A 72,089-nucleotide genomic window follows, 5' to 3' on the forward strand; every position below is an offset into this window, starting at 1 on the left:
TTTTTACATAAGTTTTTTATTGTGAAAATACTGTACAGAGGGATTACAGTTACATGAGCAAGGTAGTGAGTACATTTCTCATCCAGCATTGTTGCCTCCTCCTTTGTTTCTCCCCTTCCCATCCCATCCCTCCCACTTCCTCAACTACACACACACACACACACACACACACACACACACACACACACACACACACACACACACACACACCTAAATTGTAAAGTTTGTTTTTTCAACTTAGCACCTTGTACATCTCATTGTTGCAATGGGTCAATCTGTATCCCTATTTAAACATTGTGTTTTTTCCTTCCCCTCCCCAAATTATACCCACATCAAATACAGTAAAAACAGGGATTATGCCATGGGGGAGGGACATACAAAGCAACAAAAAAAATAAGTTAGAAACAATAGCAAGGAGAAAAAACCAATTGTGTCCCTATCTTGGGGTTCATTTCGCTTAACATCATCTTAGCTGAGCTTTTCTGCATGTCCCAGATATATACTAGTTATTGCAAATATGGGGCCTATGTTTCTTTGGGCGTGGCTTACTTCACTTCATATAATTTTCTCCAAGTCTTTCCATTTCCTAACAAATGGGGCAATGTCATTCTTTCTGATGAATGCGTAGAATTCCATTGTATATACATACCCCATTTTCTTGATCCATTCATCTACTGAGGGGTATCTGGGTTGGTTCCATATCTTAGCTATGGTAAATAATGATGCAATAAACATAGTCGAGCTGGTAGCTTTAGTAAGGTCTTGTTTGTGATCGTTTGAGTAAATGCCCAAAAGTGGGACTGCTGGGTCATAGGGGAGCTCTATGTGGAGTCTTTTGAGGAACCTCCATACTGCTTTCCAAAGTGGTTGAACAAGTTTACACTCCCACCAACAATGCAGTAGGGTTCCCTTCTGTCCACATCCCCTCCAGCATCCTCAGAGGTCTTTGCAGGTGACATTCAATCTATCAAGAATACCTTTTTCCACCTTCTACCCTCAGCTTGTCACCTGACTATCCTTAGAATTTCTGCTCAGACATAATTTTCTGACTCTTTAGACTAAATTAGCTCTGTAGTTATGCTTTCTTGAGAACTCTGCATTTTCCCTTCATAATAGCTATTACATCTTGTAAATAATAGTTCAGACTTTCCTCTTCCTTCTACCTACTCTGGCTCTATTTTTAAGAAGATCGAGTGGGGTGCTGGTGGCTCATGCCTGTAACCCTAGCTACTCAGGAGGCTGAGATCTGAAGATGGCGTTTCAAAGCCAGCCTGGGCAGGAAAGTCTGTGAGACTCTTATCTCCAATTACCTACCAGAAAACTGGAAGTAGTGCTGTGACTCAAGTGGTAGAGCGCTTGCCTTGAGCTGAAGAGCTGAGGGACAGAACCCAGGGCCAGAGTTCAAGGCCCATGACTGACCCCCCAAAAAGAAGATTCATCTGCCCACTATTAGATTCAGCAATAGTAGGTCCTCAGTAGACAGTCATTGAGTAAATAGTACATATTACTAGTTCCTAAGAATGAAACCAGCACTATTTGAGGTGCTAGGAAAAGAGGCCCTGAACCACTAACCACCACCCTGTTCTGGCTAGTGTCAATGATAGCTGTATCTTTGCCAGTTTCAGTTTTTTTGCCTTGCCTTGTTTTTCCCTCTTTGTAAAAAAATTCCACTGGAATTCCAATCATGACCCCTCCCTATAATCTCATAAACAAGCCCAAGTCCTCCAAGATCTTTCCAAAGTTCCTTTTTAGAGATGCTCTCTGGTGTTTCCCGGTGGGAGCCGTCCCTTTGTGCAATGTCAATCAGCCCAACATTGTCAATCAATTTGTTTTTTGGCTCTGGTAGTCACTGACTTAAGGTATGAAAGATACAAAATCCTGAGGGTAACCAGGCAGAAAATGGATAACACATGCTCCATCCTCTTCCCTCTTCTTGGGAAACTTTGCTAACAATAAAGGAATTTGACAAGGAGAAGGGGAAATAGACAAAGGTGAGGAGTTGTCATGGAAAACCACACAGCTGGTTTTGTAGATCTTCTGGTCTCAGACCCATCTGCTCTAGAGGTGTCACCTGGATCCAGCCTCCAGCCTCCAGCCTCCCTGACCAGATGGATACTTTTTGGCATCAGAACTCACCAGGACCTTGCACAAGAGTCAAGAGTAGACCAAGAATTCTCAAGCAAGAATGAAGCTGGGGACCAGGGGATAACATCTCTGCTTTGTTTTTGTTTTTTCCTATTCCAACAGTGTGAAATCTCTAGAGAACCTTGTGAGTTCCTACAGGACCTCACTCTGAAAGAAGAGGTGGCTCTTCTCACAATTTCTCATCCCACTGGCATTGAGAAAGATGGAGTGGGAAAGAGAATAGGATGATGAGGAACCTCTTAAATTCCCCCATGATTTTCCACATATGTCCAGTGGAGGTGGGTGAGTGGGGGTGAGGGAATCCCCATTACTTTCCAACCAAGGAAAGGCAATACAGATATCCTGAGTCCTCTGGTCAGCATCAGCTGGGAGGTAGGGAGTCAGGTAGAAGACACAGGAGCCTGGAACTAGAGGAATGAGGGTAGAGGAATCTGTCCGCATGGACAGGCAGATGACAGAACTACGGGTGTGGGTTGTTACCTGTGGAAACTGTGACCTTCTCCTCCATGCATGCAGGGCAACTGTAAGCTCAGTTTCCATGGGAATCTGAGCAGGAACTCTTAGGGGCTGGCACACCTTGAGCCAGCCAGGTGTGCTCTGACGTCTAAGCCAGGGATTTTTCTGTGGAGTGAAGCTTTGACCTATTTTCTTTGATGATCTAGCTCGAGTCCTCTGTGAGGTTTGTTCGGTGGTTTCCAGTGGCACTGGGTTGTGGGTTAGACTACAGGTGCTCCACCTGGTCCTCCTCTAGGCTGGACTCTCTAGCTTTGAAGTATTGCTTGACTCTGCTGAGAGACAGCAGCCATGGCAGGAACTGGAAAGATTAGTCCCGTGCGCTTCGCTGGAGTTCTCTTGGGCCAGGCAGAGGATTCACAGGCAGGGATTTCACCTGTAGCTCCTGGGTGCTACCATCAGCAGGAAGAGGAGGTACCTCTGCTCTTGACCTAGGGGAGCAGAAGGGGAGCTAAACCCTGTACACGTGCTGGGGGCTGAAGCCATAGCGTCAGAGAGTGAGCTGGGGAAGGCCTGTGTGCAGCTGGCAGTGGTGATCATCTTGATTAAATAAAAAAAAAAAATCATCTCTGGGCTGCATTCCACCTAGGAAGGAGGCTGCTGGGCAGAGTCAGGCACGGAGGACTTCCGGTTGCCTGACTTTACACGGATAGGTGCATAGATGGTCGGTGAGGATCAGGGAGGGTGGGCTGGGTGTCCATGTGTGAATCCCCGCAGATTCCCACCGAGTTTTCTACCACCTCCGAGTTGGTTCTTGGATACCAGGAGTCAGTGGTAAGCAGAGAGCCACCCTGGATGCTTCCCCTGATGATCTTCAGGGTTTCTTCAGGATTTCCACCCAGGACAGATGTCCAAGGGGAACTCCCTTGCAGCCTGGCCCTGGGCCTACCACAGGCCCCATAGCCCAGAAGCCAAGGCTGAAGAATTGGATCCTCCTTCTTCTGTCCAATCAGAGACAAGGAGTCAGTAGGGCTGTGCCACAGCATGGGTGGGTGGGTGGGGTTGTGTTTGTTTACTGTTAAATATTTTTGTTCGGGAAATGTAAGCTTCTATTATTCATGTTACCTATAGGGGTTTCTTAGTCCCCGATCTAGACTTGGAACCGTCCTACCTCCTCCAGCAGCTTCCTGGAACTGAATCCTCTGATGATACCAGGAACTGAGGGGCAGCCGGTACAAAGAAGCTAGGCCTTGTGTCTAGTGGCTGGACCTTTTGGAGTGTGAACACTGGCTATTTCTCTGGGATCTACATGCTTCTCTCTTGTCCTTTGCTTTTTATAGCAGATGGCGCGCGCACACACACACACACACACACACACACACACACACACACACACACACACACACACACACACACAGCGTGGCTGAATACATTTTATTTCTTGACCCATTTGGGGGAGCGGCCCCTCCTTTATCCTGATTTATTAGTTAAAAGACAGAAAAAGAAATATATAGCTAGAATTTTGCAAATGTATATAGTTCAGAGACTGGAAAGTGGATTTTATTTTTTCCTTTCTGGCTTACTTCTTGTAAGTCACCCCGCTTCAGGATTAATGCTGTAAGATAGCCATATTTAATAAGTACCTCTGCCCTTGACTGGGGAGGGAGGTGGTATTTCCCCCAAAACATTCATATGGCCCAAAAGTTTGTATTTTTTAAGTCAGTGCATATTTATATAAGATATGTCTATTTATCTTTCTATATACATATATGACTGGCCTAAATCATGAACAAGAGAAGGGCAAACATAGAGTCATAAATGCAGAAGGCCTCAGCCTTGTGTCTGGGCTGTCAGTGTTTGGGAATTATGGATTGAATATATGTGCATCTCCTCCAGGAAAAGGCTCCCTAGCAGTTGCATCCCTTTTTCTTGTGGCAGAACAGCCTCTTATGGCTGATGGGTTTGTCAGTGTGTTCTGAAAACATTGTCCTGAAAATGCCTTATAGAAGGCCTAGAGGAAGGGATAAGGCTACTGCCTCTTGATTAATTTGGAAATTAATTATTTAAATTGACAATCCAGAAGAGTGGACTTTGCCGTTCACATTTTTAAAAGAACAAATAGAAACATGATTATTATGAAGAGTTTTTAAATGGCATGTGAAAAAATTGTAGGTTTTTTCCTAGCATTTCTATGATTTCAATTTTTATACTTAGATATGTGAAATTTTATATGGTCAACAGTGAAAAGTACAAGATCAAATCTTCTTAAAATGAAACTTAAAATGGCTACCCCATATTCCTTTCCCAGCAATATTCATTAGTATTTTTTAAAGGAAACTACATGATACCCAGGCGCTGATGACTAGCTAGGCTCCAGTACCCCCCCTCCCACCCCCTCCTGTAATCCTACCTACACAGGAGGCTGAGATCTGAGGATTGCAGTTTGATCCAGCCTGGGCAGGAAAACCCATGAGACTCTTAACTCCAATTACCAGAAGTAGCCATGAGCAAAAAGGATCAGGGACAGCACCCAGGTCTTAAGTTCAAGCCCTAGGACTGGCACAAAAAATTAATTGATTATAGCCTATGTGAATCTCCATCTTTTTATGTATGCTTAAAAAATAGTATGATTTTAGTGCCAGACATAGTGATACATGCCTGTAATCTTAATGGTCGAGAGAAGGATGCAGAAAGTTCATAAGTTCAAAGCTAGTCTATGAGAGTCTGTCTCAAAAAGAACAATAAAGTAATATAATTTTAAAGAAAGAAAGCTCCATGGGAGTTCAGGGGAAAAATATTTGAGATCAATCACGTTGTGATACAGAGAAAAATAATATGTTAATAGTGTATTGTTTCTTAGGTGTAAAGAAAAATATAAATATCACGTACATTACAGACATGGGCAACACTTTGGCATATCAGTATGTCAATATTGTCTTCTATCATGACTCATAGTCATTATATAAGTATGTGAAAAATTATTTTCACAAGACGTTTAGATTAAACTGGGTGCCGGTGGCTCACACCTATAATCCTAGCTACTCAAGAGGCTGAGATCTGCAGATCACTGTTCAAAGCCAAACCCAGGCAGCAAAGTCCTGGAGATTTACATGCAATTAATGAATGAAAATGATTGTTTAAATTTATTAATAGTCACCAGAAATACTGGATCTGACTCTGATGGAAATAGTTCCTGAAAGTGTCAATTCTCTTCCCAGCTAAGGAGATGTAGTGATTTGACTCTGGCTGAGTGTGATTTTTGACGTGGTAGGAGGCATCTATTCCAGTAGAGGACCAGATGGTGATAAAGAAGAAGGCAAGAAGACCTCTGAGCAGGGCTAGGACGGCCATGGTTCAGTAGAATCTGTAGAATTCAGTAGAACCAGTGCCACTAAGGGCTGGTTAGTTCATCAGTCAGCTGGGACCCGCTGGGCTTTTAGCAGCAGCAGACGAACTTGGTAAGACTATTATTAAAATTTTCATGTGACTTCCTGTAATTGCCTCAGTCTTCTTTATCTCTTTTTTATGTGTGCGTATTAATTGTTCAGTGTGTGGGGATTTATTGTGATAGTTCCATACATGCACACAATGTACATTGATCACATTCAGCCCACACTGAATGCTGTTATCATTGCTCAATTAGTTCTTAGTTAATGCCAGCCAACATAACTCCAAGGTGGACATAAGTTTCCCAGTTCTTCCCATCTGTCCTTCATTCTACTTTCCCAAACTTGTCATCCTCCATGATTCTTACGTATACCATCCCTTTCTCCGTTTTCTTTCCCCACAATTAATCAATACCCTTTTCTCTCATTCCTTTTGCCCAATGCTGAGTGGTCATTTTGCCTCTGTAAGTTTTTTCAGTCACAAAACATATGGCTTTGCCATGGTTGATTATAACTGACTTGCAATATTTAGGTACCATTTCATCTCCAGGGCTTTTCCACATCTCTTTAAGACCTCTTTTGTGGTCATTGTTTTCTCTTTTGTATGCATCACATTCAAGTAGCCATTCGTTTCCCACTTCAAACATTTTCAGTATCATCTTTTTCTTCTCTGAAGCAGTTTTTATTAGTTCTTCCATTCAGCCTCTTCCTCTCGTCATTGTGTTTCTGCAGTTCCCATTTGTCACTTTCTTATAAGAACAGCCCCCAGGGATCTGGATCTTCCTGTCCTACTTGGTCAGAATCCACCTTTAGGATTTTATAAAAGGGTAAGAAGAGCAGTAATCACTGATAATGTCTTCTTTATATTGATGCCCAGGGGAAATTCAGGGCTCATTTTCAGTTGAGTTTGAACCCTTTATGCTTTTCTCCAAAGCTCATATTTTTAGGAGGGAACAAAGTTAAAAATGGGGCCAAACCCCTACGTCGAATGATTGAGGAGGCCTGAGAATAAATTGCTCATACTGATTTGAGAAGGTTCAGATCCACTCACACAGGAAAGTTTGGTGCCTGTTGTTATCTTCAGAAGAAACAACAAATATCGAACTAGATGTTTCCTCAACCTTTTCATGCCAAAATAATTTTAAATAGTGATATTACTATCTACGACTACAACAGTGTCAAAACTATGCTCTGTCTAGTCAGCCAGCCCTCCCGAAACAAATGATGGGCCTAAATTTTACATTTCATGGAGAATGCAAATAGAAATCTTAGCATATTGTTCCCCTTTGGCTGGCAATCTTGACAAGGGAAGGGGTGGTATCATTCTAGTATTATTATTGTGTTCAATTTCTTGTTTAGAAGACATTCTTTTTTAATTTCAGAATCATTCACATGCTCTACCATTTTTAAAGCCCAGATTTCTGCCTTACTAACTCTGAGAACAAGCTGAATGCATGCATTTCTTTTAGAAAACCAAGCACTCAAATGCTATGATCAAAGCAATGGAATGAGCGGTTTGAAAAGCAGACTAAGCATGTTGCCATACAGGTACAGAGGTAATTGTATAATTTCAAAAGGTAAGAGCATATAGGTAAACTGTCTGGGCATCCCTGTAAAGAATATTCCTTTCTAGAATGAAAGGTTGAGTTCAAATTATAACTTTGTCACTAGGGAGACAGAACCAACCATTCAACAACATTCTTGTGAAAAACAAAGAGATTTTTACTTTGACCTTGAAAGACACCAGCTAAATGCTCTTCTGGGGAAAAAAGGAATATTACAAGCCAAGGCCATAAGGGACATGGTTAGAGTGAAGGAAAAAAATTATTGAGTTAAGTAACCCCGGCTCAGAAAGACAAGTGGCTCATGTTTCTCTCATGTGTGGATGTTAGACATACATGTAAAACATATGAAAAAATATATAAATATACATGAAAAATCTAGAGTCTTATTGCATGTGCACACACACACACACACACACACACACACAAACACACACACACACCCATATGATCGAACTGGCTAAAGTATGGTCTATACAGGAGTAAGATTTCATAGTGCAACTCTTTTGAACAATTAACAGTTTAACAAAATGAATATTAAAAAGCTAAAACATGTCTTGACTACAGGAGGTGGAGACTGTGGGAGAATGGTATGAATGGAAAGAGAAATGGTAGATAAATGCAGTTACAAGACTAGGTGTACATTCATGGAAATGTAGTTAGGAAACATGAACAGATGGGAAGAGGGGAAGGGATAGGTGAGGAGGGAGGAATGGTAAAACAGGTGACTGATCAAGATGCATTGTACATATATGGAAATGGAAATGTCAAATTGAAATTCCCTTGTATAATTAATTGGAGATAATTCATAAAGATAATTCATCTTACAAGTAGCACAAAGACCACATCAGTGAATTTGGTAAGCATCAATTTTTCTTATATAAAAAGTAGCTGGGTGGCGGTTGCTCACACCTGTAATCCTAGCTACTCAGGAGGCTGAGATCTGAGGATCATAGTTCGAAGGCAGCCCAGGCAGGGAAGTCCATGAGATCCTTATCTCCAATAAACTACCAGAAAACCATAATTGGCCCTGTGGCTCAAATGGTAGAGCGCTAGCCTTGAGCTGAAGACCTGAGGGACAGTGCCAGGCCCAGAGTTCAAGCCCCATGACTGACAAAAATAAAAATAAAATAAATAAAATAAAAAGTTTAAAAAAGTCAATGATGACATAAATTGATTATGCAGTTCACTAATGTGCTTAGTAAATATTGATCTTTTCCATAAGGTCATAAAATTGCTACCATGAAAGAAGAAATCCCATCTGAGCTCATAGAAGAGAGAGGGAGAACTAACATCAGGCCATCTGGAAGGAAGAACTTTTCCTAGAAATCTCCGTCTGACTTTTTTTGACCAATTGGCCAGAACTGGCTACAGCAACTGCCAAAGAGACCAAGAAAGGGTATATCCAACTGGATACTAGGACTCCACTTCTGTAGATGAAGCACTTGTCACAAACCTGAAACTCAGACATTGCTCCCAGAAGAGTGGGAAATCCTGAAGTATCTCAGATAAAGCATCTCCAATCACAGATTATGGAATTTGGAGATGCAAATTAAGTTACTTTAAAGAAAAACAAAGTTCATACATCTGCTGTGATTAGATAATATCTTTAAAGGGTTGGTCTTTGGTACATAGAAACTGCTAGTAAATACTAGCTCTTGCGGTCTGGATGATGTAATTTTGGTGGAGATGAAGATATTATTATTTTTATAACTGGCATGAGATAAATTATGATTAACTCATTCATCCAACAAACATTTATTGAGTGTTTTCTCTTTACAAGAATTTTCACAATTCAAATCTGAGAAAGTAAAGAGTTTAGTGGGTGATTCATATTGTCAGCATTGACTTTGGATGTGGTATTAAGAAAAAAGAGTAAGTGCTTTTGGAAGACTTTCCTACTGATTCAAAATGCAACCCAACAGTCCTTAAGAATGAAACTATGAATAGAGAAAACACAGTAACATCAACTTAAAAAAAAACACATATTCACTGGGCATTGGTGGGTCATTCTTTTAATTCTAGTTACTCAGAAGGCTGAGATCTGAGGATTGTGGTTCAATAGCCTAGGAAGAAAAGTCCACAAGACTCCAATAAATTACTCAGAAAAAGCTGGAAGTAGAGCTGTGGCTCAACTGGTAAATTGCTATCCTTGAAGTTAACATTCTAGCTCAGAGCTCAGCACTCTAGCTCAAAGAAACTCAGAGATGGAATTCAGGCCCTTAATTCAAGCCCCAGGACAGGCACACAGACACACACACACACACACACACACACACACACACACACACACACACACACACACACACACGTGCGCGCGCGCACTCACGCATGACACTAAATCACTCAATTGCCCATCTAACCTGTGTTTAAGTATACTGTGCAGTAATAAAAAGATTTTTTTCACTGCATTAACAACTTCAGTAAACCTAACAGTCAATCATTGATTGGAATAAAGAAACAAAGATATAAAACTGAATTGGAACAAGAGGAAAATAGCACATTAAGACCTGCTGGTTTTTATTATTTGATCTGATCTTTAGAGTTTGCAAGAGATCAAAGTTGACACTGAAGTGTTACACCACACATACACCAAAAGGGCACAGAAGCTTCCTAGGTATAAGAGAAGGGAAAAGGAAAGAATATCATGGAGCTGGAAACAGAATGGCAGCATTGGGAAGACAGATTTCATGAGGGAACTTAGAAGGAAAGGGAACACAAATGACTTCCATGGCCAACAAACCAGAATGAAGGTAAATAAAGACAGAAATGGGTTACCTCAGGTCATGAGAAGAGAATGTTTCTGGGGTCTACCGGTCTCATTGCCTGAAATATGGAAACAACAAAAAATTCCAATGTAAGTGATTCAAACTGTGCTAATCAAGAAAAAGCGCATTTTATTTTATATAAATAAACTGTTACGTTCTTATACCTATATGTGTATTTTTGTATTCATCTGGTTGAAAATCTACTGTTAACCTCCAGTCATCTCTCTTTGTCTAAGGTAGTGAGAATAGCGAGTCTGGTTTGCAAGTTTCCTTTGCAGAGCCTTTCGGACTTGTCTCCTCTGTAAGTGTCAAATTGACAGTTTCTTCACAGTCTCTCTTCTTTTATTGATTAAACTATATTTCAAGCATTTTTTCTACTTTTATTTTTTGCAATACTTAGGTTCGAATTCAAGGCTTCCTGCTTGCTAAGCAGGTGCTCTACTGAATGAAACATGCCTCTGGCCCCTTTTGCTTTTTTTTTTTTTGGTCAGTTATGGTGCTTGAACTCTGGGCCTGGGTGCTGTCCCTCAGCTCTTCAGCTCAAGGTGAGCTCACTACTACTTGAGCCACAGTGCCACTTCCGGTTTTCTCGTAGTTTATTGGAGATAAGAGTCTCATGGACTTTCCTGCCCAGGCTAGCTTTGAACCGTAATCCTCAGATCTCATCCTCCTTTGTAGCCAGGATTACAGGCGTGAGCCACTGTGCTCTGGTTATTTTTGAGGTAAAGGCCAACTTTTTGCACAAGTCAGCCTGGACCACAAATCTACTGTCTGCTCCTTGCCATCACTGGATTGGTAGCTATGCATCCCATGTCCAGCTATGCATCAAAATGAAGTCTCATGAACTTTTGCCTGGTCTTAAAGTGTAATCCTCCCAATCTCAGCCTGAAATGTAGTTAGGATTACAGGCATAAGCTACCACACTCAGCTTCTTTCCTACATTTGAATGAATGGGTTACCCAAATCAGTGACATCTCTGTACCATTTATTGATTATCAACATTGAAATTGCAAACATATCTTTGTAGAGGAAAAAAACTCGACAGGTTAAAATTCAGAAACAAACAGTTAAAAGCATTGTTCAGTGTCATTACAAACATTTTTAGGCATGGACTACAAAAAGAAAACAATTTTCTCCCAGTTAATAAATATTAAGGCAACTATAAAGCATATTTCATTAAAGAATAGCAAGTACTTAAAAGTTCACCAAACTGTAACGCAGTTATTGAACCATGTTGAAAAGTCATATCAATGTCTTGATTTTTCTTTCTTTCTTATTTTGATTTAAAAAATAAATACGTGGTTTAATATGGATGAACATGGTTTCTACACTCATGAAGAACAGTATATGAGGGTCAAAATAAAATTAATAAATACAGTAGAATATTCTTTAACTAAATATTCAGATGAAAATAATCTTTAGCAAAGTTTTATAAATTCATCAAAGGTGATGAAGGACTTAACATTTAGCACCAACAGTTGTAATGGATTGATATTATAACCTCAAGAAAAGAGAGGGCAAGGGGTCAAACCAAGATGGCACCAAATACAATTCTAACAAGTTATGGCCCTTCTGCATACCCAGCTGTTTCTTTCTCTTCTCTACCATTACGAATGCCTACCTCCACAGAAAATCCTCATTCCAATTGCAGACACCAGAGCTCACTTTGCTTAATTTTTCAGGATTTACATTGAATTTTTATTCTGCATACTACTAGTAGAGTATAAAAGAGAGAGGAAGGAAGGAAGGAAGGAAGTTAGGAAGGAAGGAAGGAAGGAAGGGAGGGAGGGAGGGAAGGAGGGAGGGAGGGAGGGAGGAAGAGAAAGGAGAGAAAGGAAAAGAAAGAGAGATGATAGGTAGATAGGTAGGTAGGTACATAGAAGATGGGTAGATGGATGATAGATGATAGATAGATAGATAAATAGATAGATAGATAGATAGTAGATCGATGATAGATAGATAGAAGATAGATGACAGATAGATAGATAGATAGATAGATAGATAGATAGATAGATAGATAGATAGATAGATAGATAGATAAGACTGATAGACTCTCACCACCCCTCCAGCTCTGGGAATTGAGTCGCAAACTTGCTAGGCAAGCACTCTGCCACTGAGTCTCACTCTAGCCCTTTTGTTTTTGTTTTGTTTTTGAGACAGGGTCTTGATGCTACCTTCGCCTACACTGACCTCGAACTCATAATCCTTCTGCATCCACCTTCCGAGTAGTTAGGATTACAAGCATGCACTATCACACCATTTATTTAAACACACACACACACACACACACACACACACACACACACACACACACACACACACAGAGCCAATTCCTGAAATAGACACCTTTTATGTACTGGAAGATTTCATGAAACTACTTGGAGCCATGCTCTCAGAATATTTTGGTGGCGATGGTGGTGGAGGAGAAGCTTACAAAGAGTCTTAGCCTCCAGTTTCCAGAGTTGTTCCCCTTCAGACCGTTGTGTCGTCTGTGTGGTTTGGCGGGACATCAGTCCTGACTGGCGTCCCTCTGTCTATGTCACCGATTGGTGGACTGAAATCAGCTGGTCTTTGATTCCGTTGGGTCAGCATGGGCTTGCCTGTCACCACCGGTCATTGTACTGCTTCAATGAGCAGTTGCCACCGTATCTGGGAACAGCTCTCTTCAGGGACGCTAACTCATGTGCAGTCATCTTCCAGTGCTGAAGCTAGCTACTCTTTCCAGAACACAAGAAGAGACATTTATCTTGTGGCTAATGGATAATTAATTTTAAAAATGTATATTATGACACAATTTTTTTAAAAAGAAAAAGACAAACTGGACAATGGGGCTAAATGTCCCTTCTTCAAATTGACTCCTATTTAACTCTTCCAATGTCATCCCAAACACAGATAACTTTTCTTTCATGAATTGTTCTCTTGAATGATTTATACGTGTCGTGTTATCTGAGGCGCTCTCCTGGTCCCTGGTGGATTTAGCCAGCCATCAGCGGCATAATTGTTAATTTTAACACTATAAAAGGTTCTGATATAGAAGAGATAGGGGATGGGTGGAAGAATTAATTGAAATGTATCTCCCAATCACATTTCTCTCCCATTGCCGCTTCCCACACACTAGAATTACACTGTATGTTTAAGGTTAAAATAAATTTCCATCTTTGCTACTCATAAAGCTTTGGATCTAGTGGTAAATGGAAATGTTAATTGTTCCTAACACTCATGAAGGTTTTTCATCCTGAGAACAATTCCAAGAACTGCATAGGTCATGGTCCAATGCACGTTTCAAACGTAGAGAAACTTGTGACAAGAGATAGGGAGAAGGGAGGCTGTGGGAGGCAAAATAAGAAAGACAGGAGAAACCAGAAAGACTGAGCAGAAATAAAACAAACGTATCGTGTATTGCTAAATCTGCAACCCTCCTCTTACTGTTCTCAACACTAATAGAATCTCCCCAGCTCCATGCAGCCAGTGAAAGCAACATAAGCTACCATAAGCAAACATCTAAGAATATAAGTGTACATTAGGTACCGTCTAAAAGGTCTTGGTGACAAGTATATTTCAGTACTTGTGTTTACAGGACCCAAAAGCATGTTAGATATATGTTACGGATCATTGTTATTTTCCGATCTACAATGTAAATGCTTCTGGAAGCATCTGAGTTCTTCAGGACTCTCTTCTTGGTCAATCTGGCAACAAGCTTATGAATATTTATGCTGAGTTTGGCACAGTGAAAGGCTTCATTCATTGAGCTCACAGACTAGAGTAAAAGAATATTTTAGGGGCTGGGAAGGTGGCTCAGTGATAGAGCGCTTGCCTTGCATGCATAAGGCCCTGGGTTCAATTCCTCAGCACCATTTAAGCAAAAAGAAAAAAAGCCAGAAGTGGCGCTGTGGCTCAAGTGGTAGAGCGCTAGCCTTGAGCTGAAGAGCTGAGGGACAGCGCCCAGGCCCAGAGTTCAGGCCCCATGACCAGACCTCCCCCCCCCAAAAAAAGAATATTTTAAGCCAACCTCATTCCATTCATTCATTCATTCATTTTACTCAATGGGATTTCATGAGCACCTATTAAGTACCTGTCTTAGACCAGCCATTGCTAATGAGCTATATAAGTGGGGTCCTTGCTCTTGGAGAGTTCACAAAGTGACAGAGAAGAATAAGGGGAGAAATGATCACAGGACAGTAAAAGTTCCAGAGGAAAGTCATCTGAAATTAACCTTTTAAAGCTGGGTGCTGATGGCTCACACTTGTAATCCTATCTACTCAAGAGGTCGAGATCTGAGGCTCAAGATTTGAAGTTAGCTTAGGCAGGAAAGTCCATGCAACTCTTATCTCCAATTAATTACCAAGAAGCCAGCCAACAACAACAATAATATTACTAGCCAGAAGTAGTGGTATGGTTCAAGTGGCAGAGTGCCAGCCTTGAGTAAAAAAGCCAAGCAATGGGGGGGTACGGCGGTTAGCTGAGGAGGTGGGAGGGAAGGGATGGTAGGGGAAAACAAAGAAGGAGACAATGCCAGATAAGAAATATACTCATTACCTTGCTCAAGTAACTGTAACCCTTTTGGAATAGTATTTTCACAATAAAAAATTTTTTTAAAGTTTGGTTTAGACAACAACAAAAAAAGCCAAGCAAGACAGTGAAGCTCCAAATTCAAGCCCCTGTACTATCACAAGAAAGGAAGGAAGGAAGGAAGGAAGGAAGGAAGGAAGGAAGGAAAGAAGGAAGGAAGGAAGGAAGGAAGGAAGGAAGGAAGGAAGGAAGGAAGGAAGGAAGAAAGGAAGGAGAAGGAAAGAGAGAAATAAAGAAAGAGAAAGATAGAAAGGGAAAAAAGGGCAACCTTTTAAACTCTCACTTTTCATTGTTTGCAAAAGAAACATGCCATAGGACTTTACAAATAGCTGATTTCCAGGCTTTTTATTTTTGCACCCAGGCTTTAAACGGCTGTTCTCAGTTCTCAGTGTATAAACACATTTCCACACACTATGAGCAGAGCCTCAAAAAAAAAAAAAAAAAAAAAAAGCTTTCTGAATCTCCTTACATTTTCTGGATTTAACCAGTTCATCTGGACTGGTTTTCTTAAACATAAAAGCCAGAAACTGCTAAATGGCCCAGGCTATTATCACTTGAATGACATTTTATTGCTTAGTAAAAGACTAAACATTCTGTTATCATAGTGCATATTGAGTCTTCAACAAACAAAAAGAGCATGCTCAATTTTTTTTTCTTTTTGGCCACACAGCACATTCAAGGATTATGTGCCTATAATTTTAGGACACAAAGACTCAGCTTCTTAAAGCCAAGCAAAATACCAACTGATCTGTGAATATTCTTATATACTATGTATTGTATTAAGACATAAGCATATCATCCAAGTCTTTCTATAGAAAAACTCAAAGATAGCTATTCTAGGGTCAGGAGTTGGGAAAGTTTACTCATTACTATGGCTAGAATATAATTCCTTGTTCATAGCAATCTGTGTCTTTAATTGCATTTTCTTTTTAAAGCTTAATGTAGGTAAGTATACCCATAGACAGAATTACAATGCAACAATTGAGTGTCAATGATTTTCTAAGCCAGAGATATTAGCTATTTAATTTTGCTTTTCTTTAAATCCATACTATAGTGGGTTCTTAGAAACACAATAGAGAAAGAGTCATGTCCTAATCAGTTTATAAGATAATATGGAGAAAATGCATAAAAGACCAACCAGATGTGTAAATACAATAGTACAAAGAAATCTAATCTATGGCAAAGCTATAATTCAATCCTTTCTAACACAAGGGTATTGAAAACTGGCTTATGAAATAGCTCAAGAATACATAACTGAGCTTTAGAGTCGTAGATTAGTTTGGAATGTTTGATTGTAACTTATAGTTTATACAAATTTTATATAAAAAGGAAAGTATTGATTATAACTAAAGGAGAGAAGATTTCTAAACAATAATCCAAACATTTAAAAATAGTGCAAGGCCAAGGGGTTAAAGTTGATTTGTATGCACATTAGGGCCTGTGTGTGTGTGTGTGTGTGTGTGTGTGTGTGTGTGTGTGTTTGCCTTGTTAAAGGTAAAGAGTATAATGTGAGATACAAAAAGTCACCTCTAAATATTTTGTTTTATTCTATGATGTGAATGGCAACCGTCAAAGCTAATCAAGGTTACATTTAGAAAATAATATCTATGAAATGAAATGACCTTCTAACCAATGAAGATAGTGTTGGACTTATAAAAATAGAATAATGAGAGGCTGTGCTAATGAGTACAATGAGACTTAATAATGACAAGATAAGAGAGAAAGGAAGCCTGTTAAGCTTTTAGCAAGAAAAAAAATGCCTTTTAATCAAGCTCAGCATTTGAAATTTACAAACTTTTATTAGTGATCTTTTGAGGTGTGCTTTCTGAAATTCAGTTGCACACTAATTATCCTTTGCTCTCCCCTGCGTGTTATATATATTATGTGTTGTATTAAAATGTAGGAGCATCATCCAAGTCTTTCTATAGAAAAGCTCAGCGATGGCTCCTCTAGGGTCAGGACGGGGAACATTTTTCTCATTATTTGCCAGTAGGGTCCCTTGTCCCTCTGTTTGAATTCATTTTCCATCACTATCACAGCATGTCTAACGAATACTCATATTTTATGAAGAAAGAAGCTTAGTTGGGTTCATGGTTCTGGAAACTAGGAAGTCGGGGAGAGTGACCCTCAGGGTGGTCCCCTGCTGATGCTGCTGGATGGGAAGAAGGGTAAGGAGTGTATGTGGGAGAGACAGACGCTGAGGGGCCGCCTTGCTCAGTTACAGCCCAGGCTTTCAGTAACTCACACAGTCCTGCCAGAGAGAGCAAGCATTCCTTCCCTAGAGAGGGGCATTACTGTCACCTGACAGCCTGGTCTCTGCCAAAAAGCCACACCTCCCAATATTGCCATTGGAACAGTCAAATTTCAGCCCCCTACTACCTCCCACTCCCTTTCTACTTTTCCCTTTCCCCACATCACTGAATGCCATTTGATCAGCTTTCTCTTATCTTTTATCATCTTTCAACAGAAGTGCCCTCTCTAAAATGCAAGCTAAATCTTTTTGCCCAAATATACTAGACATGTATAAAGAATAGACAAAAGAAAACCAAAATAAAATACTCTTCATTTTTAATTTTTTTTATTGTCAAGGTGATGTACAGAGGGGTTACAGTTACATAATTAAGGTAATAAGTACATTTCTTGTCAAACTTGTTACCCCTTCCCTCATTTTTCTAAAATATACTTGTTTTTTGTTTTTGGTCGGTCATGGGGCCTGGGCGCTGTTCCTCAGCTCTTCAGCTCAAGGCTAATGTTCTACCACTTGAGCTACGGTGCCACTTCTGGCTTTTTCTGCTTATGTGGTGCTGAGGAATTGAACCCAGAGCCTCATGCATGCAAGGCAAGAGCTCTACCACTGAGCCACCTTCCCAGTCCTAAAATATACTTAAGTGTTGTCTTGTTGTTGTTGTTGTCGTTGTCGTTGTCGTCGTCCTCCTCCTCCTCTTCTTCTCCTTCTCCTTCTCCTTTTCCTCCTCTTCCTCCTCCTCTTCTTCTCCTCCTTCTCTTCCTCTTCTCTCCTTCCTTCCTTCTTTCTCTCTTTCTTTTCTTTTCTTTCTTTCTTTTTACTTTCTTTCTTTCTTTCTTTCTTTCTTTCTTTCTTTCTTTCTTTCTTGCTTGCTTGCTTGCTTGCTTGCTTGCTTGCTTGCTTGCTTGCTTGCTTGCTTGTTTGCTTGCTTGCTTCTTTTTTCTTCTTTTCCTCTGCTCCTTCTGCTCTTTCTCCTCCCTCCTCCTGCTCCTCTTCCTCCTTCTCCATTTTCTATAAATGGAAGCTTAGATATGTTTCACACCTGTGTTACTGTGTTACTCCACTTTCTCTCTCTGGGACCTTGTGGGCCCTCACTATATAAAAACAAAATGCCAAAGGGTTCACATCTAATTCCTGGTTCATATACATTGAGATACCCTCAATAGAGAAAGGGAAACCTCTGCCCTGACTCTGGCTGTGGCTTGCAGTTCACGTGTCTGGCACACTGGCCAATAGGTTTGTCAAAGGAATTAAAGAATGAGGGTTGTGGCTCATTAGCTAATTGTTCATGATTTTGTAGGTGAATGTATGAGGAAGTAATGACACAATATATAAAGAATATGGACCAAAGGCTGGGAATGTGGCTTAGTGGCAGAGTGCTTGCCTAGCATGCTTGAAGCCCTGGGTTCCATTCCTCCGTACCATATAAACAGAAAAAACCGAAAGTGGCACTGTGGCTCAAGTGATAGAGTGCTAGCCTTGAGCAAAAGAAGCTCAGGGACAGTGCCCAGGCCCTGAGTTCAAGCCACAAAAAAAAAAAAAAAGAAAGAAAGAAAGAAAAAAGAAAAGAAAAGAATATAGACCAAATTTATCCTCCCATCTTTTAGAATCTTTACCTAACTTTCAGAGTCTGTGTCTCCTTATGAAATGAAAAGAGTCTTAAAAAGAAAAAGTACACGCTTCCTAGAGTAGTTCTGAGTTTTAAATAAGTTCTCTCAAATACAACATTTAATGCAGATCTCTACATATGGGGCTAAATGGATATAAATGTAACAATATCCATACCCTAAAGCAATAGATTCATGATTTCAATGTGCTCATCATTAGAGGCATTGGCCTTTTTATTCAAAAACCCCTCCTCCTTACCTGATTAAAAATATTAGCACTGTTACCATCAAAAACATTATGTTTTTATCCAGAAGATACTTTCTCAAAAATCACAAAATTCTGCACATAATCATTTGTGGAAGCTTAACAGTGGATTGTTAGCTCAAAGTGAGAAATCAACTTTGGGAAGCTGGCCTGAATATAGTTTTTAAATGTCTTCTCTTGCTGAAGGCCGATGGCTCAGGCCTGTCATCCTAGCTCCTCAGGAGGCTGACATCTGAAGATCACAGTTCAAAGCCAGCCCAGGCAGGAAAGTCTGTGAGACTCTTATCTCCAATTAATTATCAGAAAACCAGAAGTGTTGCTGTGGTTCAAAATAGCAAAGCACCAGCCTTGAGCAGAAAAGATCAAGGACAGTACCCAGGCCCTGTGTTCAAATCCCATGACTGACAAAACACACACACACACACACACATACACGCACGCACGCACGTACACACACACACATCCCAACACTACCACCAACAAGACAACTTCCCTCTTCTTATCCTGTATCTGTCTTCATTTCCACAAAAAGGCAGTTATATTTTTGTTATCATTACTTCAATGAATCTCCATTGAATTCCTCTTGCTGATCAGTGCCCCATAATGTCTTAGCTTGAGATGCTATCATCAAATACCATAAAGTGGATGGTTTAAGCAACAAAATTCTCACATTTCTGGAAGCCAGTAAAGGCCGCTTCCTGTAGATGGCAACTTTCTTGCTATATCTTCAAGAGGCAGGACATAGTTAAGCTCTAGTTGCTTCTTAAAAGGACTCTTATCCCTTCACCGGGGTCCACTCTCATGACTTCATCTAAACCTAATTGTTTTCCAAGGTTCACTTACAATCACACTGGGGATTAGGGCTTCAACATATGATTTGGAGGTGAAGGGACACAAATATTCACTTCATCTCAGGTAATGGTTACTGTTACCTTGTTGTAATCATGACTGTGAATCAAAAATCAGAGCAAAAAAATTGAAAGGCTTTTATTATTTGCCAAGAGAAGAATGGGCTTCATTCTGGATTCTAGAGCTGGGCTACACTGACTGGTGAAGTTACATTTGGCAAAATGACAATTTCAAGAAATGGAGAGACAGAACACTTTAGGGTCTTTCACTTCTTCAAACAAGTAAACAATTTTTATTTTTTGTAGTCAAGACACATCTGAAGTTTTTCCCCCACTAAATGTTGAGGTATTTAGCATTCTGAGAAATGGAATCTTTCCCGTCTAGAAAATACAAGGAAGATAATTGGTTCAGATGTCACAATTATCATAACAAAACGTATTACATATGGCAACAAGGTTTTTTTCATAATACTTTGCAGAGAAGTCAAAAGCTCTCGAGTCATTCTCATCAATAGCCAGATGTGCTGTGACATTCTGTAATCAGCACAAAACCAAGCTCTTCCCACGCCAGGAAGAGTGTGAACGTTCTCCAGCATCCGATACACACACAAATCCTGCAGTATCTGCCTTGCACCAGCCATCCAGTACAAAGCTGCCCTATTAGGCCCATGAACATATAGATATGCTTCTTAAAAATGCTTCCCTTGCTAGGTACTGATGCCAGCTACTAATACCAGCTACTCAGGAGGTTGAGATCCAAAAGGTCATAGTTCACAGTTAGCTTTGACAAATGTCCATGAAACTCCATCTTCAACTAACTAGCAAAAAGCCATACTTAGAGGCCTGGCTCAAGTCATAGAGTGCCAGATGATTAAGTTCAAAACCCTGGGCTCAAAGCAAGCAAACAAACAAAAAAACCCACTTCCCTATAGCCCAACCGTAGTATATAACCACCTATAATGACCACAATATACAACCTAAAAATCAATAGAAATAATGTACTTAAATGGAAATAACTACATCCTCATTGCTTATATGCACCCCCTTTTTGTGAAGGATGTACTAATTATGCACTCTTAGATGACGTGGTGATTGAAAGCATTACAATAAACCCCAAGATTTACTATTTCTCTGTGACTTAATTCAAGCCCTCTGGGGCCTTTGTCGATGTGATTTCCCAGAGTCCTTTTCCATCTGAGATCCTTGTTATGGTCTTTCAATAGGACATGTGTCATAGACACTGTTCCAATGTTACTTTCGGCCTCCTCCTCTATGGCTGCCTCCTCTTCTTTTTATGGACTATGTCAATGTCTTAATCCCTAGTGTGATGATATTAAGAGGGTGAGGTCTTTGAGAAATAGCTTATGCTGTGAGTGTAGAGTCCTTACGCATTTAATGTGAGAAGTGACCCCAAGAAGTTCTCTTACCTCTTTCCACCATGTGAGGATTTGGCTAGAATACAGTAGAAAGGGTGAGGGTAGGCCCGGTGCCAGTGGCTCACACCTGTAATCCTAGCTACTCAGGAGGCTGAGATCTGAGGATCTGAGGATCGTGGTTTAAAGCTAGCCTGGGCAGGAAAGTCTGTGAGACTCTTATCTCCAATAAACCACCAGAAAACCAGAAGTGGTGCTGTGGCTCAAAGCGGTAATATGCTTACTTTGAGCATACGAGCTCAGGGACAGTGGCCAAGCCCTAACTTAAGTTCAAGTCCCACCACCAACAAAAAGAAAAAAAGAGGGGGGCGAGTTGGGAAAGTGGCTCAGTGGTGGAGTTCTTGCCTTGCATGCATGAGGCCCTGGGTTCGATTCCTCACCACCACATAAGCAGAAAAAGCGGGAAATGCCACTGTGGCTCAAGTGGTAGAGTGCTAGCCTTGAGCTGAAGAGCTGAGGGATAGCACCCAGGCCTTGAGTTCAAGCCCCACGGCCAACAAGAAAGAAAGAAAGGAAGAAAGAAAGAAAGGAAGAAAGAAAGAAAGAAAGAAAGAAAGAAAGAAAGAAAGAAAGAAAGAAAGAAAGAAAGAAGGAAGAAAGGAAGAAAGGAAGAAAGGAAGGAAGGAAGGAAGGAAGAAAGAAAGAAAGAAAGAAAGAAAGAAAGAAAGAAAGAAAGAAAGAAAGAAAGAAAGAAAAGAAAGAAAGAAAGAAAGAAAGAAAGAAAGAGAAAGAAAGAAAGGAAGGAAGGAAGAAAGGAAGAAAGAAAGAAAGAAAGAGAAAGAAAGGAAGGAAGGAAGGAAGGAAGGAAGGAAGAAAGAAAGAAAGAAAGAAAGAAGGAAGGAAGGAAGGAAGGAAGGAAGGAAGGAAGGAAGGAAGGAAGGAAGGAAAAGAAAAAAAGGAGGTGGGGGTAAGGGCAAGGCTGACTACTCTGCTCTTAGATAGGATTGGCTTTTAAAAAAGGATGGAGAAAGCAGGCTGACTCCTTCTGTGCTTCTAAACCTTCTATCAGGTAAGTGCAGCTCACCACTCCCCTCTGGAAGCTATGACAACTGGGATCCATCTTATGAACAAGAAGTAATAAGCCCTTTCCAGACAACTGTGAGAAATAAGTTTCTACTATTAAAAAAAAGTTACCCAATGTTTTGAGGTTTTTTATAACAGCAAAAACAAATGCAAGCATCAACTTAGCTTCTTCAGAAAATCCTTTTCTGAAATACCTGCTAGCCCATCAGAACTGATAAAACAGTTTTGACTTCTATCCCCAAGCTCCGCTTTGTTTCTCTTTTTATGAAATCAAATCACTCTTGTTATTTGTTTAAGTGTCTACTGTTTTCACAAAGATTTTGCTATTCTTAACTATCAACAATCAATAACTATTGAATTGATGAAGGAATGATTGCTTCCATGTTATTTAGAATAGTAAGATTTTAGAGCTGTAATTTAAAATCAAATCTAGTTCTTTTATTTTATAAAGAAGTTTGTCAAAAAAAAGTCACACAGCTCTTTGTAGTAACAATGTGATTTAAACAGAATGGAGAAATGAATGAGTGAATGAACAATAGAGGGGTAGATCTAACATCTAGCTCTAATTTTGAAATATTATCCATGAGGATTCCATACACTTACATGGACACTGATGAATTACACCAGCTCCAAGAAAATAATTGCACCAACTAATAATTTGGTTCTGATAGCATTTATAAATTATATGTCAACTTATCACAGACAAATATTCCTTCTTAATTCTCAGTACAAGCAATTACAATATTTTTTATCCTTAAACAGAATTTTGTCTTTGTATTTTTTTTATGCCATGAAAGTTGCACTTGCTTTTATTACTTAGCTAAATGCCTACCCCATTGATAGAAAATGTCTAAGTAATTTTCTCGGCAGTTATGATAGTCTCTTTCTCTCTCTATCACACACATACAACACACTCTCAATATATTATATATAACATATATATAAAAATATTATATATAATATAAAATATATTATATATAAAATATATATATACAAAATATATTATATATAACATAATATAATACATATATTATATAATATATCATATATAACATAATGTATAATATATAATATATAACATATATAATATATATTATATATACACTATGCATAGTGTGTAAATATAGTGTGTGTTATATAGGTGATATATATGTGTATATATATATGTATAGGTGACATAAATTTATATATATAAAGATTCCTTGACAATTATTATTATTATTATTATTATTGTGGTCATGGAGCTTGAACTCTGGGCCTGGGTGCTATCCCTGAACTCTTCAGCTCAAGGCAAGTACCTTTCTTCCTCTTTTAGCCACAAACTCAACACTGGTACACTACTTAAGGAGTTCAAGCTCAGAACCTTGGGGAGGGTCGTATTTTTAAATTATTATTATTTTCTATAGATCAGCAAAACTAATAAGACTGCTGTGGCAAGGTAGCCTTGGGGGCTATTCAGACCCTCTTCCCCCTGGGTGGAGGAAAAAAAAAAAAAACACATTTTGTGAAAACTGTAAGAAGCAAACCAACAATTTCAAGTCTCTAGAAGGTATCTGAAGGGAAAGTAACCAATGAACAAACATTTAAGAAAATCTACTAACTGTTGATAAGATTGTTGAGCCAGAGAATCTACTCCTCATTTTCACCTACTTGTCTCCCTAACCAATGGCCAGGACTGCAGGATTCTCCCTATCCCAGGCTTCACTCAGCCAAGGACTAAGGTGTCTTCCTAGAAGGGACTGTGAGCAGCCCTCCTCACCTCCCCACCCAGCGTTTGAGTGAAAGCAGTCAGGAGGCAGATTGCAGATAGGATGGAAGCTCCACCCAGATCAGACAGACTGAGAATCCTGGGGTCAAGTCTACCTTTGGCCCCTCCCCAGGTAACCACACTGAGGACATTAGAGCCACCTGGGGGTGGAGAACACAGCAGGAGGGGTCACAGAGCTCCCAGCCTCTTTGGCCACCTGCAACCCCAAAGCAAAAGCAGAAGAATTCTGCTTTGAGGCAGAAACAGGCCATAACAATAGAGATCTCTACAGCTTCCCCCAAGGGGACAGATTTTATTTAGAACAGAAGTTGAGAAAGTTTAAGCCTGAGGGTGTCTCTAAACACAATGGAGATTTTCCTAGTAAGCAATTAGGAGTAAAAAAGAAGCTCCAGGAAGGAAAAGTCTAAATTGGAGATCAGCCAAAAGCATACTAAAGATAATCAGAAAAAAGGAGAACTAAGAAGATCTCTGCTGAAATAAACCTCAAAAGACTAGTTTCAAAGACTATCTTTACAAAGAGTCCTATATTTATTGGAATCATTCTGTACAGCAATTTATTCCCTAGTACATTTTTGTAAACAATTGAACTATCAGTGTGCAAATAGTGGCGCCTAGTAACCCCGTGTCAGACAAACAGGCTAAAGACTCAACAGAGAGAGCCAGGGAAGCAACCAGAGGGCTTTGCAGAAACCAGTGTAATCCCAGAGTGTGTACATGCAGAAGGGGGTGATATTAGAGACTCCACACTACAGAGGAAAGAAATTCGCTAACACAGGCCTTCAAAATCATCAAACCTATACACTTTAGCAACAATCCCTTAGAGCCAGAGGGGTGAGATGCAAAGAATCAGTGTTAATACTGTGTATTAACTCAAGTGTTCAAATTTCAGAATAAAATTATGAGCCACCCAAAGAAACAGGAAGATATAAATCATATTCAAAGGAAAAAGCAGGCAACAAAAACTGTCCAAGATGGGCTGGGAAGGTGGCTCAGTGGTAGAGCGCTTGCCTTGCATGCCTGAGGCCCTGGGTTCGATTCCTCAGCACCACATAAGCAAAAAGAAAAAAGCCGGAAGTGGCGCAGTGGCTCAAGTGGTAGAGTGTTTGCCTTGAGCTGAAGAGCTGAGGGACAGTGCCCAGGCCCAGAGTTCAAGCTCCATGACCACAATAATAATAATAATAATAATAATAATAATAATAATAATAATAATAATAATAATAAATGTCAAGGAATCTTAAAAAAACTATCCTGCAATTATGAAGATGAAATATTCACTCATAGGTGAAAAAAAACTGAAAGTGTTGCACTAGAAAATATTCACTTAATGCAAAACAGTCAGAGGAATAGAGAAGGAAACTGGCATGACACCATAAAAAGTAAAGAGTAAGCTGGGTGCTGATGGCTCATGCCTGTAATCCTAGCTATTCAGCAGGCTGAGATCTGAGGATCGAAGTTCAAAGCCAGCCTGGGCAGGAAACTCTGTGAGACTCGTATCTCTAATAAACAACTCAGAAAACCGGAAGTGGTGCTGTGGCTCAAGTAGTAGAGCAATCACCTTGAGCTGAAAAGCTGAAGGAGAGTGCCCAGGCCCAGAGTTCAAGCCCCAGGACCAACAACAACAAAAAAAGTAAAGAGTAATTTGGCCACATTTATTGAAGTATGTTAATAATACTAATGTGAATGGCTTAAATAATAGAGTCAAAACACAGAGATTTTTCAGCTCAAAAAATTTTTAATGACTCAACTACATACTACATACAGAGAACTCATTTGAAAACCACAGATACAAACAGGTAAAAAAGCAGGAGAAAGCTGGGTGTCCATGGCTCAGGCCCGTGATCCTAGCTACTCAAGAAGATCTAAAGATTGAGGTTTGGAGCCAGCCCAGGCAGAAAAGTCTGTGAAACTCTTATTTTTAATAAAGTACCCAGAAAAAGCCAAAAGTGGTGCTGTGGCTCAAGTGGTGGAGTGTTAGCCTTAAGCACAAAGAGACTCAGGGACAGCACCCAATTACTGAGTTCAAGCCCTATGACCAACAAGAAAAGCAGGAGGAATGAAAACAATACATCAAACAAATAGCAACTATAAGAAAGCTGGGTTGGCTTTGTCAATATCATACAAAACAGACTTTAAAGAAAAAAAATTCTTTCACTAGAGATAAAAACAGATGTGGGGCTGGGAAGATGGCTCAGTGGTAAAGTGCTTGCCTAGCTGTATGAGGCCCTGGGTTTGATTCCTCAGCACCACAGAAGCAGAAAAAGCCGGAGTGGTGCTGTGGCTCAAGTGGTAGAGCACTAGCCTTGAACTGAAGAGCTAAGAGCTGAGGGATAGTACCCAGGCCCAGAGTTCAGGTCCCATGACAGAGAAAAAAAAAACAACAAAAAACCAGATGTGTTATCAACATAACAAGGTGGATACTTGAGGAAGATGTGAAAATATCAGGTATATCTAACCACAGAACCCAAGATACATAGGCAAAAAACTGGCACAATTGAAGGGAGGGAATATTCAACAGGAAATTAAAACACATAATAACAAATGTTAGTATTAGAATGGATTTTTTGTATAAATTAGACTTGCTTAAGGGCTGTCCAGATAGCTGGTAAAATACTATTTCTGGGTGTGTTTGAAAGAGATTAGCATTTGAGTCCTTAGATAAGTGAAGAAGATTGACCTCGGGTATCACTCAATCTGTAGAGAACCCAAATAGGACAAAAGAGCAGTGAACAAAGGGATGGATTAAGTCTTTGCTTGAGAAAGAACATTTTGTGCTTTCCTTTCAACCTGGGTGCTCCTAGTTCTCAGATCTTTGGACACGTCTGAGACTTTTGAGTTACCTCCTTTCTTAGGTCTTCAGACTCTGAATTAATCTGCTGGGTTTCTTGGGCTTCCAGTTTGTTAATGACAAATCATGGGGCTTCTCAGCCTCCATAAACAGATTCCTATTGGGTGTAGTTCTCTGGAAAGGACAGGAGTACTTAGAGAACGTCATTTTGGAAACAGTAAAACAAGTATTATTATTATTACATTGTCTTGATGAGGAGTTCATCAAAAGGTAGAGAGTACTTACATTTACAAATAGAATTTCAGCCAGGCTGAAATTACAGGCTCAAGCCTATAATCCTAGCTACTCAGAAGGCTGAGATCTGAGGATCATGGTTCAAAAGCCAGACCAGGCAAGGAAGTCTATGGGACTCTTCTATCCAATGAACTACACAGAAAAGGCTGCAAGTGGTATTGTGGCTCAAGTGGTAGAGTGCTAGCCTTGAACACAAAGAGGTTTAAGGACAGTGCCCAGGCCCTGAGTTCAAGCCCCAGGACCAGCAAAAGAAGAAAAAGAAAAAGAAGAAGAAGTAGAATTTCAACAGCAAGATACCTACTTAGAAAAAATTAACTGTCTACCCAAAGACTCCTTTGTGAATATTCGCAATGATATTATTTATCCTAGACAAATTGTGGAAGCAACTCAAATGCCCATCAATGCATAAATGGACGTGCTAGGTCCACAGGATGTGGTATTATTTAACAATAAAACTGAATAAACTCCTGACTCATGCTGAGACTCGATGAACCTTCTTGTCAACCTTTAGTTTTAACAAAATATTTTGCTAACCAAAATAAGCCTCTCACAAAATACCACAAATCATCTGATTAAGTTTACATGAAATATCTAGAACGGGTTAATCGGTAGAGACAGAAAGTAGATTTGTGGTTGTCCAGGCCTGGGGGTGGTGAGTGGCCGCCAACAGCTGGAGTTCACAGGGAATAACTGCTAAGGGTTTCTTTTTGTGGTGATTAAAATGTTCCAACATTGATTATGGTGATGGTTACACAATTTTGTCATGGGACTATAATAGGTAACATGGACTTTGCACAATTATTGTATGTGACATTAAAAAAAGAAATATTGAATGATATACACTAAATTGGGGGAAAGCATGGCATACAAATTACATCTTAATAAAGATATTATAAACCTCTTCATGAAACAACTGATGTCGATACTTAGCGATTGTGAACTAAGTGGAAGAAAAGGGTGCTGGGAATCAAAATGAGTGTGTGTTTGCAGGAGGTAAGGAAGACAAACCTTAACATGCCTTAAAAAAAAAAAAAGCAATGTCCTATGTGATCACTCTCATTCATATTTCTAGCCAAGAATTTTTCCCTTCCTACTCCAATATCCTGCCAGTTTAGCCTATTGCCCTGATGAACCAAATAATTTCTCAGTCTCCACTTAGGTTTGGATGTGTTTATCCACAAAACAATATTTGACCATCTTTTACGTGCATTGGTTCATCTCATTCTATTCTTTTACAACATTCTTTGCTAGCTAAGAAAGGTATTGTTATTACCAAGGCCCCAATGGTAAGCTGGCAACAGGAATAAAACAAACATGGGACCCAAACCCAGCCATCTGATTCCAAGAAGAGTGTTCCTTCCATTCCACTGCTCCAACCTGCCTTTTCAAAACACACATTGCTTGTTCTCCGAGGCTGCATCTTTTTCAGAATGTTTACAATTAAAAACATTAATTGCAGTATGCATTTTAATTGATGGGCTCTGTTGATTTCAGAAACCACAAAACCACTGATTCATCGAGTTGAGTAGCAGTCCAGTCAGCAATGGAATTCATTAATCCACCTCTGCAGACATTACTAATATTTTCCTTAAGCAATGTATTTCCCCAAAGAGATGAAAGCGAAAAGACCTATAGCTCAAGTGAAGAAGATGGAACCCCACCAAACAGACACCACCGAAATGCATTGTTACATGTTAATGTTTGGGTAATGCTTTGTGTCCTCTAGCAAAGTTCTATTTCTAGTTTCTATTCCTTCCCCCTTCTCCCGCCCCCCACGGTATCATTAAGAGATACGTAATTGGCTGTCAAATAAGCAACGGATTATTTTCTCAGTTTAATGAGGAGAATGTATTCACATGTATTTCAAAACAATAAAGTTAAAAATAAGGAGTTTAAAAAGAAAACGAGATGCAACTCTGAATATAACCTCTAAAACTAAGACTAAGTTGAACGATTACAGAATCCTTCCAACCATAGACTAATATCACTAGGCAATATAGAACATTCGATTTCTGTGTGTCTTTATAAATGAGGGATTCCACTATTCTAGATTTGAACTGTCTATAGATTTTTAAAGACTAGGTTTTAAACTGTAATCACTCAAGTAGAAATGGCCCATCCAATCACCGGAAGTTTCTGTCTTCTCATGGAGACAGGAGTTGGTGTTGTTGACTATTCCCAGAAAATCTAGGAAAGAGAACTTATTACCATCCAGACAGTGACTAAGAAAAGACTAACATTTTCAGGATTGAAGAGGAAGGGCTATTCCTGTGAACTACGCTGCAGGATGACAGTGAGGTCCAGCCATGCAAGATTGCATCCAGCCTTCCCAACACTGCCTGTGATTTCAGGAGTGGAGGAGGGGCTGTCATCTATAGAATTTCTCCACATGTTGAGTCATTTCATTTAGACTGCAAGTCTTCTCCGGCAGACTTTACAACTCATGTGTTTTCCTCCACTTCTTGTTAAACATGGCTCTTCAAGGTTAAAATGAACGAAGTAGTTTTCACCAGAATCCATTTACAGTCTGATTGGCCTGTCTATTTCATTAGAAGAGCTAGCTGTTCAGGGTATCTATTGCCCTGAACTATCTCCAAACATAACAAATTATTACAGTAAGTGATTTATTATCTGCTCTGCTTTTGTAGGCCAGGTATTTGGGCGGGGCTTAGCAGGGCAATGTCTCCCATGGCTACCACAAGGTCATCTGGCTGTATCTGCTGGTGGATGAGCTACTTTGGAAGATGCAGGACAGAATTGCTTTCATGTCTGGTGCCTTGGTTGGAAATGGCTGGAAGGTTTAAGTCAGCTGATGCCATCCATCTATGCAAATCTATAACAAGGCAGACTTAGAGTAGTTACTGTTTTCACAGGGAAACTCCAAGCTCCAGGAGTTCAAGAACTCCAGTAGAAGCTATAATTTGTTCTTATGACCTAGCCTCATAGGTCCCAGAATGACACATTGGTTCTTTCATATTGGCTAAGCCAAATCACTAAGGCCAACGCAGACTCAAGGGGTAGCTTCTTCAATTTTGGTTCTCAACAAAGGAATAATGAAGAATTCACCTCAATCTTCAATCTACTACAGAGTCTTTACTCCTGAAGCACAGGTTGCTGGATGCAGTCAATTGGTAACACAAAATCAAAGGTTTACATGGTTCAGCATCAGCCTGTCATTCCAACTCTATGTAGAATTGATAACAACAGTTCTTTGCAAGTATAGTAATTGTCTAAAAGCACATAAAAAGTTACCTTAGGAAGTTTTCTCAAGTGTATTTCAATCTCTGCCCAGCACTCCAGATCTCTGCTTGTCTATGAAAAATACAAAAAAAAAAATCTCTAGTCTTCACAGTCTATACCACTAAACTCTTCTGAGTTTATGCCACTAGACAGCATTAATGTGAAGTCAATTTCTGCTTTAGAATAAAAAAATCTTTATTTGGAAGAGTAAGAAGAGAAAGTTATTGATGATGGGAATCACATTCATTGATTGGTTTTTGGAGACAAAATTCACATAAAAAACTAAACTTTTGATCCAACACTGTGGTATTAGTGGTATTAGTTAGCTCAGGGTGCTATCACAAAACATCCCAGAGCGTACATGTAAGGTAAAATCTTTAAGTCCCTCTTTACCTGTCTCCTTGTCTAGACACTTATTTGGAACTCAAATAGAGCTTTTGGAAAGAGGCTCATGTTGGCAAATCTGAGAGCTCCCTGAGTGTTTGCTACCTAAGTCCAAACAATTAGTGTTGTATTATTCAGAGTTAAAGCACTGGAAAGAGAATTATGATTTTTAGAACAAACTCAATGAGACTGCAGAATCACAGTTCCTTCAAGTGTTCCATTTACTTTATAAGAATGTAAAAAACCTCCTACTTAATTCAATTGCACATTGGTTTAATTTTTTAAAATTTTATTGTACAGGTGATGTACAGAGGGGGTTATAGTTACTTAAATCAGATAATGAGTATGTTTCCTTTTGAACAGTGTCACCGCCCCCCAGTCTTTCCCAGTTTTTCCCTCCTAACTTCCCTCCCTGCTCCACGTTGTATAATTCATTTCCAAAATAGTGTCTAGTGGGTTTCACAGCTGAATTGGTTCACCCTTTCTCCCATTATTTCTGTGCTTCCCCCCTGTTTTGTACTTTTTTATTGTAAAAATGTTGTACAGAGGGGTTACAGTTACATGAGCAAGGTAATGAGTACATTTCCTATTGAGCATTGTTGCCTCTTCCTTTGTTTTCCCCTACCAATCCTTCCCTCCCACCTCCACAACTACCTCCCCCCCGAAGTTGTAAAGTTCGTTTTCAACACATTTTCATTATATAGTCAAGAAATTTTAAAACACAGAAATTAAACAACTGTCCTCTGTCCCAGCAGTACTGGGGATTAAACTTGGGCCTGGTGGTTGTGTTTCTTTACTTGAGCCACATCTCATAGTTCATATAGTTCATATATATATATATATATATATATATATATATATATATATATATATATGGGGTCTCATGCTTTTGCCTACAATCTTACTGTCTCTATTTGAGATAAAGTTAAACTTTTAATTTTTTTGTTACCAGTACAAGGCAAAACTTGGGTTTTCTAGGTGGATATTCTGCAACCTGAACTATACCTTCAACTCAGCTTTGTGCTGTTTATTTGGGAGATGGAGTCTTGAAACTGGTTGGCCTTCTATCATGATTCTCCACATTGCAGTCTCTTGAGTACCTAAGATTACAGACCTGAGTTATCAACATCTCCAGAGAGACTGAATAACTTTTACAGATGATACTTAACAACTGTGGTTCTTGTAACATATCTATCTTCAATAGCAATTTAAAATTGTGGGCTTATTAATGACCAGATCATTCAGAGGGAGAGGGGTTTCAGTGTAAATTGTATTTAAAATATCTGGGTGATAGAAGGTAAGGACATGGGAATTTTAGTTGGGGTGCATGTTTTTAATATTATCGAAGTCATCTTATTTCCAGAACAAATCTAGACTTCTTTAAGATTAATCAATCAATTAGGATTCGCTTGATAATTCTGTATCTATATCTTGGGGATAAATTCTCAGTATCTCCTCTCTCCCTGACTATGTGCCCTGAGGCTTAGAGCAAGTGGCTGATTTGTTCATTCATCAAGCACTCATTTGAGCACCTATTTGATGTCCAGAGCCTAGCTAGGTGCTGAAGTATAAAGATCATAAAGATAGGGGCCTTGCCTCTATGGGTATTTAAAGCTGATTGAGAAAACACATATGGGTTAGTGGTTGTAACCCAGAGCTCCTGGCATGAGAATAAGAGCTGATCCAGGATATGGAGCAACCTAATGCAGGGAATAGTCAACTCAGCCTTGCTGGAATTGTGTCAGAAAAGGTTTGTAGGAAAAGCAACTCCAAGTTACTATTAATGGATCCATTAGATAATACTTTCTTGTCCTGCTGATTCCAGTCTCTTAACTCATTCCCCTGTACGTTTTATTGAAAAGCAAGCCCAGTGAAGCAATGAGATCCCCTTTTGTCTTACATAAATAAAAACGAATTTTATCAAAAACAAGGCTTTGTTTGACAGTAATAGATGAACTTGCTAGCAGACAATGTGCATGTGTGGACGTCAAATAATGGTTTAAAGGCTCATTGAAAAGCAACGCTGCAGTCATGCCTGTGATCCCAGAGTCCAGCCACGCCTGACACATGATGGCCAGGTGAAATTGGAGGTTGATAATGAACAAAAGGACACGTCAACTAGGAAGTTAGTGTATAGAAACACTTTACTGCGCAAACAAAGGACTAAGATGCAGTATGGCTCTACAAATACCACGGGGTGATAAGTCCACTGAGGTCATGAGTCAACTTTTCAGAAAGCTGGCCTGATTAAGCACAGATTGCGATCAGACTAATCAGTATCTGTTAATACAGCAGGATTCCTCCCATCATACTCAAGTACCAAAAATTAGAAGGAATTGGGGCATTGTTTTCCCATTGGTTATTTTACCCCGACTCTAAGAAAGGACACAAATAATATCTGGGTAGATCAAATGTGGACCATGTGGAGGTGTGATGGAACATTCTATCCTCTACCACTCCACAACACACCAGGCACTGAGGCTAGGCCAAATTGTCACCCTTTCTAGAGTTGTGCAAGAAACAAAGGGAGACTCGCTCAGCTACACAGGCCCTGAACAGTGGTCATGGCTCTTCACTCAAGATGCAGTAGTATGACTGTAATGATGGGGCTATTTGGGTTGATGGAGGAAGAAGGGAGAGAGAAAGAAAATGATGGAGGGTGAGTAATATAAAAATACATTGCATCTATGTATGAAGATGACATAAGACATCTCACTGAAGGATACTGAACAATAACTCTAAAATTATAGATATTAAGATATAAAATTAATGTATAGTGAATGACAGGGAAATAAAATGGGCTCACTTTTGCTTTGAGGGAAGTATCAGTGGGAGAAGGGAGAACAAAGGGAGAGGATGAATGAAGATGAGTGTGACCAAAATGTTTTATGGGCATAGGTGAAAATAGAATGAAGAGATAAAGGAGAGTGATACAGAGATAAGGTTGATAAGATATCTCAGATACACATACTGGAAATGTCACAGTGAAACCCTTCCTTGTACAACTAATGTACCCTAATTTAAAAAGCCTTAATTTTTAAAAGTATAAAAAATGTTTTAACATTTTTTAAAAGAAGTGGTAGAAGAACACAGCCAGCAAACAGCCTGAGATCATAACTAGGTAAGTGCTGAACAACTTCATTTGGCAAAAATCTCTACTGGGCAGATGATGGGATAAAGAGGAAATGGTTTCTGTAGTGTCAAGAGTTCATGGATCCAATAAACTAGATTTCTTATTCTGGAGATAAAGGCTGAATGGTTTGGTTGGCTAATTGTCTAGACTAAGTAAAGCCTAACCAAACAGAATCCCAGAAAAATGTATACATGTGTGGTAAGGTGACCATGGGGCCAGGGTTGAAATAATCGTCACATGTCCCAAGTTCCATAAAGAGTTTGGTGAACCTTCTAGAAAGGCACAGGAGAGTCAGGAAAAAGATAAGAACACTTGCTACCACAGCTTCTGCTCAGTAATGCCCCCAAGAGCCTGCACTGCTTGATAAGACAAGAAAAAGAAAGAAAATAGTAAGTATTAGAAAGGAAGGAAGAAGGCCCTCAACAGTTACAGACAATATGATGTTTGTATGTGGAAAAAATTCTCCAATAAATTTCTTCAATTAAAGATATGGTTTCACAAGGTTATCACTTAAAAATCAATATATATATATATATATGTATATAAATCAGTTGAATTGCAATATACTAATAACCAAGTAAAATTCGTAGAAAAGATGCTCTATTTTTTAAAAGGCAGCATTTTGAAAATGTGCTATTTATAATAGAATTAAATATGTTTTTTAAAAACCTAGAAGTATAAAATTATATATGATTCACAGTATATATATACATATATATATATACATGTATGGTGTCACTGGGAGAAAGAACAAAATTAATGGAGGATTATTAGACACATGGATTAAAAGCTCACAAATTCTGTTCATGGTGAAATATCTCCATATCCCATTGATAACAAACAGGCAAAGTATTAAAAGAAACAAAACACACACACACACACACACACACACACACACACACACACACATTCTGAAGAAGACAAATGTCTGAAGAAAAAAGTCAAAAGTGAACAGAAACACGAAAGGACCCAGATGGACAAAGGGTAGAGCACTGGAAGCATTTTCCATTTGTACAGCTTTCTTCCTATATGCGCAGACAATCATTGACATGAATGAGGATGTTATAGCAACCATTTCCTGGTGATTCAAATCTGGGAACCATCTACTTGATTATAAGCAGGAATGAGCAATAAACTGGGGTGCATTTGTACAACTGAATATTAGGTGGCTGCTAAGATGAACAAAACTACAGAGACAGACAGTTAAATCTATTTATTTATCTAAATAACATCATGAAATAAGGAGTCAATAGAAATTGTATTCAAGGATTTACATAAAAAAAGTTTATAAATGAAACACAAATTAAAATAAAAGCAAACTTTTAAAGGGTACATCCAGTGTTTTAAAACTTTATCAAAATCAAGAGAATACACATGGTTTCATTGACATAGGTCTTGGCTGGTATATGTCTATAATTTCAGCAATTCTGGAGATGGGATACAGAGATAGGAAGATTTCTAGTTCAAGGTCAGCCCCCCAAAGCGGGGCCATAGTTCAAAAGCTAAATAAAAACAAAAGGGCTGGAGGCCTACATAGCCTGATATTGTGAAATAAATATGTAATAAATACATAATATATAATAATATTATATCTAATAATATATAACATTACACATAAGTATAATGTAGCATCATATAAATATGTTATATATATATTACATATAAATATCTATATAATATCTATATTATCCATATACTATATATTCACTGGGCCTGTGGCAGCAACAGATGGATAGTCTACTGGGGAGATAATTTAGTTAGAAATAGGTGTGCCAACAGATTTCATGTGGGGTGGTGATTCACAAGTGCTGGTTAAATGATTAAATATAACTAAATAGAAAATGGACTGTTGATGGGCCAAGGATAACAGCGTATCCTGAATTAGAAACTGTGATTAAACTACAGTTATTCGGTTTCACAAAACAAAGGTAGAAGAAGCAGGAGAAGGGAGGAAAGGTAAGAGGGAAGGGTGGACAACTGGAGTTGGAGAGAAATAAAGACTAAGATTAGATAACATTGTTAGGAGAGTACTTTTAGCAGCCCTTGGCTGTCGAGAAAGGGGAGAGACTGGTTTGCTCAGGGCTGGCAATGGTTCGTGTTTGCCATGGGCGGGTGGCCCCATGGGAGGGAGGGTAGTGGACTGCAGCTGAGACCAAATCTGTGCTGACCACAGAGCCAGGCAGTGCTGGCAATCCAACCACAGAATGGACTCACGGCTGCCCTCGGAGTGAGCTGCTGTTGTGGCTTTGGGCACTCCCTCTCCTCTCAGAAAGGGAGTAGGGCCCTGCATGAGTCACGGGAAGCTTGAGGAAGTGGGTAGACATGGGAACCTGAGCTGGGAAGAGGCCGAGCCTTCTGCCAGGACTCAAAACCAAAGCCTTGCTTTGGATTTTAAAAAGAAGGGTTTTTATTTCTTATATAGGTGGTGCAGGACACTGGCAGGGTGCAAATTCCAAATTCCGCCCCAGCAGGAGTACTGTGTGACTGTGGACAAGTTACTGGCTCATCTGCTCTAAGGCTTCATTTCCCAAACTGCATTGAAGATGGTTACTCTTCCCTTATAGGGTTTTCCTGAAATTTTAATAAGATAATGGCTATCAAAGGTATGGTATCTTAACAATTCAGTAATTAGTGGCTACAAAGTCAGCAAACTGCTCAGCACGTGAGCCATACGGTAGGTCCTCCCGAGGAGAGGTCCTAAATAGGAGTTGGAGGGAAACCCAAAACTCAGCATTATGGCAGCTGGATAGAAGGACCATCAGATAGAGTGACTTTGGTAAAACTGTGAGCATGGCCTATTTGCCACTCTGCTGGGAGTTAAGGAGACCTTTCTCAGGATTTTTTTTTTCCTCTTGAATAAAATGCACTGAGGTTAACATTTACAGGTGACCCCACCCTATCAGAACCAAATCTCCTCATGTGAAAAAGATTGAAATTTGACCTTTTCATTACACCAAAGGCATGTTAGGCTAGCCAATTATACAAGCCTCCTCCTTCTCCATATTTGAGACTAGCTCTGTCCCTCTTACAAACCACTTACCCTAAGAGAACCAAAGCTCTTCATTGCTCCAGGTCTAAAATCAGAATAGTGAGACTTTTTTTTGGTCTTGGATTAGTGGATTGTCTTTTTTCTTTTTTCCATAGAGAGTGATTTAGAGTGTGTGGCTATTTTTGTTTTTTCTTCCCCTGTCCTTTAGTTAACGACTCCTTTCGGAAAACATCAGCCAGCTTGAGCACCATCAAGAATAGGGACATGGTCTCCCTCATGAACTTGGATAATGCTACTTTTCCAAGGATAGTGGGAACAATGAGAATAAAAGGGACAAGAATTTCAGAAAGATAAAAGCAGTAAGTGGTAAAAAGCCACTTTTGGAAGGTTTGGCTCCTATCATGACTGGCAAGTCCAGCTAGCTCTTCCCGTCTCTTGGGATTTATGTAGGCTTGGGAATTTTTCTCCTGATGCCACTAAAAGGAACAGGAGAGCTGTGACAATTCCAAAGGCTGTCTCTGGCCTTCCTTTATTTGCTTACTCTCTTCTTAACAGGATGAACAGGCTGCATGCATGACCTTCCTATGTAGGTCTGAAAGCACCTAGCTTCTTTCATTACACTTGCTTAAGAACAGAACTTCAGTCTTCTAACTATAGTTGTAGGCAATCAGTGTTCTAGGTGTAATTACTTGGTCTCCGCACTTTGAAGGTATTACCTCTACTATCACTTCCATCCTCTCACCTCTCATCTGGCAAGAGTTCCCTGTCTTTGCTGTGGTCTGTCACCTCCATGATTGTAGAACTACGCAACACAGAACCAATCTGAGTGAAAATCTAGTGAGAAAGGGGAAGATGGAAAGATGGGAGAGAAAATTCTGACTTCATTTTGGGACTCGAAAATTCTCCCTCCTTTTATGAAAGAGAAAGAGAAAGGGAACTAGTTAGTCTGGTGCTGCCAATGTTTTCTAAAAATTATTATTCTCCAGCAACCTCATTGCTGCCTCCTAGTGCAAGTTTTTGAATTGAAAAAGAGACCATTTACTGGGGAGGACTAAAAGGGAGAAAAAGAAACTGAATTTACACAGACCCACAAACTTTCTCTGAGTATCTCTGTTTCTGATAAGAGACATTTGTGGCCACGGGTATTAACTACTGTGACCTCAAAGAAAGTAATGTCCCACATGGATTCTACTAACCAATGTAGACTCTTCCCTTACAGACTTTTACAATCAAAAGATGTCAGGACCCACCACATTTAGAATTCTCTTTGATTTATTCCCTTTCATTTCCAATATTCTAGTATTTTCCATTGTTAGGGTAAAAAATCCCCCCCCAAATATAACAGTCTTTCCATTGTGTCATCATAGAGGAAGAAATTAAAAATAAATTTGGCTTGAAATTTTACTTTGCTAAAAAGCTCAACAAGACTCATTCACATGGTTAACAAAAACAATGGCCACCCTGCCCTCCTTGATAGTTTGAGAACTCTTTCCTTGGCTGTGAAGAAGTCAAGTCAAGAATACAGACTCCTTAAAATCCCAAATTGAAGACCAAATTTCTGCTCTTCTGCAATGTATAAAATTCTGCTGAATGAATAAATGAACACACAAATGGTCATTTTTCTTGTCATGATACATTTGTTTTCCAAAGTTCAACACTCTTAGACATGAGAACTTTCAAATTCACTGCCTATCAGTAATCATGTAATATTGCAGTTTATCTTAGAAAAGTCACTCTTGGGTTACCTTATGTATTTATTTTTTAGAACACATATCATATATGAGCATACATTTCAATCACATAATACAAGCAGATCTTTTTAATGATAATTTATTGCAGATTTTAAAACAGAGCTCAACAGCATAATTTAGAATACCAACACACAATGAATTTTGTCAACCCAAGTCATTTTCTACATGTCAAGGTTAAACTTAACTTTATGCAAATGATCAGAGAATAACAGTTTTTATACCTGTGTCCCTATACATATGTTCTTTGTGTGACCGTGTATAATATTTTCATCTCAAACCTATTATATAAGTTAGTAGGTTAAAAGCTCAAGGACAGTAATTTTGTAGTTTATCATCACAAGACAGTATATTTAATATCCTAGTCTATGTAATTACACCTGCCAGTGTTTTACCCTTGCATATCCCAGAGCTTGTGAATGAGGTGTCTTTATAGAGCCTGTTAAAGGAATATGGTTCTAGAGAAATCAGCCCAATTGTTTTCACCAGTACAAGGGCAGAACTGATAATGAATAGACGTTTGTAAATATGCCATCTTAAGAAAAAATAAACAAACACACACACCTGTCACTGCTCATTCAGATTTCTATTACCACAACTAACATTTAACAACACAAGTGTCCTTCTTCTATTAAAGTGATCAACACAAGCCTAACCTTTAAATAAGTAGAAATAAATATGATGACCTAAAAAAACCCTTGTTTAAGTTCAGAATTACAATTGATGCTGGGTTTCTCTGTGCATATGTGAGTTTAACACAAATTGAAGAAAGCCTTAAACATGTATGTCCACCACTGTTAATAAAAGTTTCCGATGGCATATATCACATGGACATGGACATTCTCCCCGACGGGCAGGCTACCTTGAGAATAAGATATGCTACAAAGCAAGAAGTGAAAGAAAAAAATAATGCAAACAAAACTATGCTGTTTGGGGTTTTTATGTTTGTGGGTTTTGGGGAGTTTTTTTTTTTTTTTGCATCATGTCAATTATAAAGAAAATTGCTCTAACTAAACAAAAAAACCGTGCTGAAGAGCATTAAACTATTCCAGGAGAGTGTGTGACTACGTTTTACTTCTTCAGAGAAACAATCTCTACTTCCTACAGATGTTAAACACGTTACCCTAAGTTGTGCCTTTCAGAAAGATAGGATAAAGGTAATTGCAGCTTAAAGAGGTCAGCACAGCTAGCTCTGGTACCAAGTACGAAAATGAACCAGAATGGTTAACGCCAAATAGCATCCTCGGCTAGCTCCTTTCCCCCCAGAGTTGCCTGAGCTGTGTCTCTCATGCCACTACCTTTGGCTGGGTGGTACATCACCAGCGCAAGAACACGCGGGAGGCATCGACCGCCAGCGCCCTCAGGACCTTGCAGGAAAATGAGTAACTTTCTGGCAGGCCACCGTCTTCAACGATTTTCAGAGGAGCAGATCTCCCTTTCCCCGGGCTTCACCCTCTTCTTCCGTAGTTCAGGAAACTCTCCATCTCTTGCGAAACGCCTTCTTCCTGCGGGGCCGAGACTCCCGGAGCCGGGACCTGAGCAGCCCAGCGGGGCCGGCCCGGGCAGCTGGCCGAGGACACCGGGGGTTGCCAGCGCCCAACAGTGCGCAGACTCCGCGGTGCGCCGCCGGCTCTCCGCTCGCCGAAACCTGCTCACCAAGTGAAAAGGGAATAGGAGGGGGGAGGAGAGGAGGGGGGGCGAGACGCGGGAGATGGGGGGGGCGATCCTGTTAATTCGAGGTGCGGAGGGGGGAGCGGGAGGAGGCGCCGCTGGTCCCTCCTCCCTCCTGGAGTCCCCGGCTCCACCTCCTCCGCAGGCCCCAAGATATACACACTGAGCTGCGGCTGGACGTGCACACCCCGCGCCGGGCCGGGGCGCGGACGCGCGCAGGTACAGACACTCACCTGAGCGGGTGCGGTGAACGCCAGCCGTCCTCGACGCCTCAAAGGGAGCCGGGACTGGCGACGGCCGGAGTTGGGGAAGGGAAATCGGAGCAGCTCCAGCGCACACTGAGGTGACGGCGAGTTTTCCTCAGGCTGTCCCCCACCCCCCAGTTCGGCCCCAGTCGGGACGTGGCCTGGAGATCTCCGAGCCCGGGGCCCCCGGGGGCGCGGCGCGATCGCGGGCGCACCTGGGCTGGGCGAGCGCGCCTCGCGAGGGGCGCGGCCGCGCCGGCGCCGCCAAACTTGGGCGACTAAAGTTAGTTTGCAAGTACCCGGGAGGTGGCGAGCAGAGCCGGGAGAGAACACAGTCCCGGCCGGATTAACTCTCCAGATTGCCGCGTCCGCGGGAGCCCGAGTCACCCGACGCGCCTGGGGGGGCGCTCGGAGCCACCATGGCCCAGCGGACCGCCCGACGCGGCGCCTCGGCGGGCGGGGAGAATTTCCTCTGAACCCCGCGGGATCTCAGCCTTGCTCACGCTCCCTCCGACCTCGTTCCTCTTCTCTCCGGCGCGAAGACCCGAGAGGAAGCCTCCAGAGGCAGGTGCAGGGGGGGACATTCCTCCCCCCATCCCAAATAAAACAAATCGCAGCCGATTGAAGGGAGGGTGGAATCCCCACCCGCGCGCCCGGGCCCCCGAATCCAGAAGAGCGGCGGGCGCGGCTTTATTTGCATTTATATCCGCCGCGGTGCGGTACGCTGCGGTCCCGGGGCGCGCCCGGACCCTCCTCCGCGCCCCCTCCTCCCCCTCCTCCTAGGGGCCACCCCCTCCTTCCCACCCCCATCTGCTTCTGTCAAATGAGAAAGTCACCCAGGAGAACCCAAACACTCCAGCCGCCGAGAGTCCCTTTGGCACTTGGCTGCACGCGGCGCCGGGCTCCCGGGCTCAACTTGGTGGAGCCTCCGCCACGCAACTTTCTTTCCGCTGCTGCTGCTGCTGCTGCTGCTGCTTTGCATTTGAGAGCTCGAAGACAGACGGGAGGGGGAGAACGGAGCCGGGCAGCGGCGACCTGAAGAGGACCTCGCCGGCCACCGCGATCGGAGAGAAGGACCAGAAAAAAAAAGGCAGCAGAAGGCAAACGCACCGCAGGGGTGCGGGCACCGCGAGGAGTCCCCGCGTCCCGGAGAGGATTTTTCTTCTTTTTTTTCTTCTTTTTCCCTTCCCGTGCTCTCGGCGGGCGGGAGAAAGCCAAGGCGGCCCCGCAGCGCAGCGCCGCGGCCCTGGGCCGGTCCCCCAGCCGCCTCCTCCCGCGCGGGCTCGACGCCAGGGCGCCCGGCAGCCGGCCGAGCGGGGCCCCGCGGGCCGCCAACATTGATTTCCTCCGGGCCGAGGGCGAGGGCCAGGGCCCGGGCGGCGGCGGGCTGCAGCCCCGGCACGGCGAGAGCATGTCCAAGCCGGTGGACCACGTCAAGCGGCCCATGAACGCCTTCATGGTTTGGTCTCGGGCTCAGCGGCGGAAGATGGCCCAGGAGAACCCCAAGATGCACAACTCGGAGATCAGCAAGCGGCTGGGCGCCGAGTGGAAGTTGCTGACCGAGGCGGAGAAGCGGCCGTTCATCGACGAGGCGAAGCGCCTGCGCGCCATGCACATGAAGGAGCACCCCGACTACAAGTACCGGCCGCGGCGCAAGCCCAAGACGCTGCTCAAGAAGGACAAGTTCGCCTTCCCGGTACCCTACGGCCTGGGCGGCGTGGCCGACGCCGAGCACCCCGCGCTGAAGGCGGGAGCCGGGCTGCACGCGGGCGCGGGCGGCGGCCTGGTCCCGGAGTCGCTGCTCGCCAACCCGGAGAAGGCGGCTGCCGCCGCCGCCGCCGCCGCCGCGCGCGTCTTCTTCCCGCAGTCGGCCGCCGCCGCCGCCGCGGCCGCCGCCGCCGCCGCCGCGGGCAGCCCGTACTCCCTGCTCGACCTGGGCTCCAAGATGGCAGAGATCTCGTCGTCGTCGTCCGGCCTGCCCTACGCCTCGTCGCTGGGCTACCCGAGCGCGGGCGCCGGCGCTTTCCACGGGGCGGCGGCGGCGGCTGCAGCGGCGGCCGCGGCCGCCGGGGGGCACACGCACTCGCACCCCAGCCCGGGCAACCCGGGCTACATGATCCCGTGCAACTGCAGCGCGTGGCCCAGCCCCGGGCTGCAGCCGCCGCTCGCGTACATCCTGCTGCCGGGCATGGGCAAGCCGCAGCTGGACCCCTACCCGGCGGCCTACGCCGCTGCGCTATGACCCCCGCGGGGCCGCCGCCCGAGGACCGGTGGGCACACGTGTACATATGTATAGGTACGAGGTCCGCGGCCTCCCGGGGCGCCCTCCCGCCCCTGGGGGAGGGGGGCCCGGTGTGTATGTACAGAAGCTGTATAGGTGCCAGGCGGAGATGCCAGGGCGGGGCGCGGGCCGCGTGTGCGCGTGAGATTCACACGATCGTGTTGCGACCCGCGTGTCTGCCCCCCTACTTGAAAGAGGGCGGGCTCGCTTCTCCGGCCGCCGCGGTGTAAGGGTTGGCTTTGCACTTCGGAACCTGTTGCGTTTTGATCCCACACGAGGTGGAGGAGTAAACTTTACCCCCCTTTGGACATGTTGGGCTCCTTCAGTTCTGTTTGCTGGAAGTTTTATTATGGTGTTTTTGTTTTTGTTTTGCTTTGGTTTCTCATTGCCTTTCCTCCCCTGGTCTCTCCACCACCACCAACCCCTCCCCGGCCTCTGAGTTACGTGCGCTCTGATCCAGTTAGGTCTGAACATGGCTGGCACAGGGGGTCGAGCCGGTGATCTGTTGTCAGTAGTTTTCTCTGAGCGGGAAGGCTCGGAGCCGCCTTGCAACCTTGCTCCCTACGTGTACTAGTTGAACTTTTGCAGATCTGTTCTCTTTTAAGCGGAACCCTCCCTCTTCTCCTCCCCAGCCCGGATCCATTCTAGACTAGTGACCAGCTCAAATCTGGCCTTTTGTATGTGGGATGATCAGGAATTCTTTTTATCAAGCCATATGCAAATCAGAGCGAGAAATGCAAAGAGGTGCGTGTGAGAGGGAAGTTGTCAATTGGATTTTTCTCCCCTTTAAAAATCTATTGGAAGTCTCTCTGATACCTCTGGCTTGGATTTTTGACACAGTTAACAGAAAGAGGGAAAGAAAGGCTTAGTTAGCTCTTCACCGCCCCCCACCCCAACCCTCTTGGCTGAGTTCATTTTAAGATTATGAACGTGTGTATGTCAGTGAAAACATGCAGTCTTGGAAAGTATTTTTGTTGCCCTTAAATTGGACTCGACTTGAGACCCAAAAACATTTCGAACAAATGTCAAAGTTAATTTTTAGAAATTGCGGGACTACTTCAAGAATCGCAGTTTTGTGTAAGTTTAAGTCAGACTTTTTGTCTGAGTGGTAATTATATATTTATTACTTAGCAAAACTGAAGGAAGCAGAATTGACTTGACAGATGCCTTTGACTTTTCGTTAGCGTTTCTCCACCACCTAGAATCCTTTTAATGTGTTTGGAGTTCCCTCCTGGATAAGCTTTTCCTTTTTTCTTTTCTTTTTTTTTTTTTTAAGATTGCCCGCAATTCATTTTTGAATTATGATAAAGCACATTCTAGAAAGAACCTTCCTCAAAGGTAGCTTTTGTTTGTTTCTTTTTAAATGTATATATTTTGACTAATGTTTGTGAATGAAGTTGGCTAACTTGTATTTAGTTTCATTTTGGCTTTATGTAATATAAAGTTTTAAAAAGTTTAAAATATTGGTTTTAACTCTTATGTGTAAATGGTTTCCTTGTGTGATCTTCTAATTTAATATTAGATGCGTCTAAGCTATATCTGTAAATTAGAATCCAACTATCACTCTGTTCATTTTTTTTGAACAAAGAGTTTAAATAAAGCCTGAGCCAGGGAAAAGAGAAAATCCTCTATTTCTTGTTGAGTTCCTAACAAGATTTTTATCTGAACTGCCCTTACGTGCCTGGTCCAGGTGAAGTGTAAGGTATCCTCCAAAGGCAGTCTTTGTTTCGCTTTTGAATAGATTTACTAGGAAATCTAAATCAAGCCATTGTTATTCAGAGCCAAAAACCTGATTTATCACATTTTTAATCGTGAATAGGAAAGAAGATAAGAAACAAACCCAAGTAGTTGCATTATCTTTAGAAAGAGAGCAGCAAGAGAGAGGGGAGAGAGAGTAAAAAACATTCATGAACCAGTAGAACAGGGCCCATTGAAAACATCCAGACTCTTCAAAGCATTTCATCAGTTTCCAGTAACATTTTCAGAGGAGAAAGTTGCCCGACCACTTTATCTTGTTAGCAGAAGAGCCCTGCCACTTAAATCAGTGTAATTTGTTCACATATCTTCAGGGTATTCCTTATTTGCACCTTAAGGTTTTATTTGGAAGGGTAATCGCTGCCAACAGAAATGGACAACTTTTGGCCTCTTTAGGGCCTTATTCTGGCATGTTGAGAGCACTTAACTAAAAGTACGATGTAGCAATTCTGACGGGAGAAGGTTGCTTTTACAGAACTAGCCAAGCTTACTTTTAGGAAGGAAATGATAGACCACCATGGAAAATAACCAGGAAAAAAAAATAAGAGTTGCAGGGAGATACCTCCCTTCCCTGTTCAAATACAGAAATTCTCAAGATACTATAAACCAGTATTAAACTATGTCCCCATGGACAGAAGCCATCCGAGAGCGGAGTGTCTTTGTAAGCACTCGGTCTTTTAAAGTCATTGTTTTCTCCCAATGGAGTAATATTTAAACAACAACAACCACCATAAAAACTTTTGGAAATGCGAGAAATAGACTCTGCTGGTTTGACCCTGATTCACTAATTAAAACGATCCCCTTCCTGTTATTCTCCGAGCTCTTTGCAATATTATAAGTTAATTCATAAGGTTCTGAGCGATTATGCAAAACTAATTTGGACTGTCCAGGGGTAATTATCCCTGACACGGTTAATTAAATCCTTTCAAAGCTTCGTCTTTCCCTTTTGTAGCAACTCATCACTTCCCTACACGGAACTTCCTGCGGATCGCTGGAAATCACCCCAGCCCTAAATCTTAGTTACCTCCCGGAGCCTTCCAGCTCGGGGGGGGGGGGGCCCCACCGGCCTGAAGATTCTCCGCCCTCTCCCACCCCCTTCTCCTTTTCCCAAAGATGAGCGTTTTCTGGGGGAGAAAAACGCTCCCAAGAACTGATGAATAAGAAGAGGACTGGAAAGACTAGTAAAGGGAGGGGAGAGGCAGGCTGGGAAGAGAGTCAGGGTCAGTTCACCCACAGATGGTGAGTGAGTTTGAGTGCATTCAGAAGCGCCCGGGATCCATTTATCAACCCCTCTGCCTCCAGTGGTCTTGCTCACAAGTTGGTGGGTCTGAGCCCTCCACCCCCCTGCCCTAGAACTACTGGCCAAAAGTCAGGAGTGGGGGGGGGGGTGGCAGGAACGTCCGGAGGAGTGTTCACAAGGTGTCAGTGGTGGGTGGGCCTAGGAATCTGAAATTAACCTAAAAAATTGAGCGCTGAGATTTGGCCAAAGAGATGCTGTTGGCTCCACACCCCCTGCTCCCCCCCCCGTCGGTTTTCTCCCTGCTTCTCTCTCTTCTTCCCTTTTTGACTTGCTTTCCTTCTCTCTTACATCTAAGACACCTTCCTCCCCCTTTTCCTATTTTAAATTTAAGATTAAAAAAATAAAAGACATTCCATGGATAGGCATCATTGCCTGAAAACTTTGAACCAACTTGGGACCGGGCCTGTTGCTTCTGGCTGTGAGCAAACAGGTGGAATTGTTCTCGAGACGCGATCGGGTCTGCGCCGGGGACGCTGCGTCCCGGGGCAGCCCTCCCACCCCCAGCTTACTTTTTTTATTTTTATTTTTTGACAATTTCCTCCTCCTCTTCCTCCTCCCGTCCCCACCCCACCCCTCCTTGCCTGCCCCAGAAACTAGGGCAAACACTTGGGTTCTTCCAATGAACGCCCCAGCCCGGGGCGGCTTTGGCGAGGGGCGCGCGCGCGGAAGATGCTCACAAGATTCTGCTCTTCCCGGTGCAGACCGGGACCCGAGCGCCAGCCAATCAGAGCACGGCTGCGACTCAGTGCGGTGCTCCAGGAGCGGTAGTCCTCGGCCGGGGGGGGGGGCGGGGGGTTCGGTACTCCCGGCCAGTGGAAGGAGGGGGGAGTGCTCGGTGCTCCCAGACTAGGGGAGGCCCCACAACTCGTGCGCCCCGAAGTGATGGAGGCTTCCCTGCGCCCACAGCCCAGAGGAGGCAGAGAGAGAGAGAGAGAGAGAGAGAGAGAGAGAGAGAGAGAGAGAGAGAGAGCCATCCAAACTTTATTAAAATCTCCCCTCTTCTTTCTCCCTCGGCCCAGTGCATCTCAAAGGTCAGCCCTCTTCTTTTAAAAGACTGATATTATTAATTCACTAACAATCCACCCCCTCCTTTTCTTTCTTTCCTTTTTTTTTCTCTTCCAGGGGGAGGGAAAAAAGAGGGAAATGGTGAAAAGAGCTCTTTTTTTATCCTCTCTCTCTCTTTTCTTTCTTTCTTTTTCTTTCTTTTTTTTGTCCTTCAGTGGGAGCGTTTAGACAGTCGAGGAGGTTTTGTCCGGGAACAAAACGCAAGGTTGGGAGGTTTTGTGAGAGTGTTGTTTGTTGAAGTGGAGCTAAGAAAAAGCGGCGGCTTTCTCCTCATTGTGAAGAAACCAATCAGTGGTATTTGGAAAACTGTTAGCATTGTGCAGTTCTTCTGTGTCCATTGTGAGCCGTTTCTTTTCACAAGGTTTTTTTTTCAGCCGATCCAGCTGGCCGGAATGAATAGCGCTGCAATGTGTACACGCTTTGTCCCTCCGGCCTTCAAGTAGCCCCCATTGAATAGACTAAGTTGACACTGCGTGACAGTGAAACAACATAATAAAAAATACATGAGCCCCTGAATAGGAGCAGGCGCATAAATAAATAAAATGGGTGACCAAAACTGGATAAACTGAATGACAAAACGGTGAAAGGGGAACAAAAAGATATTTAACACGCTAGATTAGCATTAGAATGCAATCTACAAGGCAGAACAATTGATGAATAGGTTTACCGGCCAAGAAAGAAATGGACTAAATGCCCTTTGAATAGATATGCTTTTTGCAAGGGCTTTGAATAGATATGCTTTTTTTTTTTTTTTTTTGCAAGAGCTGAATGGGAAAAGGTAAAGATGAAGCTATGCAAATGAGCGGGGGAACTTTTTATATATATTCTTTAAACACACACACACTGCGGGGGAAGAGGGCTGCCTTGGGGTGTTTATAGAAGCAATAATTGCCGTTATTAGCATTGTCTGCAGCAGATAGAAATTGAACAGGTTGGGATAATATGGGGTAGCAGTAATTATTCTTCTAATTAATGGTCCTTTATTACTTGAAGAAAGGAAAGAAAGAAAAGGAGAAGTAAAAGTTATGCAGAAGTTATGTTTCCCTTGGGTCCCTTTGCCCAGTGTTGGAATTCATGAAGCAACACCGAGTGAGATGCAGTGCTGGTGATCTTCAAATTGTCCAGGAAATCAGTCCTGAGATTTTGAGTGAGGTGCTTGACTTCCACTTATGATGCTGTTTGGAGAGTCTGATACCGTATCAGGGTGAATGGTAGGTGTTTGATAAATACTTGTGAGAAGAAGGAATGAATATAAATTTACTAGGGAATACCAATACCAAGCTTCTTTATTGTAGTGGGAAGACACCAAAGCCACCTGCCACACAGCCCTCCTTCCTCCTCCCCCCAACCCCATACATCAATTCCACCTTTTTTCTCTGCATCTCCCTTTCTAGGGGACAGACCCAGAATGGTGGATGCCACATTGCTGGGGATTTTGCCTTCAGCTTATTTGGGCCTCTGGAAACGACTAGGAGATCAAACCAGGAATAATTACTGTCCACCTTTCCTTCAATCCGGCCTCATCCTCACTGACAAATCCACTCCAAAGCCAAGGATGGAGAGGTCAGGAGGAGCTTCCAGCCAGGAATAAATGTAAAGCTTCCTTCTTTCAGGTTTCTCTCCATTGCCCTCCCACACCTTTCCATTCCTAACCACCAGTGAGTGCTTGAACACTAAGGGTCGGCGACCCTCCTGGTTGAATCCCTAGCCAGAAGCTGGAGGCAAAATCCTTGGAATCTGGGACATCTTGGGCAGATACCCTGCTCTGCCCTGGGGGGCAGGGTGGGGGGGGAGGCTCACGTGGACCTTTGATGCCACAGATGGTTTTATTTTCAGTGGTTGATTGCCAGACCTGGCGGCCATGATTCTGACCACTGTCTAACTTTCCTCTCTCCGTCCAGGTTATCCTTAACAGAATACTTCCATGGCCCAAAGGAATTAAACTTCAGAACTGTGACAAAAAGAGGAATTCCAAACTTTCAAGGCAATGTTCTTTTATTCCTGACCCCTTCCTTTTTTTTTTTTTTTAACTTAAGAAGCCTTCAGCTTCACCAAGGGACCCTGCAGTGTGAAAGACGTGCATTTAAAAAAAAAATCTTTATTTTGGTGGTAAAGGTGATTTACAGAGGGGTTGCAGGTAGGTAACTCAAGTCATGAGAACATCTCTTTTCGAACAGTATCACCTCTTCCCTCATTTTCTCAGTTTTTTCCCCCTCCCGACCTATACAAGTTGTATAGTTCATTTTCAATATAGTGTCTAGTGAGTATCATTGCTGAATTCGTTTTTAAATGTAACCTGAGCTTTCTGGTTTTTAACCTGCACTTAAAACAGGCAAATTCCTAGAAATCGACACTCCCGAAAATGTTGCCACCAGATTTACCTGGATTAAGCCAGTGAAGGTGATAAAACTCACAGCGATTTGGGGTGATGGGAGGTGTTTGTAGGGAGTGGAGGACTTGATGGGTTGGGGTTTCCAGGATCCTGGCAGCCCTCGGGGAAGTACCCGACAAAGTTGGAAAAACTGCTATCTGCTTGGTTTAGGCTCAGTGGCCTTCCCCGGTGACACCCCCTCCCCGACCCTCATCACCTTTACTGCGACCCAGCCGTCTTTCACACTTGACTGGAGGAAATAAAATCGGCTTTGGCTTTTTAATTCCTTTTGAAGATGTCTGCACCTGATTGCTACCTCCTTGGAGCTTCTGGCTGGATGGAGGGAGGAGTGATTTAGGGACATTTTTTTTTTTTTGACAAACAGAAAAAGTTTAAGAACTAATTGTAAACACCTCACTGCGCACCCTGCATGTATGTATTAGCATATATACACCTAGGAGTCGGAGACACACAGCCTATTACTCATTTCCAGCCTCTGGGCAAGGAATTCTACCGAGATCGACTAGTAAAACCAGATTTCTTAGGGGAAATTAGTAGGAGTTTGTCTTCAGTCCCTCTTCACAGAACGAGATTCCAGGATTGTCAAATGCACTTTAAGCACGCTCTTCCCTAACTCATTGCTACCCCTGACTGTTCTATTTTAGAGTCAGCCTCAAGATAATTAGCCAAAACTCGGAGATGCCCAAAGCTTAAGAAAACCAGACCTAAACGAGGCTTTCGGAACCGGTGTCTCTGCTAGAGCTGCTCTTTCGGGAGGTCGGCTGGGAAGAAGGCAGCGCTGGATACGAACTACCTGTAGACGATCTGGAAGGAACTGGGGCGAGGCGACGGTCCGGGGGGAGGGGGGACGAGTTTCCACAGGGTCACCATTTCACCTGCATCCATTTGGTGGTTTGGCCACCCCCCCCCCCCGCGGTGGCTTCCCGGTCCCTTGCCCCGGTACTGGCCCCTGAGTTCAGGGGAGTCTCCGGCGCTTTCTCCTTTCCCCTTGTGGATATCTCAGGTCCCAGAGCTCACTTCTGCACGCAGTTCGCACACGTGCGCGCGCGTCCCGGCCAGGTTTGGAGTGCTGGAGGCTTTATTCGCCACCCGAGGTGGTGGTGGGGTGGTGGTGGTGGGGAAACCCAGACTTGGAAGACGTCCCCGAGAGCTTCCAACGGGTGGCAGGTCCACGCGGGGCGCTTGCGAGGAGTGGGGGGGAGCCAAGGACCTTGTGTGGGTTGGAGATCACGCAGACCCCCGGGAATTCTGCGGGGACCAAGCTTCGCAGGTGCGCTCTCCCCTCCTCTCCCTCTCCCCATCTCCCACCTGGCTGATTTTGAGGGTGGGGGTACCGATGCTGATGTACACTGGGCTCAGGTGAACGATCGCCTGGGCGGTGCACTCCGCGCGGTCCCGGCTCGGCGCAGAACAGTCCCCTCGAGCCCGGGAAAGAAAGGCTAGGGAACGGCTGCGGGGAAAGGACACCGGGCGACGTGGAGGGGAAGACAGGGAACTAGACCAGGCGAAAGTGGAGAACTGGAACCACATTGCTTCGCCTTCAGGCTCACTGAGGAAGGCAACGCCGAGGAGCGGCGGGACCATCCAAGCGCCCGAGCCACTGGAGGACGGCGCGCCCCAGAATCCCCGCACCCCCAGACCTCAGTCCAGCCTTCACCCGGCCACCCCCCCCCAGGGCTCCTGAGTTGAGGTCTGGAGGGAGGACGAGGCGGGGGCTGGGGAGAGGCAGGAGGAGAGAGAGGGGCGAAGATCACCGCGGGCTCTGGAGGGAGCGAAGTGAAAAAGAGGGACCTCGAAGCCAGGGCGCATCCTGCAGACACCCCATCCCTTCCTCCCCCCATCAGGTGGTGGAATCTTGTTAGAAAGGGGGAGCAGCCTCTCTCCCACTGATGTGGGAACTGCGGACCCACGAGGGGGAGTGGGAAGTGGGGGGGGGGAGGGCGGGTATCGGGAAAACAGCAACCGAATTTGGATGGGGTTTGGGAAAGGCGATGAGTGTCGAGCGAAGGACTCTTGGCTTGGCACGGACTGATCTGCACCCGCAAGCGATCCTTAGGACAACCCTGGGGCTGGTCCTCACTTCCAGAGCTGTCTTTGACCCGTCTCCCCCCAACCTACTAAGCAGTGACCTCCCCAATTCAGGCCGCGTGGGGAGGGAGTGGTCCGGACAAAGGCACCGGCTGCGTTGCCCGAAACCCCAGACTTCCTAGCCCTGGGATGGATGCTCTTCCTTCCCCAGGAACTACGTTTTGTTCCCGGAAGAGGGGGAGTGGGGGACGGGGGGTTCACTATGGAGTACGTAGTTAGAGCGGTTGATGGACTTGCGTTGGACTCGGGCTGTTTAAGGACGAACAGGAGCTCGTTGGACCTGGGAGGGGGGGCCCTCTGGGGCCTGGCTGTGCCAGACTCTCATTCTTGATTCCTGAGTCCGCTCCCAACCATTCCCGGGTCTTGGGATACCCCCTTCTTTTCTATCTAGAAAGTTCTCTCCACTTGGGCAATCGAGAGGCAGACCGTAGGACCTGCGATGTGTGTGTAAGCGAAGCCCCCCTTTCCTTTCGGGGTGTCTGATCATCCTGTAGACCTTCAGGTCAACTCAGAAGCTTCATCCCAGCTCCGGGGTGGTGGGATGGGGAGGTTTCCCGGGGGCAGGGAGGGGCATCAAACCTTCCTTTCCTGATGTCTGCAAAAACAGTGTCAGGGGAAAGCCGCCCGCCCACTAGCCTCGCAAAGAACGCGGGGATCTCTCACCTGCTGGGCAAAGTCCTTCTTGTGCCCCAGAAAACCAGGGCATCTTGGCCTTTGCACCTTGGGAGAAGTAGCAAAGCTAAGTGTCCCCCCCCCCCACCCCCCCGCGCCTGGCAGCTTCACCTGGGCCTCACCCCATTTCCAGGTCTCCCATCTCCTGCACCGGTCCACAGTTCCCTCCCTGCCCAGCTCAGCTCTCCCCCGGGTCTGAGCAGAACCCTAGGGTTAGGCCCAAGTCTTCCAAGAGAAGCAAGATCCCGGCCTCCAGGGCCCTACTGCCCTCTTCTAGCTTGAGACTCCTGCTGCTGCCCAGGGCCTCCACCCCAGGTGTCTGCCTTCACTCCCGCTTGGATTCTAAGCTGACTGAGGTAGGCCTTCCAGCATCCTCAGGACTGCGGGAAGAAGCAGGTTATAATAGGAAGCCCCCCCTCCCCCCCCCCCCCCCCCCCCGTCACTGACTGGCAGTGTGTCCTCAAAAAAGCACTTCATCTAGGACCCCTTCCCACAGGGGCACGGGGTGGGGAGGAGGAGGGAGGGGGGGGGAATTACACCTGTAACCCCAGATACTCAGAAGACTGAGATCTGAGATGTGCAGTTTGAAGCATGCGTGGGAAAGAAGAAGTCTGTGATACTCTAATGTCTGATTAACTAGGAAAAAGCCAGAACGGGAGCTGTGGCTCCAGTGGTAGGGTGCTAGCCTTGAACAAAAAGGCCAAGCAAAAGCAGTGAGCTCCCAGTTCCCTCTCCCCCAAAGATCCACTCCCTGCTGTTTGGGGGGAGGTGGGGTGAGCTGGGGGGGGTGTCCTTGGAGGCTTCTCCCCTAGCATTTTTCAGAGGTCATAGTTCAATCCATATCATAAGGAGCAAGGGTTATCTTTTCAGTAAATTATCCATCCTGGCAGATGAACAATTTCTATTCCCAGTAAGGGATGGTCTGTCTACCTGTGCACTAGGTCCCATCCCCTTACTGGTTGGCAGCCTCCAAGATGGCTTCCAAGGGTTCCTATAGCCTTTGTGTAAACGTTTACCTTTGTGTAAACCTCTTCCCTTGAATATGGGCTGGACCTAGAGACTCACTTTTATCAGACAGAATGCTATTCCTTCCAAGATTAAGTTAGATAGTGACTCTTCCCTCACACACACACACACACACACACACAACCACACACACAACCACACACACACAACCACACAGACAGACACACACACACACAACCACACACACAGACATACAGACACACACACACAACCACACAGACAGACAGACAGACAGACACACACACACACCCCTCCCACTTCTCTTTCAGTTCTTCCTCAGACAGAAGCCAGCCACCATGTTGTAAGCTGCTCTCTTGGAGAGACCCACAGAGCAAGGAACTTTTTCTGGCCAATGTTAGCAAGGATCTGAAGCCTGGTAACAGTAAAGTCCATAACATGAAATTGGGTCCCTTGGGGTCCAGCCTTGAGATGAATGCAGTCAGGATGCCTTGAGGGGTCCCCTGTGTCTAAAGGAATCATCAAGACTCCCTGGATGCTAACCCACAGAGCCAGGAAGTGATCAGTGGTCATTGTTTTAAGCTATTAAGTTTTGGGGTAAGTTGATACTTAGCAAAAGATAACTGATGTATGTACTGTATATGATATACTCCAGGACCTGGCTCCAGAAAATTCTCTTTCCTTTATCCTGCAATGTCAGAATTGTGCCTCCCAGTTGAACCATTTTTGGGGGGAAGGGGGGAGGTCAGCCGTGGGCTGTGCTCATTTAGGCTGATACAGCATGACAGCTGCTAAAATTCAGATCTTAAGTGTCCCACCCCTGGCCCATCAAGGTTCATGTGGGAAAGGCTTGGACCCCAGTACAGTATTATTGGGAGATAGAACATTTAAGAAGCAGGTTATAATAGGAAGCCCCCCTGTCACTGACTGGCAGTGTGTCCTCAAAAGAGATAATGGAATGCCAGTCCTCTGCTTCCTGACCATGGGGTGAATAGCTTTTCTCCACCATGCATTTCTACCATGATCTGCAGCCACAAGCCCAAAGCCATGGGGTCAGCTGATCACAAACCAATACCTCTGACACTGTGAACTGAAGAAAACTTTTCCTCTTATAAGTTGATTATCTCAGGCATTTTGTTACAGTAGCAGAAAGCTGACTAGCACATGAATGATGTGCTAGCTCTTAGTTCTATGCTGGTTTCTCACCAAGAGTAACACTTGTCACGTTTGCTCACATGTAGACCTTACAGCCACAGGAAATCTCAAAGCAGGCATAGATGTGCAATCCCACCATGTGCCCAGAAGGTGGAGAGCCAAAAGTATTTGTCAAACTGCACTGAAGATTATCTCCAGTAGATTTTGTCATACATTCTGACTCTTAAATGACAGCAATACTAGCATGAATGCAGCTTGTCAATGCCTGACTTGTTAGTCTTTTTACCTTTCATAACTGAAAAGCTTTCCCATGGTTTTGCAGAAGCAGTCAGACTTGAGCAGGATTTTGGCATACCCAACGCTCTGACTTTGCATCTCAGGCTTGGCTTTTCTAGATCTACAGTGGGTCCCTTGCTGCTGAGGATTTCTGGAAGGTCTACAATCCTGTGATGGACCTAAAAACTGTACTTCTTCACCGAGCCATTCATATTCAGGCAACAAATCATTCCTAATTGTCTTTGCTGTGTCAATAAAGGAGAAGGAAGAAGAGGAGATAGCAAACTATCATCTCGCCTTTTCTTTCATATTTCCAATTGTTTTTCTATCCTCCCACATGAAAACACCTATTTTGTGTATCCTAACCCATATCCTACTAAATAATTCTGTCTCAGGGGCTTGTGATATTACCCTTTCACCTTTGTACCTTGAAAGTCAGAGATCTCCAAATTCCTTCTCTCTCTCTCTCTCTCTCTCTTCTATATATCTATATATCTATATATTTTATACCTTAGGCATCACTGACTTTTGATACCATTTAGGATTTTTTCTGTTGGTCTTTTTAAAATGTTTTTATATTATTTTGCCTTTTGCTGTTTTTGTTCTGTTAGGCATTTATTGATTTTGTTGCAGTCATCAATTCTACTACACATATTTGTATCCACAGGATTGTGTAAAAAAATGGAGGCCTCTTTTATGCTTTTATCTGAACAGAACCTTCTTCTTTTCTTCATACCTGGCTCAGACCTTGGCCCTCAATCAATAATTGCAATAATTTGTCTTGCATTTCACAGTCCAAGACAAGACATAGTTTTTCTCTAATCAGTGACTTAGGATCTACACCTCTTCTAATGTATTGCTGGGCTATTGCCTCAGGCTTTCTGGATTCTTTCTGGATGATTTCAGATGTCTGACAAGCGGTGAGAACCCATGGCTCTTGCAGGGTAACTTATTGCCAAGCCTAGAAACAGTGGGCTTTACATTAGCCTAGAATCCCAGTACAGTAACCTAATGTTAAGGTATATATGTTTGTTTATTTTCAAAAGCCTAAGAAAATCTTGGCATGGCAGTACATACATGTAATTCAGCAGTGAGGAAGATCACAAATCCAAAACCAACCTAGGCTACATAGTGAGACCATCTCCTAAAATAGAAAAGAGGAAGAAAGAAAGGAAGAAAGACAGAAAGAAAGAAAAAGAGAAAGAAGAAAGAAAACAAAAACCAAACAACAAAGACCTTACAAGTAATTTTTTCACCTTACAGGGCTCTATTCATTCACCATACAACTGCTCCAGTGCTTTACTGGAGATACACATCTATGTAAAGGTGACATAGGAAACTGTACTGTAATGACAAATATTTCTTATGGAAAAGAAGGGAGGAGGGCAATCAGGGGGGAGGGAAAGTGGGAGAAAACAAGGGGGGTGTTAACAATGTTTGACACAAAATGTGCACATTACCTTACTTCTGCAAGGGTAACCTCTCTGTACATCACTCTTACAGTAAAATAAAATAAACTTTTCAAAAAGAGAGAAAAGAAGGAGGGAGGGAAGAAGGGAAGGAGAAAGGAAAAAAAGGAAGGGAGGGGGAGTGGGGGAGGGAAAGGATGGTGGGAGAAAACAAAGGAGTAGGTAACAATGTTTAACAAGAAATGTACTCATTGCCTTCCTCGTGTAACTGTAACCCCTCTGTACAGCATCTTTACAATAAAATAAAATTTAAAAAAAAAGAAGGAAGGAAAGAAAGAAGACTTAGGTAAGTAGCCTTTCCCATCAGATAATGTTCTTCCTACCTTGACCTAAATTCCAAAAAAAAGTTCTATGAACATGATTTCTAGCCCTGCAAAGCATGAGAATTTTTAATGAACTTTGCAACCATTGCAGAGACTTCAGCATATCTGTTGAATTAGAATTTCCAAAGGACTGTGCCTGGACATCTGTATGTAGAAAACATGCTGCTACAACCAAGATTGACAACAGTTGTTCAGCCTTGAGAGAACAGAATCCAATGAGACCCTCCCCCCCCCCCCCCCCCCCCGCCATTCCCCTGCAAATCAGGGCAGTAAGGCATTTTAAAGCTAGAGTCAACATTTATGGGTTTATCTTGGCAAATAAACACAGGCTGAAAATTCCCATGCTTCTGAACTTGATTCAGCATAAGAAAAACTGAGTTGGAGGTGGCAAAGTGATGTGAATGGAGAGGCCAAAAGTGATGTGAATGGAGAGGCCAAACTCAACAGACGGAGCTCTGCAAATGTCCGTCTGTGCTCTTTTGGAGGGGGTCCATGCTTCCCTGGAGGTGGTGTTGATGTGACCGATCTGCCATCTTTGGCATAGATGTTTTGTTCGCTCTTCCTGGGAATACTTTCTTCCACTGGTTTCTGGTTCCCCATTGACTTTTGGCCTTCTCCTAACACTCTGCCTACTCTTCTTCCAATCTTCTTTTCCATTTTCTCCTTTTCTCACCAGCTTTTAAACATGAGGATTCTCAGGACTCCGCTCTACAGCCTCTCCTCATCTCTGTCTATACTCACTCTCTTGGTGATTTTGTTAATTTTCTATGACTTTCACAAAGCACTCCAAATGTGGTGGCTTGCATGATATCCACTTTTAGCTTTCAGTAGAGCAGATTGGAAGTCTGGTTATAGTGTGTTAGCTGGGCCCTCTGTTTAAAGTCTCAAAAGCTGAAATCTAGGGTTCTCCTGAGCTGGGGGAAGGATGATGCTTTGGAGCTCATGCAGGTTGATGGCAGAATTCAGTTCCATGAGATCATAAGACTGAGCTCTTGATTTTTTTTGCTAGCTCCTGGCTAGGAGCTGTTCTCACTTTTGAGAGTCTACACATATCTGTTGCTATATGGCATCATCTAAAGCCAGATCTAAATGTAAAGCCAGATCTAAATCTAAAGCCAGAAATAGAATTTCCTGTGCTTACAATCCCCTCAAGCTTTGTGTCTCTTGGACCTATCCTGCTGCTGCGCCAAACTCTAGCTTTTATAGGCTCTTGGATTTTGATTGGACCCATTTTAACAATCTCAAACCATCTCCTTATTGAAAAATCCTTGACTGGGTATGCAACACCTTTTGTGTCATGGAATGCCACATAGTCACAAATTCTGGAGGGTACAACATAGAAATGTGAGAGCTCCACAGGCTCCCAAACTGTTATTCCAGCTTGCACAGTGTCCATCTTCTGCCCCTATCCACATTAACTTCCCATCTTACTATGAGTAGACTCAGTTGTTCACAATGCCTGATTTGCCCTACCCAGCCAGTTTCCCCAGTTTCCCCAGGACCTTTCCAATACCTTCACATCTCTGCTGCTCAAATGCCAAGCATGCATCTTATTCCAGGCATTTACTCATGCTCATTTGCTCTTGGCCTCAAGTTCTCTTTCCCTTACAACCACCTGACTCATATCTCCAAAGTAGATTCAGTGACACACCTTCACAGCCAGGCCCTTCCAGGCTGTTTATTGAAATGTAGACCACCCCCTCTCCAAATCCCCAGTTCCTTCTCTCTCTCTCTCTCTCTCTCTCTCTCTCTCTCTCTCTCTCTCTCTCTCTCTCTCTCTCTCTTTTGGTTAGTCATGGAGCCTGAATTCTAGGCCTGGGCACTGTCCCTCAGCTCTTCAGCTCAAGTTTAGCACTCTACCACTTAAGCCACAGCCCCACTTCTGGCTTTTTCTGCTTATGTAGTGCTGAGGAATCAAACCCAGGGCCTCATGCATGCAAGGCAAGCACTCTATCACTAGCCAACTTCCAGGCCCATCCTTCTATTTCGCTTCCAGGCTTTATTATTTTCTATACTACTGTTCACTTTCAAATGCAACAAACATTTTCTCTCTATTTCTTTACTGTAGTCATCAAAGCAAACAACACAAAGTAGGAATATTTGTGTATATTTTTTTCACTGAGTTATCGCCAATGGCTGGAACCATGCCTGGCACACAGAAAGCACCTGCTACATTTTGTTGGATGGTTGAAAATGTGTATAAAATTAGACACATAGCTTTCTCTGCATTGGGGGCCATGTGGGTTTTCGGGTGGGACCAACAGGGATTATATCTTTTGGACAAAACTATAAACTTCTTTTGGACAAAACTATAAACCAGGCAGGGGGCTCTGGGATAGTGGCTGACAGAAAAAGCACTGTAGGTACTTGCTGAGTAATGTGCTCAGTTCTGCACACATATTACCTCATCTGACCCACACACGTATGGGTTATTGTTCATTTCATTCTTCCCTGTAATTCTCCTTCCTCACTAAGTGGCTGGTAGGACAGATACTACAGTCAAATGGCAAATCAACTTTTGAGATTGTCGCTGGTTTGCTAGTCATCTTCACCTTTACCCCAGGCAGCCTCCCTTGTACAATGTGCACATTTTGCAAAGCCCTGAGTTTGGAAAGACAGTGGTGCAGTGCCGGGAGAGGAGTATAGAACCGGCTAAGGTAACAACTGGCTGTCACAGTGGCCACCAGGTGGCCTGTGGTACCTTCAGGGTAGTTACCTCACCTTGTTAAGTCTCCATGTCCTCTCTTTGTAAAAACAGGCTAATCGCTGCACTTTGTAGGGATATCGTCAGGATGGAAGGGGATATACAATGCAAATACCTAGTCAAGTGCCCACTGCTGCGCAGGGACAGTAGGGAGTTTTCTTCCTTCCTTCCTTTCATGAGCCCAAATCCCCTTGTTTGTACCATAGACCCTTTAATGTGAGCTCTGCTCTGGGAGCACTGAAGAATGAAACGACTCTCCTTCCAAACAGCTTTGGAAGGCTGTTATCATGTTCTTCCTCAGTCTTCTAAAGGCGAAAATACTCAGTTCACTCAACCATCCCTTATAAGAACGGGTTTTGATTTCTAAACGTGGAGTAGTTTGACACTACAGCGCTCAACACGTGCTGTCTAGGAAGAGCTTATATTAGGGCTCGTGTTCCATAGAGACAGAGTTTTGTGGGGTTCTGTGTAGTTCCTGATGCACCCGCTCAGCCCCTAGGAAAAGGCCTAGCATATAGTCGGCCTTCAATAAACAGCTATGTATTTAAGAATGTCTCTACGAGTGTGTATAGCACCCTGTTCAGGTGATCATATCATTGCCCAAGCCTCTCGGGGTTCTGAAATCCACTTCAAAAAAATGTGTGTGTGTGTGTGTGAGAGAGAGAGAGGGGGGGGTGGGTTAATACTGGGGCATGAACCCAGGGCCTTGCTCCATATGGGATTTGATTGCCTCTTTAATATATATATATATATATACATATATATATACATACATATATATATATAATATATATATATATATTTTTTTTAAGTAGTGGGGATTGAGCTCAGGGCCTTGAGCTAGCTAGCCAGGCTTAACCTTGTCACAGAGCCATGCCTCTAGACCTTTCTTGGCTGGTTATTTTTGAGATAAGGTCTTACTGTCTGCATAATACTTGAAGTTCAGCCTGCCTCTTTGGGGGGCTTGCATTGCATCTGGGATGCCAGCATGTGTCACCACACCCAGCTTCTTTCCACTGAGATGGAGTCTTGCAAATTCTGTCAAATTCTTGCACATTCTTTCATATTAGTGATACATTTGTTAAACCATTCTTTTTTATTTTGCCAGTCCTAGGGCTGGAACTCAGGGCCTGGGCACTGTCCCTGAGTTTCTTTTGCTCAAGTCTAGGCATTCTACCACTTGAGGCACAGCACCTCTTCTGGCTTTTTCTGTTTATGTAGTATGGAGGATTCAAACCCAGGGCTTCAAGCATGCTAAGCAAGCACTCTACCACGAAGCCACAATTCTAGCCCTATATCATTCTTAAAATTAATTCTATTATTGACCTGAACCAATCTTGATGTGACCAATTTGTTAGACATACTTTCTGCCTAAATCAGTACTTTGTACATTTGAATTAAAACTGATTATTTCAATTTTCCTAAGTTCCTCCATAATTTCAGCGACCCATCAAGCTAGGACTATCATATTCAATATCTCGTCACTCCTCAGGGTTACATGGGTATAGAGCCATGTAAGCTTTTTATCTCCTAAGGGTTGAGTTTTTTTCAGCATGCTCAGGGCTGGGGTTCAAGGAGGGGAGGGAAATCCTGTGAGGTCTTCATCCCTACACAACTGCTCATCGAGATTTAAAAAATCAAACCAAAAAGTATCCTGGGATAAATAATGATTGTGAGCCACCAATTCCCAGAAGCCAAAGGTCAAGCCAAGGAGCACAGTGGCTTTCAACTGCAACGATGTGTCCTTCCAAGGATCACCTGACAATGGAGAGATTTTTTGATGGAGTATTGACATCTAGTGAGTAGAGGACAGGGAGGCTAGTGAGCGTCCTGTAATGCGTATGACAACTTCCACATAAGGGAAGTTGGCTATTCTACTGACTATAAAGGAAGTTGACTCTACTATTGACATTCAATAGCCTCAAATGTCAATAGTGATCCGAAGGTAATAAGACATCTGAGAGAGCTTTTCCTGTCTTTGATTTATTTTTATTTTTCCACAGGCTTTGGTTACTTTGGTTCAGCCTCCAAGTGGTAGTTTGATGGGGAAGAAGTTCAAATTTCCATATGCCTAGTGAGTAAAACTGACACCTCACCTGGAAGTTCTAGCAGTGTACACAATGGGCACGTAAATGTGTAGGCAAGCATCTTTATATATAACATATATATGCATGTGTATATATGTTCATACCTATTTACAGAGACTTATTTCATGGAATTGGCTCCCATGATTGTGGATGGCAAGTCTGAAACTTGTAGTGCAGCTGGGAGGTGGGAAACCTGATTGACACTGTAGACTTGGAATAGAGTGTCTTCTTTGGGGGGAAATATTAGTTTGTGCTTTGAATGCTTCCAGATGACTCAAAGAGATCTAGTCATATGATCACTTTCACAGTACCACCTAGACTCATATTTGGTTAGGTAACTGGGACTAGTATAGTCTAGCCCCCTGTGAAATGAGCCATTACCTCATCACTAGAAATTTAGGACAAGCTCTGGAATTGCAAGGCAAGGAGTTTATGCATAGTACTCCAAGTAGTGGGTTGCTTTGAATAATTTCCCCACTGAGCAATCCACGTGGATACTTCTGTGGACATGTCAAGCAGCTGATCTCACTCACTTCCGTGTTGAATGGGAAAGATCCTACACTTATATAGCACCCTCTGGCTCTTCCTGTCCTTCTGAAAACTGACTCAACATTAGTTCCTTCACCGATAACAGCATCAGTTTCTCCTTTACTGTTTTACCTCTCAGTGAGTTGTTGAAACCGTCTGTGATATCTTACAATCTTCAAAAAGACTAGAATCAACCAGCTTACACCAATAAGGCCTACAAGACCCTTTGTCTTTCTCTGGAGTGAGTGTCTAATTTGATTTGCTAAAGCTGATATCATTCAAGCTGCCAAATGTTTTTTTAAATATCACTCTTGTGTGAAGCTTGCCTTCAACCACATCCGCTCTGGTTAATGTCCTGGTTTTCTGCTTCCTATTACATGAAGTTGTCATGAACAATTACATGTTATGCGTAATAGAAATGGTGCCACAGGAGTTGTTGAGTGCACAACCTATACAACTAAACTTGAAATTTTTCTAAGGAATTGATGTCATTTGCTACCCAGATTTTCCCAACTCCTACTTACTTTTGAATCCAGGGGCAGCTATGGCCAATAAACTTTAGGACTCCTCTCATGCACAGAATCTTTTAAGGAGAAATAGTTCTTACCAGTAGGTTCCCATGATTGTTAGTCTTTGTAAGTTAAGTTAAAGCAAGATGTTTTAACTATGATGAGTTACAATGATGATCTCTTCTCTCCTACATTGCCATTGTATCAGATGGCATTGGAGTGATTTAGGGCATTTTGAGGAATTAGGTATCATTTGGAGAAAGATTTATCTTCAGTGGAATGTATTTACATGGTTTGCAGTCTGGGGCGTAAGTTAATGTTACCCATTTAGGTAGGAAGGGCCTCTAAGAATTCTTACCTGCCTGAGTTGCTTACGTTGCTATGTAGCCGAAGCCAGAGACTAGTTTGGAAAATTTCTTCCATGTAGTTAGAAAGAAAACTGTTAGCAGACAAGTACGTAAGTTCTTTCTTTTTTTGGGGGGGGGGGTCCGGTCGTGGGCCTGAACTCTGGGCCTGGGCGCTGTCCCTCAGCTCTTCAGCTCAAGGCTAGTGCTCTACCACCTGAGCTATAGCGCCACTTCCAGCTTTTTTCTTTTTGCTTATGTGGTAGCTGAGGAATCGAACGCAGGGCCTCAAACATGCAAGGCAAGCACTCTACCACTGAGCCACCTTCCCAGCCCCAAGTAAGTTCTTTTTGTCGCTTTGTCCAAATATGTAAGTTATTGGTTTCATAACACAGTGTATCGATAATAAACATACCATGTTATAGGAATCAAATAAAGTAGAATTGATCAAGATTTCTGAACTTGTGGGAATGAAATTTGTTCTGTAGATATTTCCATATATGAAGTTACATTTCATGTATTCTAACAGAAGACAGCGTTACCACAAAGACATCAAAAACTACTTAATTAGTACAATCAATTAAAAAAGGACCTAAGATTAGTTCCAACCCCCCCCCCCAAATCTGAAATACTCTGCATTCTCAGTGCTCTTATGTGATAAAACTATCTTTTTTTGTTAACAGACAATACTAAAAAAAATCCTTGTCATATGAAGAAGAGACCAAAAGGTAGTATACTTTGAGAAGAAACATAGAGGTACATCTGATAGAAAATTAATAAAAATGTTCTTTCTAATTTTATTAGGTACAGATTTTATCATATTTATTCTTTCTCATTCTGGGTAGACATTCATTCTTACATTTATATTCAATTTTACTGTATTTTTGGGGGGTGAGACTCAAGCCCAGAGACTTGTGATTGCTAGGCAAACACTCAACGACTAAGCTATAGTTCCATAAATGAGTTTTGTGCTAATTCTAGAAAATTCAGGTCCCACAGACCTGAATCCACCCACTGCTAGGGCTTGTTGTAAACCAGCCTGTCCTTACCACCCTAACCAACAATAACCTCAAGGTTGTTGGTCATTTTCTCCTTCTTGTACTACTACTCTTTCTCTTTACCTTCTCCTATCATTTCATACCTCGTCTCCCTTCTGGTGGAAACTCTGCTCTTGATCTCAGTGGCTCTGTGCTCTTGTTTCCTTGCCTCTCATCTGCCCTTCTCAGTCTCCCTGACTGCTTCCCATCCTCTTCTACAGTGTCTGTCTAGTTGAGCTCTTCCCTTCCCTTCCCTGGTCTTATGTGCCACATAGATTTCTCAGTTCTGAACTCTCTGGTCCTGACATGTCCCCAGACATCTGCCTGACATCTCTCTTTATCTTCACATCTAACAGGCATCTCAAGTATCTTGTTTAAAACAGACCCTTTGATTCATCTCCCACTGTCAGTGGGCCCCACCTTGACCTTGACCTTTTCTTGCTTCAATCAGGCCCTTTCCTTTTATAAGTGATAGCTATATTTGCCAATCCTTGGTTGTTCCATCCCAAATCCTAGCTACGATCCTTTCTTTTAAATCCTACATTCACACCCCAAAATAAGTTCTCCTGACTCCTCCTTCCAAGCATCTCCAGCGTCTGTCTGCATCTCCTGCTTTCGTCCTCTCTGATCTGGGTAACAGTGGTAGACTCCTGGCTACTTTCTCTGCTTAATTCTGCCCTACCTCAGCCTACACCACATAGCCGATTTAACCACATTGTATCATTCCCCTGCTTTAAACACTGCAGAGATTTTGGTTGTATTCAGAAGAAACACCTAGGCCTCCTTTATGGTCCTGACCTTCTCCCTGTCTGGTTGACCCATGGTACTGAGTCTGCATTGTCCTGTGACTACAGCCTGAACTCATCCTATCTCCATATTTCCACTTGCTGTTGCCCACCACACAATGTTCCTTCCAGCTTCTTTTCATGGCTAACACCTTGTCTTTCTCAGAGGGGCCTTTGCTGACTTGCCACTCTAATAGCTATGTTGCCACTCTGCCACATCAACTTATTTTAATTCTCTTCACTGCACTTATTATACATCTTCATTTGTCTCTGTACTGCCCTTCTTCTTGCTGTCATGTAAGGTCCATGAGAACAAACACTCTGTCTTACCTATCCCATAGCTCAAGCATCTATAAGCGTTTTGTAAAACTGAGTGAATGAATTAGTTTCACAGTCAGGGAAACTGAGGCACAGTAGCTGAAGTCCCTGAACAACTGCAGCACAGCCCATGTATCTATTGGAATATGAAGCTAAGCAGGCCATCATTAGAGTCCATAGTTAACCACTGTACCAGTCTGCCCTTCCCTATACAGGAGACACAGACCTGTGTGTCTCCAAGCCAAGAGGAAAGAAGATACCAGTGATTATTCAGGTGGTCTCAGTATTCAGTAAGTGAACAACCCAGTGTGTGCGGGGGAAGGCGGGGTCTCTTCTTAAATGTGCGACCTGGTTTCAACTTTAAAGTATCTACTTCACTTCTGAACATGTAACATATTTACAAATCCCTTGATTTCCTGCAATATTTTAGAAAATACCTATTAAAGCACAAGTTGCATTAACAGCCAGCAATTGTTACCAGAGAACACACAGCAATATTTGGCATGTTGCAAGCTTGACGGTGGCCCACACTTGACATGACTAGTCCATAGGTTGTATCTCATGGCTATGAATTTGCCTCCTAGTTCATGTTGCATCAAGAGCTAAAACTTCATTGAACCTTTATTGGAGGGTAAGAACTGAGAACAAGATTTATTTTTTTTCAAGCCCATTTCTTAAAAGTGTAAACAACAACAACAAAAAGGTGGGACCAGTGTGGATTCCCAGGGCCCGGTGAACCCCTCCCCCCACATGCCCATCCAAACCTGTCTTCAACTCAAGGCTGTAGCCCCATGTGGCAAAACCTGCTCCAAGTCTTCCTAGAAGATCTTCACACTGACACAAAGCAACAGAAAGTCTATCTGACAGTAAGCAATGAGTATAAGGTCACCCTTGGGTGCAGCGGGTCTCCCGAGGAACTGCCAATTTAGGATTTATAAGGGGCAAATAGGATGGGAGTTGGCCACCCATTCCCTCCTCCTCTCTCCCCTCCCCCCTAACCCCGCCAGCATGTGTCACCATTATTTTTTGGAGAAATTAATTTCCTTTCCATTCCAGCAGTGTTTGCTCGTTTTAGGAAGTGGTCTCAGGGTTCGGGAGTCTGAGGTAATTTGTTTTTGCTACAGTTGATGAAATACCATGGCCTCTTCTTCTCAAGACCTAGTTACTGCTTGAACTTAAATCTTCCTGAAGAGTGCCAATCAGGCCACGAACGTACAGACATACGGCTAGAGAATTAACTGCTATTAATTTAGATATTGTGGCATCTTCATTCACCCTACCCACCTTTCCCTACCTCCTGAGCTTTGTGGTTTTTGTTTTTCCTGAAAGCTAATCAAGTAGGAGGCTCTCCAGGGATGGCAGACATGTGAGTTTTCTGTCCAATGTGTGACTACCGTAGAGGCAGAATGAAATGGTTATAGGTCATTAGAATTGAGTATTTCCAGGCTCATTGCTGTGAGAAATTACTAATCACTCTAGCAAAGGTTATTCATTGGGAAGCCCAGGATTTAAAAACACATTCTTCCCTTTCAGATGTAATTTTTATGAAATGATAATTCCACAGCTAGAAGAAAGAGCAGTGAAGTCATATATCACCATCACAGGTTAGCTTTCTACCATTTCTACTTCTGACACACAATAAAGGGCAACATATTAATAAAAGAAATTCAGAATTTACTTCCAACCAAGAATGACTGGAAAAAAGATTATTTTTGACCTTTGTCTTTTTTTTTTTTTTGGTTGAAGAAAAACTAAGACCAAACGATCAACTTTGGTTCTTGTGAACTGGCCAAGATTAGATTTCTTTGTAAGTTGTCTCCCTATATGTAGCTTAGGAATGCTTTTTAGCCAGGTATTACATATGCAAGTCTAAGCACCTAAATACCAAAATTCGAGAGTGATTTCACTATGAGGGAAGTGAAATCTTAGGTATGTCAGAAAATTTTTGAGAGCAGCTCATTGGAAAGTAAAGTATGTATGTGTGTACATGTGTCCTTGTTTTGAACATCCAGTCGTTATTAGTAAGGGCTCCCCCAAACCAAGGCCATTCTAAAGCAGTCATTTTAGTTGAGGAGCAAATGCACAGAATGTACTCAGTAGGCCAGTGTATTAATCTTAATCAACGGCTCTTAGATCTCCCCAAATGGTTACTAGTTGCACTACTCTGTGTGAAACCAACCAAACAACCAACCGACCAAAATCAGTAACAAAACTCTCCTGATATCTTGTTCTCTTATGAAGCGTGGAGGAGAAGCTTTGTTACCACCATCCAGTCTCGCTCGGTTGTTTCCTCAACTTCCTGGTCACTTAATGGAAACATCTCAATGACAAAGTACAGCTCACAGAAGGATTCTTGGGTGATGATCTCAATTTAACACGTAGGATTGAGGAATAGTTGCGGAACTCGGAAGCTTCTTGAGTGAAGCGCGGTTGGGTCAGGGAAAGCTGTCCACTGTCTTGGCGATGCCCACGAGATGGAAGCATCCCCTTTGAATGCGCTCTCTGGACCCTGGAGATAGCTAGATAGAGATCACATAGAGAAGGGAAACGCATGTCTCATGTCCCCCCGTCCAACCACAAATAGCTCAAGGCACTGATCAGGAGAATTTATCTTCTGAGGAGGGCAAGCACAGGCCTGGTTCATGGAATGAACTACAGTGAAATAGACTTAAAACTACTGACCAACAGATGACAAGCAGATGGGGAAGATATGACCCCCAAAACAGATACAGATCCTGTTCTTGAGAGCTTTGCATTAAAAATGTCATGGAACCCCTGTATTAACCCTTGAGCTCACATTTACAACACTAATATGTCCCAAATAACCCTCTGTACATTTTATGGAAGGGAAAGAACTACTTAAACACATCTGTCAGTTAAGAGGAAATGTCTTGCTTTGGAGGTAAATCCTGATAAATCAGTATTTATTTTCCAGGTTAAAGAAATGTTTTCCCCTTGATTTCTATGTAGTAGCTCATTTGCTGACATATTGAGTCCCTTGAATTTGACAACAAAGCTCAAGCAATGTCCACTAAAGTCTTGAGTCACATAGAGAAGATTTGGGTCAGGTAAGTAGACACAGCCCCAATGAAGGCCAAAGCTTCTTGTAAAAGTTCTGCCCTGGACTCTTTTGGATCTACAGCATGCTACCTTGCAAAGAAAGGTGCCAGTTGGCATCGAGGCTGGTGGACTTCTATGTGGTCATACGCCACATCATTTACATGGTACATGCTGAAGGACCAGTGAACCTCTTCTTGCTGATTCCTGTTGCTAGAAGGATGCACTCTCCTGATAGATGAGATCTGGAAGCCTTTCTTCTCCCTAATTTGCATGAGAGAATTAAGCAATGGGCCTACAAGGATTAGAGTGCATTTGCCATTTGTCTGGAGTCACACAGCAATTCCAGAGCCCCCTGTAGACAGCCCGGTCTCCACCATGTTCAAGATGGAAATGATTCTATAATCGAACTATAGCGGCCACTACGGCAGAGCCTCCCCGAAGGAAGAAAATGTAAGCACTTGGGAATAGCATCCGGACCAATCTGGCTTTTTAAGAAATATTCATTTGGACTATCTGGGTGATTTATCAAAAACTCATTTTCCCAAAGTTTAAAATATTCAACAAATGACCTGGATTCCTCTTTCCTGTTGCTGGGTAGGGACCTACTTTAAATACACACATTCTATCATAATTGCTCTGTCACTGAATTTCAATGCTTTCGAGGGAAAGAAGATTGACTTACAAAAGAGAGAAATTGGGGGGGGGTGTCCGATGTTGGGCTGCTCACCGAGCCTAGGTCTTGCATCTTCACCTACTTGCTGGGCATTTAAACTCACATGCCTTATAGCACCCCACAGTTTCCCAACCCAGAGCCCATCTACCCACGGGTCCCCAGTGAGCTCGCTTTTCTTATTTTCCTGGCAGTGGTACCAATGCTCACTACCGCCCTCTTTTTCTTTGGTCCCTCAAATCCGTGAGTCACCAAGGCTGGCCTGGCATTCCCCTGCACTATCTCTGCCACCCCACCCTTCCTTTCTATTCCCATCGCCCCCAGACCCGGGCTGCTTCAAGCCTGGATAATGATAATAGCATCCTAACTAATCGCTTACTTGTTTCTTCCCCCTGCAATTCACTGCTGCCACTTTAATCTCCCTAAAACACCATTTAATCATGCCAAACCCTTAATTAAAAATCTTCATTATCTCTTCATTACCACCAGGATAAAGTCCAAGCGCCTTAGTTTCCTTCCACTATCTGGCGTCAATCCACATTTCCAGCTTACTGCCCACTTGTATCCACAGTTTTTGTAGGCTCCGTAAGACCAGTCTAGTCACACCATTCATCAGCCTGGAACAGTTTCGCTAGCTCTACTGAGCCTTGTGTTGATCCTTGGAGATCCCTATGGAGTTCGGCCTTTTGGATGGCCTCATCCCCATCTGTGTCCTCCTCTGTCAGCCCAAGGCCCCCCGTGTCCTTTAACTATGGCCGGCCATTAGTCCTTCCTAGGAAGTACTTGTGTTATGCATTTCATATCTCCTTCTCATACCAAACACACTACTATATGTTGCCAATAACTCCTCAGTAACTAGTAATTAGGATGCAATTGGAGTACACCATGTTTAGAGTTTGATGGCCAAAGAAAATGACTGTTATATGTCTCCATTGAGGTCCTTGTGATTTGGGCCAACCCTTACGAGTGATGGGAATTTATTGGCTGTGAATGGGGCTCAGTACAATTCAGCCACTCTTGAAGGTATGTGATTAATGGGAAGGCTAGGAAGATTCATTTGTGGGGAAAGATTGTGCTGATCTCTACCTGTACAGACCACGGCATGCAGGGAAACAGCTTTTGTATAAAGCTGTAGAAATGAGGGGAGGCTGAGAGAAAGTAGGGGCAAATTGTGTCACTGCCTGTTACTGTTTCTACCTAAGTGCTCAGGTGTGCAAGTCTACCCTGTTGGCACTTACGTTGGCCACACTAGAGTCAGGATCAGTCCACCAAAAATCTTCCAGATTGCCTTACCACAGAGCACCTAAACTAAAGAACAAGAGGTTTGAAAAATAATCTCTTGCTTGGTTCCATTTGTCCTTCCTTTTTTCTTTCTTTCTTTTCTTCCTTCTTTCCCTTTTCTTTCTTTCTCTCTCCCTTTCTTCCTTCTTTTTTCTTTTTCCTTTCCTTCTTCCCTTCTTTCCCTTTTTCCCTCCTTCCTTTCTTTGCTTTCCTCCCTCCCTCCCTTTCTTACCCCCTCCCTCTTCCTTTCTTCTGATACTGGGTCTGAACTCAGACCTTGAACTTTCTAAATAGACATCTGGTTGCGTAGTTACACTTATAGCCCTGATCACTTTGGTTGTTTTTTGAGATAGGGTCTTCATTTTTACCAGGCTAACCTGGACCACCATTCTCTTGTTTATACATTCCACTTCTAGGAAGACAGGAATACGTCACCAAGTCCACCTTTTTCTGTTTTCTGTTTTGTCCTGTCTTGAAATTATGATCTTCAGGCTCTCAGCCTCCCTAATAACTAGGATTACAAGTATGAGCCACCATGTTCCGTTATAGCTTTCTGTTGTTGGATAGATGTCAAGGTCCTCAGAGAAAGAGTGGAATCATCTTCCAAATCATTCATGTGTGAAAGGTAGCCTCTCTCTCTAAATATCTAGTCCCCCCCCCAAGGAAAATAGTTGTCATAATCCTTTGCCTGGTGGGTTTAAACCTTAAAAACTTGGTCTTGCAGGCAAAAGGGAAGAGTGTAATTTCACTCCACTTACAAAATCACATATAGTGAAAAACAGAAATGTAAGTAAAAGGGTTGTTCTTTGAGAGAAAGAAATGAGGAGGTGCTGACTTATGCGAGAGCTTGGGAGAACTTCATAGAAAGAGTAGGAAGATTGGTGAACGGTCCATCTGCCCCGATGATTGGAGAACTGTCCGTCTGCCCAGGGCCAAGCAACTCACTTCAGGACCTCTAGGCACGTGAGCGCCACCTAGTGATAAACTTACCCTCAAACAAAACTGAAAAAAACCAACTTTATCACATTCCTTTTTGAAAAATAAGTAACTTTGTATAGATTTGTCTGTAATTTTGAGTACTTTAACAAAGAATCTTAATTATGCCTAATTTTGAGATGAAAAGACTAGAGCTAGCCAAACGAACTGAGAACTAGGAAATTCAAAGGTTTGAGCCACACTTTGTATTACTTACAATTTGTTTCAGATTTCTTTTCACTCATGTATCTTCAAAAGTGCTGAAACGGAAGTTTTCAAATACAAAGGAAGTCTCTGAAACTCTGGATGAAAATAAAAGAAGCATAGAAGAGGAATGAGAAGGGAGTGGAGGAAGCCCAAACCAAGCCCTTTCATTACATGCTATATATTGTTTGTTTTGAACCATGTGGATGGTTCATTACTAATAAAACAAATTAAATTTAAAAAAGAGATGTCAGCATATATTTGTGCTATGAACAGATATTTAGTTTCAGCAAAAATAACAGCACAAGTCATATTAAATTTATTTGCTAATTGGCAAAGGAAAACAATGCAAAGAAAAAATTTGCTTCAAGTAAAAGGACATGTTGCCTAAATGTAGACATAAAGTCTTTCCCTCCCTCCTCCCCTCTTTCTTTCTCCTTTCTCTCTATAGACACACACACACACACACACACACACACACACACACACACACACACACACACATACCCTGAGTGTTTTTTTTTTTAACATCTTATGTAGGTAGACATCTCAGTGATATCAACTTCTTTGGACAAAGCTCTACCAAGGAATTTACCTAACTTGATCCTTTGACATACTGAAAAAAAGCAAGCAAGTTATAAAGCAATGCTCAAAGAACATGGTCTTCAGGTTGCTACAATCACTGAAAGAAGACTTCCACTTATCTTCTGAAACTTGAAGAGAAGAGATTCCAGGAATTGTGTGCCAAAAGTGGCTTCTTTCAGCACAAGATGGTAATCCACAAGCCATCAAGCTAGGTGACACTGCCACTTTTGTGATATGCCAGCCATGCCAGTAGTGTCCTGGAGTGATACCTCATTGTAATACCTTCCATGGTACCTTGACAACTAGGATTTTCAAAAACTTGCTCTGCAGTTGATTTATAAAAAGCCAAATTGGTGAAGGCGAGTACACAGTTTCAAAGATCTTTTGCCTCTACTTGTGACTGAATTTCTCTCGATGATTAGCTGAAAGACTCTGGGGACTCCAAGACTGGTTTCCTAAAATACAAACCAAACAATACACAAACAAGCAACAGCTTTGCTAAGCAATTGAATGGTTTTGTTTTAAGTTGCTTTGGAACATCGAACCAGATCTTCAGTTGAATGAAGTGTATCCTCACCTCTCTGAAATTTGCATTCGGTCAATATCTGGAAAATGATTACATTTCTGCAATATTTAAACCAAAGTAATAGAAGAGGTAAAGTAGAGGTTTAAGATCTCTTT

At 42.8% G+C, this 72,089-nt stretch overlaps 1 protein-coding gene across 2 annotated transcripts; it reads left to right on the forward strand.

Moving 5' to 3' along the window:
- Positions 1 to 40,873: 40,873 nt before the first annotated feature.
- Sox21 (SRY-box transcription factor 21) lies at positions 40,874 to 44,443 on the forward strand. 2 transcript variants are annotated; one of them, XM_070001944.1, is made up of 2 exons: positions 40,874 to 42,409; positions 42,476 to 42,803. In XM_070001944.1, exons 1-2 carry the CDS (start codon positions 41,973 to 41,975, stop codon positions 42,801 to 42,803), a joined length of 765 nt encoding a protein of 254 aa, XP_069858045.1. In that variant the 5' UTR covers positions 40,874 to 41,972. The 2 variants fall into 2 exon arrangements, with proteins under 2 accessions (XP_069858045.1, XP_069858043.1); XM_070001942.1 differs by having other exon boundaries at positions 40,874 to 44,443.
- The last annotated feature ends 27,646 nt before the right edge of the window (positions 44,444 to 72,089 follow it).

This window comes from Dipodomys merriami, unplaced genomic scaffold (assembly GCF_024711535.1).
Source record: "Dipodomys merriami isolate MVZ:Mamm:240054 unplaced genomic scaffold, mDipMer1.0.p SCAF_6, whole genome shotgun sequence".
In the NCBI taxonomy this organism is placed as follows: domain Eukaryota; kingdom Metazoa; phylum Chordata; class Mammalia; order Rodentia; family Heteromyidae; genus Dipodomys; species Dipodomys merriami.

What these genes read in the sequence shown, in the direction of transcription:
- Sox21 (XM_070001942.1), top strand. Translation starts at nt 41,973, where the DNA reads ATGTCCAAGCCGGTGGACCACGTCAAGCGGCCCATGAACGCCTTCATG.